Genomic DNA, 72089 nt, shown 5'->3' with positions numbered 1-72089 from the left:
CGTCCGTGGGAAACCCTCAAATGACACCTATTAAACGCAGTCTATATAAGCACTACTATGGCCATTTTACGGATATTTCATCCGCAGGAATCGGTACCCATGTATACGCACATTTTTCAAGACTTTCACCCTGGACACACAGGCCAACTTAATTTTGTGATACACACTTCTTTCCAACGTTCACCCAATTTTCTCAAATTCATATATATATATATGTAATGTATTAAGTGAGCAACAATGTTCCATGCACATGGATGATAAATTATTTTCAATTCACCTAATCCTCATGCAATTTCTACAACAATCATAGCTATCCTCCACCGATAGCCTGAAACAGATATTTTTAAACAGATATAAAATCTCCAATACAGACAAACTTTTCAAATTTCAAGGTGAGTGATAATACATATCCAACTCCACCATCCATATCAATATCCATCTAATTATTTCACGTCTCCAACATTAATTCCATTTATTTGTACAGAATAAATATTTGAAACATCTAGGGAAAAACCCATTTTTCTTCCAAAATCCAATCCAAGTACCAAAATCAATAATTTTATCACAATTTAACCTCATTTCCACTCCAACAACCATTTTCCACACATCCATTTGAAAACCCCTCTTTTAATTTTAAACCAAAATCCTAAGTTTGTTCAAAATCCTTCAAAACCACAAGATTGTTTATGAAAACAAATAGCTAAGTTAAAAATCATAGTAAAGTATAGAAAATCCCTACCTCAAACCTAGAAGACCAAGAAGAGAGTGGAGAAACCTCAAGGAAGCCGAAATCCAACTCTATTCGGATGAAAACAAAGCTCTAGGTGAGCTCTACCTTTTTAACAAAGGGAGTAGGGTCGAGAAATGGGTAGATCTTGGTATATTTGTAGAGGGAGAGGCGCTATAGATTTAGGGTCTTGAAATGTTTAGAGGGAGAGAGAGAGGTGAAAAAGTGATGTAAAAAGTGACTTTACGAACTGATATACGCATAGTCCGTTCGAGCACAAGATATGTCTTCTGCTCGAGCGCAAGAAGCTTCGCTCGAGTGCAGAATACATACTCTCAAAAGTTTTGCAGATAGCAGACCAACGCTCGAGCACAAGAATGGCCGCTTGAGCCAAGACCACTCAAGCACAGTAAGCACCGCTCGAGCATAGAATACACTCTCCCAGTTGTTTTGCAAATTTGAAAAAGTACTGAGAGTTTGCAAAGACTGCTTGAGCACAAGAAGCTACGCTCAAGCGTAGAGGTCAAAATCTAGGTAACCAAAGTTTTGAAAAACAAGTTCCAACCCGTTTTAAACACAACCAACACATCCTAATAGGCTAACTCAATGAGGGAGAAAGTGGAATAAGACAAGAACAACAGTACAAAGTCAAGAAACCCGAATCTAGAATATTAAATGGGTTGGTTCTTAAACCAGAATCATTATAATGTCCTCCCCTTAAGGAATTTTGTCCCTGAAATTACGAATCAAACTTTAAAATCAAGTTTAAGCCAAGTACAACAATGATAATTAATCAATTCCAAAGCCATGACCCATCATTCGGTCATTTATTCTCATTAACCTAATAAACAAGTTCTTAATACTGAATATACAATTCACATTTCCAAAACATATACAATATTGATATTAAATCAACATAACAGAAGTTTTAATACATGCTCAAATATTAACAAATAGGTCTGGATACTTCTCACGGACTTCTAACTCACGTTTCCAAGTTGTTTCCTCAACTCCGTGATGTCGCTACAATATCTTAACTAAAGGAATTGTCTTGCCTCGCAAGACTTGGTCTTGAGTATCCAAGACTCTCACCAGTCTCTCCTCATACGAGGCATCCTCATCTACCTCTAAGGCGGTCCAATCCAACACGTACGATGGATCTGGCTCATACTTCTGAAGCATACAAATATGAAACACATCATGAACCCCGGAAAGCTGTGGCGGCAAGACCAAACGATAAGCTACCTCTCTAATCCGCTCAAAGATCTCAAAAGGCCCAATCAATCTAAGAGACAATTTCTCACTCTTCCCAAACCTCATCAAATCCCGTCTAGGTAATATCTTTAGGAAGACATGATCTCCTACCTCAAAAGATAAAGGTCTCCTCCTATAGTTGGCATAACTTTTCTAGCCACTCCGGGCTGTAACCAACCTCTTATGGATAAGTGCAACTTTCTCCATCGTTTCCTGAACTAATTATGGGCCCAATATTGATGCATTACCCACCTTGGCCCAATACACAAGAGATCTACACGGTCAGCCATACAAGGCCACAAACGACGCCAATCTAATACTCGACTGGAAGCTATTATTATAGGCAAACTGCACTAAGATAAGTGCCTCTTCCACAACCCCTTAAAGTCAAGGATACAACCTTGAAGCATATCCTCAAGGATCTGAATAGTATGCTTAGATTGCCCGTCAGTCGAAAAATGATACGCATTGCTAAAAGTCAATCTCATGCCCAAGACACTCTGTAGGCTCTGCCATAATCGAGCCGTAAAACGTGAATCTCTATCCGAAACAATTGTCACCGGGATCCTGTGTAACCTCATTATGTCTCTAATATAAAAGTTGACAAGATAATCTACCGAGTCATTCACGCGTATAGGTACAAAGTGCGTCGACTTGGTTAACTGGTCAACTGCTACCCAAATCACATCACTACCCTGTTGAGTTCTAGGAAGACTCAGAACAAAGTCCATTGTAATATGCACCCACTTCCACTTAGCTATAGGCAAGGGTTGCAACAAATCCTTTGGCTTTTGATGTTCGGCCTTCACTTGTTGACAAGTAAGGTGCCTCGAAACAAACACGGCCACATCCTTTTTCATTCCCCTCCACCAAAACTGGCGATGAAGGTCGTGATACATCTTTGTGCCTCCCAGATGCACCACAAGGCGTGAATTGTGAAACTCTCGGAGTACTTCCTCTCAATAAGACTCCGGCACGAAAAAACAGTCACGGTATCTAGCACTCGAATCGGGATACAGATTCAAGCCTTTTTTTACCTTTCCACTAGAGATTTTCTCCCAGAGAGACTCTACCTCAAGATCACTCTTATGTGCTTTTATCACCCGGTTCACAAGTGTATGTTGTGCAACCTCTGAAAACAAGACTACAGACTTAACAGACTTGCCAAGATGCAAATCAAATTCACTAATAGCACCCATCATCTCCCATTCTTGAATGGAAATATTAGTTACACAATTGATGGATTTCCTACTTAAGGCATCGGCCACAACATTGGCCTTCTCCGGATGATAATACAACTCAAAGTCATAATCTTCTATAAACTCCATCCACCCCCTCTGCCTCATATTCAAGTCTTTCTATAAATAGATATTTCAGACTATTGTGATCAGAAAAACACTTCAAACTTCTCACCATACAGATAATGCCTTCAAATCTTTAAAGCAAAGATCACCGCTGCTAACTCTAGGTCATGAGTAGGGTAGTTCCTCTCATGTGTTTTAAATTATTGTGAGTCATAAGCTACTACTTTTCCCTTTTGCATCAATACACAACCCAAACCTTCTCCCGAAGCATTGTAGTACACCTAGTAGCCCAAACCCCTCTCCAAAATAATCAATATTGGAGCAGTGGTAAGTCTAACGTGAAGCTCTTAGAACGACTTTTCACAAATCTCACTCCACATAAATTTAACTCTTTTCCTCATCAGTCTAGTCAACGGTGAGGCTAATCTAAGGAAATCTTTCACAAACCGCTAGTAATATCCGGCCAATCCCAAGAAACTACGAATCTCAAGAGCATTCTTAGTTTGTTCCTAATCTTGCACTGCCTCTATCTTGGATGAATCTATAGTCACTCCTCCCCTGGATATCACATAGGCTAAGAACTTTACTTCTCCCAACCAGATTTCACACTTCTCGAACTTGGCATAAAGTTTGTGGGCTTTAAGTAACTCAAGTACTACCCGCACGTGTTCCTCCTCAGAGGGTGAGTAAATCAGCATGTCATCAACAAAGACGACCATAAATCGGTCTAGGAACTCACAGAACATCCGGTTCGTCAAATCCATAAACACGACTGGTGCATTGGTTTGCCTAAATGGTATCACTAGAAACTCATAATGGCTATACTGCATACGGAATGCCGTCTTTTGGATATCCTCCTCCCTTACCCTTAACTGGTGATAACCCGATCTTAGGTTTATCTTGGAAAAACAACACGACCCTCTCAACTAATCAAACATATCATCTATACAAGGCATTGGCTACTTGTTCTTAACAGTTACCCGATTCAACTTTTGATAATCAATACAAAGTCGCAACGCACTATCTTTCTTTTTAGCAAAGAGAGCTGGTGCTCCACAAGGTGAAGCACTAGGGCAGATAAAACCTTTATCTAATAATTCTTGGACTTGAACCTTTAACTCACTCGACTCGGTGGGTGTAAATCTATATGGAGCCATAGAAATTGGTGCCATGCCAGGTACTAAGTCAATAGAGAACTCGATCTCTCAGTGAGGTGATAAACTAGTGAGATCCTTAGGAAACACATCTAGGTATTCACAAGCTACCCTTGGCAACTCAACTCGGACTTCATCACACTCATTAACCAAGAAATTTGCAAGAAGACAACTAAGCTCACTCCACCCACACGAATCATACACCGGTGATAAGACTCTATTGGCTATATCTCCCATGAAATAAAAACAATCACCACTCAAGGTACATATAGTAACTCTCTGATGGTAACAATCTATGACAGCCCGATATGATGACAACCATTCCATATCCAAAATAGCATCAAAACTTGACATGTCAATCAACACAAATAAAAAAAGAAGTCGACGACTAACAACTTCTATGTCACAACCCTGACACCTTTCTTCCAAAACAATCTCACCACCAATAGGTAAGTCTACATTGAGAGAGGATGTTAACCGAGCCAATTCTAACCCCAAAGCTGATGCAAATGTAGACGAGATAAATGAATGGGATGCACTTGTATCAATCAACACATTAGCAATAGAATTGCTTAACAAAAAAGTACCTCCCACTATTGAAGGCGCTAGTACTAGGTCTTGTGCAGTAATAGCATACACACGCCCTGAAGGTCTCTACTTTACTTGCTCACCCCTTGGAGTATAAGCCTGATGTACTAACTGAGCTAAAGAGGCTCCCTGATTGGCCTTTGAGGCCTGTGCTGATTGTGCAAGCTGGTGGTTTGGTGTCTGCCTCGAACTAGATGCACCAGGTGTGCCGTCCAACTAAGAGCAAAACCTCTTCATGTGCCCTGCCTGCCCACATTGATAACAAGTGAGCGGCTGCCCTCTCTCTTGACTCTAGCTCTGAGAATGAGCTGAAGACAATACAGATCGCTGCCCTACTCCTCTCTGTGGGTAAGCTAGAGACTTGTGGCCCAACTGACCACACTTAAAATAAGTGAAATCTCCCTGACCACCTATCCCAGAACCCAAACTCGATACAGGAAAAGTGGACCTCGACTCAGCTACCTAGGACTGGTATGGGTTAGAACCACTCTACTTCTTACTGTCCCCTTGAACATCCTGACTTTTCCTAGAGCCCCTCATCCACTCCTTTATCTGCATTACGGTCTCAAGATGAGCTGCTGCCTCCATCAGGCGTCCATAATCTCTAATCATTGACCCGACCACTTTGGACATAAGCCCGGTTCTCAATCTCTTCTCAAACTCTAAACAATGAGTTTTGGTGTAAACCTCGACAAACTAGTAAATGTGGCCTCACACTTGGCCACCGATGTGCTTAACTGCTTGAGCTAAGAAAACTGGTCCCTCAACTTCACCCTCACAATGGGAGTAAAAACTTGTCTTGGAAGGCGTCGACGAAAGCCTCCCAAATTACTCCAATGTGCCTACATGCATACTTTGACCATTAACCAGCATCTCCTTTCAACTGGAAGGACGCTAAGGTCACTCTCAAACCATTGTCTTCGATGCTAAGCATCTCAAAGTTTTCACTATTTGATCGAGCCATTTATCCACTTTTAAGAGCTCTTTGGGGTCGCCAAAAAACTCATCCGGGTTGGACCAGAAGAACTCTCTTTTCAAGAATGACGACCTTGCCTCAGCTACTTGGGCCTAGACTTGATTCTCAGTCCTGAGAATATCCATAGAGTCCCGTAATGCTCCGGCCATTTCGTGGACTAAAGCGCCCATGGCCTGCTGACCAGTCAGTAGGGCTACATTGGCCTAACTAACTCCCTCCTCTTACGCTGGAATATCATCTGGTAAAGGCACCTCATGCCTTTTATGCCTACCACGCCTACCACCACCATGTTTACGTCCTGACATCCTAATGAAGGTAACAAAAGAGATTAGAACATTTATAAATATGCCGAAACTAACTCACTTGCGTCCTAATGCGGTGGACAACTGTAATTCACTCTACATAAACACAATCACATAAACATATACGAATTTCCTTTCTAGATAATGACCATCTCGTGGCGTTGCCAGAGTTCCAATTAGAAACAACACTGATCAAGTGCTCTTCTAATAGGGCTTCTAGAAACCCGTAGTCCCAATCAATATCTTGGGAATTAAATCTTATACCCATATAATCATATAAGCCTGTCATCATGTAAGCATACTATACATACAAACATCTCTGCTAAGCGAGAGAAACCCATTATGGTAATAACCACTTCCCACGTACCCAAAGTATTTAAACTTGGTACGCTCCGATATCAAGTTGTATCCCCCGGAAATAAATATAATAAAATATTCATAACGACAATTAAATGACAATATAAATTAGAGTATAATATCCTTCCATAATAGCGGACGCAGTGGTACAAAAGAGGTGACACATGCGAATATACATTCATAAGTCCTAACCCTGAATCTATAGCATGTGTCAACAACAAAGACATGAGATAGAAGTTAAACAGATAATTGAAATGCCATGAAGGCTACAACTTTCCAAGACTATACTTGGTTACATCAAAATGGATTTAAATCCAATACATATAAAGCCCTAGGCTTATACAAAATAATAACAAGTAAACAAAATGAAGCCTTTGCTCCAATCCTCCCAAGTTGTTGCCTTGGCGGAGGCATCTCACCAACACCTAAAAATAGGGTGCGCCAAAGCCCAGTAAAAATAATTCAACACAATATATGAATCTAAACAACGACATAAGGTTTTATGCACACACAATGCCCTTATCAAAACGTTTTACATTTTCTTTCCGAAAACAATGCCATTCTCAGCTGAGATCACAATTCTCAAGTCATGCTCTTTATAATAGAAATAAAAGAAAAATCTCAAACTGGTACAACCTTTCATGAATATTTCGTCAACGAGAAGCCGTCAAATGGCACCCATTAAATGTAGTCTACACAATCACTACTATGGCCATTTTACGGATATTTCATCTGCAGGAATCGGTACCCATGTATACGCACATTTTACGAATATACAAACTTAATTTTGTGATACACACATCTTTCCAATATTCACCCATTTTACTCAAATTCATACATATATATGCAATGTATTAAGTGAGCAATAATGTTCCATGCACATGGATGAGAAGTTAGTTTTAATTCACCTAATCCTCATGCAATTTCTACAACAATCATAACTATCCTCCACCGATAGCCTGAAACAAATATTTCTAAACAAATATAAAAGCTCCAATATAGATAAACTTTTCAAATTTCAAGGTGAGTGATAATACATATCCAATTCCACCATCCATATCAATCCATTCAATTTCACATTTCCAACATTAATTTCATTTATTTATACAAAATAAATATTTGAAACATTTAGGGAAAAACCTATTTTTCTTCCAAAATCCAATCCAAGTATCAAAATCAATAATTTTATCACAACTGAACCTCATTTCCACTCCGGTAGCCATTTTCCACACATCCATTTGAAAACCACTCTTTTAATTTTAAACCAAAACCCTAGGTTTTTTCAAAATCCTCCAAAACCACAAGATTGTTTATGAAAACAAATAGCTAAGTTAAAAATCATAATAGAGTGTAGAAAATCCCTATCTCAAAGCTAGAAGACCAAGGAAAGAGTGGAGAAACCTCAAGGAAGCTGAAATCCAACTCTATTCGGATGAAAACAAAGCTCTAGGTGAGCTCTACCTTTTTAACAAAGGGAGTAGGGTGGAGAAATGGGTAGATCTTGGTGTATTTGTAAAGAGAGAGTAGGTTCTAGAGAGAGGAGCTCTAGATTTAGGGTCTTGAAATGTTTAGAGGGAGAGAGACAGAGGTGAAAAAGTGATGTAAAAAGTGACTTTTACAAATTGATATACGCACAGTCTGTTCAAGTGCAATATATGTCACTCGAGCAACCAGACACAATAAGTTGTTTCGCGCGAGCACAAGATATGTCACTCAAGCAACCAGACACAGTAAGTTGTTCTGCGCGAGCACAAGAAGCTTCGCTCGAGTGCAAAATACACACTTCCTAAAGTTTTGCAGATAACAGACCAACGCTCGAGAGCAAGATTGGTCGCTCGAGCCAAGACCGCTCGAGTGCAGTAAGCACCGCTCAAGCGTAGAATACACTCTCCTAGTAGTTTTGTAGACCTGCAAAAGTACTGAGAGTTTGTTAAGACCGCTCGAGCTTAGAGGTCAAAATTTGGGTAACTAAAGTTTTGAAAAACAAGCTACCGATCCATTTCAAACACAATCAACACATCCCAATAGGCAAACTCAAGGAGGGAAAAAAATGAATAAGACAAGAACAACAGTACAAAACCAAGAAACCCGAATCCAGAATATCAAATGGGTTGGGTCTTAAACCAGAATCATTATAAAACTTAACACTAGAAAATCCAAAGTCTGAAATTCAATTCAAAACTGATCTCATCACTTACCCTATAATTGAACATGATCAGGAAAGTTTCTAAGAAGATTGGAGGGGTCACACCGGTCCCATTTAAGACCCAGTTAACCTTAGACAAAACTTTCAAGAGCATGTTGACTTTTCGTCCATCGGAAAAAAATTTAGAATTAAGTTTTTCAGGAGATAAACTAGGTTAAAACAAATCAATTCCCAAGCAAATAAAAATTTCTACCATAATTACACCACTCATAAAAGTTAACCAGTACTCCTGGAACTGAGCTCATTATTTTTAAATAAAAATAAAAAATATTTTAGCTAATGCTAAAATCTGGTTTCTTCTCTCAAAACCAAAACACTTTGGAAATAATCAGATTATAATCAAAAACTTTCTCCAAACTTGATTTTCCAACACTTTGGGAATAAAAGGATTAAACCCAAAGACTTCCTCAAACCCTATAGGTTTGAAACCAAATCCATCTTAGTTATCATTTTTGAACATAACTCAGAAATAATCTTTAGCCAAAGCTAAACATTTTGGTTTCTATTACATAAAACTAAACCACTTTGGGAATAATAAAATTAATCTCAAAAATTTTCTCTAAACCCGAAGGTTTATAATTTATTTCTTTCCTCTTTCCTTTCACTATGGTGAAACTATTATAAATTAGAAATTAAAACCACTACAAATAGAAATGGAACTGCAACTACAACTGTTACAATTACAAATTATCTAAATCTGCAAAACGAAGTTCATGGTTACATCTAAAATTGTCTGTTTAGCCAAGAACACACTTCTCCACTTGTAATGCCTATCTTTGTATAAAACACATTACAAAACTCTATTCTCATTGCCGCTAAATCTCCATACCCATTGTTCATATACACACTTTAATATAAGATGAGTTAATGAACCAATAAAGTAAATATTACACAAGTAATTTCAACTATAACTTGCAATGTGTAATTCAAAGGCTATAGATGCATTTCAGTTATAAGAATGTGTGTGGGTAAAAATCTGACCACACTGCCCGTTTAGTGATCAGCAGCAAGGCACCGGCAGAATAGATGGTTTTAGCAACCTGTAACAGAAAGAAAAAGCTCCGGCGGTGGGTCTTCCACCCGGGGGCACTCCGACGATCAAGTCAGTATGTTTCTCAAGAATAATCAAGTACTAAACTGAATATTCAAAGTATGAATTGCATACCTTAGACCCACGGGGGTGCCTCTCTTTTATAATATACTCAATCCAAGTCCAACTGGAAGTATGACTTCTATGAACCCCAATCTTAGTGCTTACTCTGGACTCTTTAGGAGATAGAGATAAACTCCCTAAGAGCTTTATCCTTATCTTACTTAAGTCCCCTCTTTGCTTCAGGACTCTTGTCCCTTATCTTCGGATTCCGATATCTTCGGAGATGACCTCGGCTTCTCCGAGATTACCTCGGCTTAACTACCAGGGCACGTGGCACCTCGGCTGACACGTCGGCGTCACCATGCCATGTGTTGGTATTCAGAAAATATGTCCCCACAACTGCCCCCTAGGTTCTATTACCTCGGCATTCTGAGGTGATGGAACCTACTCCGTTTAATCTGTCACTTCTTTTCTGAGTAATGGCTCTAAAGCTAATTAGCCAAGTTTATCTATTTTCAGCCGACGTGTTCTTTTCGGAGAACGAGGCTTCGGTCGTACTCCCCTACGCGCATGAGCTGTCATGCATATCTAACTGTTTCTTTTACGTGTTTCGTCTTTATTGGAGCGTGTCAGTGACGCGTCTGTCTGTTCATTTGTCTGCGCCGTCTGACGCGTGCGTTACCCTAGGCGTAATGATTGCCCTAATTTTGCCGCCGTTTCACATTTTTGACAAAACTTCTCTTGCCTCTATCCTCTCTTCACTTTTTCATTCCATCTTCTTACTCTTTCTCTTTCCGAAAGCTCGTTCTTCTTCTTCGAATCTGCCATTGCTTCAATTTCTCTTCTGGAACTGTTCTTAGTCCCGTATTCTTGCAAAGCCTTCTTTGCTGTCGCAACTGGTTTCTGGGCTCGACGAGTATTGCCTCAGCTTCATTTGTCCTGGTAAGACCCCTTCCTTTAATTCTTCCATTCTCTTTATGTGCTATTGTCTGTCTGTTGCCATTACTGATCTTATTCGAGGTCTGGGATTTATCTGTATCTTGAATTTTGTGGCTATACTTTGAACCTCTATGCTTTTTCATCATTCTCTTTACCGCTGTTTCTTGATTTGTTTCTGTATCTCTATTGTTTCTGAGAACTATACCTCTGTTCTTGAATCTGAAACTTTGTCTTTGTTTTCTCTTTTTTTTTTGTGTCTACCCCAGATTTGTGCCCTCGATTTTTATCTTCATACTTCATAGTTTTGGGATTTGTCTGTAGAACCCTTAATCTTTAGGGAAACTTGAAAAACGCCCATCTTTTGAAACATATTCCTCTTAGTCCAAGCCGACATAATGGGTATGTGGAGGCATAGGGTCAATACCCCAACAAAACTTGAACACTTTAGGGAGGAATTCTCTATCCCAGCCGACGTTCATCTTAAGCTGGCTGGGGATAATGATACCATCGTGCACATAGACCGTACAATGCCTTTTCCAATAGTTGCTTTTACCGAATGTGGACTTCGGCTTCCACTCGATCCCCTTTTTCGTCAAGTTCTCCATTTCTATAAGCTAAACCCCATGCAACTTACTATCAATTCCTATAGGGTGATTAACGGTATTATAGCCTTAGCTAGGCAAGAAAACCTTAGAATCACCCTAGCCGACCTTCAATATTGTTATACCATGTGTCCTCTTGATCTGAAGGATAGGGGTTTTGTCTATTATCTTAAGCCGAGATCCACTCAGTACAAAATTATAGCCGACCTCCCAGACTCCAACAAGGGGGCTGGAGATGATTTTCTCATTGCTTCTGGAAATTGGGAATTTGGCCCAGATGAAGATGTCCACCTCTACCCTCTTCCTCGAACACTTACAGAGGGCAAGAGTAAGAGCCCTGAGTAAACACTTAGTTTTTTATTTCAGACTTGAATACTTTTTGTTTCTGACGTCTGTTTCTTTGCAGATCTTCATCAACCACCGAAAAATTTTCGTCAATCCTTCTTCCCAGGACCAGATTTGAAAACACTTCTTGGCCTTCCAATCCTTAAACGAAAAGCCCCAGTATTATTAAACTTCGTCCCTACATACAAATCCACCTTACCTGACGTCCCAAGAAAAAGGAAGAAGAGTCTTTCTCCACCCACAGCCACAACCTTAACTGCTTCTACATCCCGAACAGATCAAGAGTCTACATCTGACCCTGCCGATCTTCCATCAACCTCGGCCCCCTTCCTGATACCAGTTCCTGAACGAAAACGCCGACGTAGACTAATAAAAACTGCCGAGATGGTACGTCCACGGCCTGTCGTTCAAGACCTGCTTGCCGATCTTCCAACTGATGCCGAGGCCGCGCCAGTGCAATCAATGCTCCCACCGAAACAAAAGAGAGTTAAAAAGGCTCAGCCTAAGGCCAAGGCTACAGATGCCGAAGCTGAGGATACTGTGCCTATTTCAAAGCTGGCAGAAAGCAGGAAATCAGCCTCTGTCTCCACCAAGAGGTCTGCTGAGGGTCAACCCTCAGGGTCTACACAGACAAAGAGGCCAAGGTCATCGTCTGCGACGACCTCGGCTTCGAAGAAGCCCGATGTCCCCCGGGCCCCTGATCTATCCCTGGAGGATAGGCCCATCATGGCTAGTGAAAGTGCTGATGACATTAATGTTGCTGTCGCCCTTAGCATTGCTCTTCTTCTACCAAATGACTTGGAGCGAAATAGCAAGCTTAGTGAGTATGAAAATTACGCCATTATGCTCCAACACTCTGCTCAAGTAAGTATTTCTGTTTGCATTTGTGTTTTTTCCTTTTGTTTCTTTCTGAGAAATTTTCTGACACTTCTGTTTTTATTCAGGCTATCCAACATGCCCATTCATTTTCAATGCAATCCTTTGAAAATCGTCAAAGGTTGGTTGATATGAAGAGGGAAGCTTCTTCAATGAAGAGAGAGATAAGGGCCCTTGAAGCAAAAATGAAAAAACTGGAGGACCAGGCTGAGGCTGCAACGAAAGTCCAAACTTTAGCTCTTGAGAAGGCCGAAGTTGCTGAAGCCGTCAAAAAAGTAGCTGAAGCCGAGAAAAGGGAGGCCGAGGCTCAGAAGGTCCAAGCGCAAAAAGAACTTCAACAAGCTCTGGCCACCAAGGAGGTCGAAGTCAAAGAGGCCGATGAAAAGGCCTATGCTCAAGGCATGGCCGACGTTGCAGAAGACTACAAGCTTCAAGTCAGGCAGGCATGCAACAGGGGATTTTCCCTTGGTTGGATGTCCTTGGTAAAGAAGCTTGATCTTCCTGCTGACTCGCCATTGCGCCAGGCCGACGCTATTCCTTTACCATTTCCTCCTTCAAGTCAGACTGAAGACGAATCAGAGACCGAGGTAGAGGCTGAGGGTGAGGACGAAGAGAAAAATGATGAGGAAGCCTTAGTGAGAAAACCCAAGAATGGTGCCGAGGTCAGGTCCCCTCCTCCTGCTGGGCAAGTTATGGATTTAACCTTGGATGAGGAGGGTGATGAGGTTGAGGGGGTAATCCAAGAAATTGCCGCTGGGCAGCTATCGTCTGATCTTCTATTGGCAAAAAGAAGTGTGGAGAATACAATCGCGGAGATTGACGCCGAGATACAGGCGGAAAAGGTAGCCGACGAGGTACCACCGGAGTCATCCGAGGTCCCAGTCTCTGTAGTGGCCAACACTGAAGAATCTTGAAAAAATTGTCTTTTGTATTTTTTTCCTTCTTTCTACTGTTTTTTGCGCTTTGTACTTTCTTACTTTCTGGATAATGTAAAAATTCTTTCTTTTGGCCGACATGGTTTCTTCAATGTGTAATTGCAACAGTTCTTCCCCTGGATGTGATATTCTGTTGACTGCTTTTGCACAGTTTTGTACTTAGAAAATTTTTGCATGCTTCTTCATGTTGCTTCCTTGGTGCAATCTTCTTGGGGTTTCATACCTCGGGTACAACCACAAAACTTTTATTTCGGCAGGATACTAACTTGCAAACTTCTCATAAATTTCAACAAGTATAGAACATATATTTCGGAATGTAAACTTTGCAAGCTTCTTCTTAATTCTTAACAAGTACTAAATGGTAATCTACTTGTAAATTGTTACAAATTTCAACAAGTAATGAACAATATACTTAGCCTTTATTTTAACCTGTGTCTTTCTGCATACCTCTGCGGGTGATCTTATGTCGGCTTAACATAAACTTGTAAATTGCTACAAATTTTAACAAGTGTTAAGCATCTTTATTGGGGTTCAAACAACCCACAAATTGCTATGAGGGTTTAAGCAATAACATCGGCCTATCTTCGACTTGTAAATTGCTTCAAATTTCAACAAGTGGAGATAAGGAATCAGCTTAATTCCAACTTGTAAATTGCTACAAATTTTAACAAGTGAATTAAGGAATAACATCAGCTTAACTTCAACTTGTAAATTGCTACAAATTTCAACAAGTGAAGATAAGGAATCAGCTTAATTCCAACTTGTAAATTGCTACAAATTTCAACAAGTGAATTAAGGAATAACATCGGCTTAACTTCAACTTGTAAATTGCTACAAATTTCAACAAGTGAAGATAAGGAATAACATCGGCTTAACTTCAACTTGTAAATTGCTACAAATTTCAACAAGTGAAGATAAGGAATCAGCTTAATTCCAACTTGTAAATTGCTACAAATTTCAACAAGTGAATTAAGGAATAACATCGGCTTAACTTCAACTTGTAAATTGCTACAAATTTCAACAAGTGAAGATAAGGAATCAGCTTAATTCCAACTTGTAAATTGCTACAAATTTCAACAAGTGAATTAAGGAATAACATCGGCTTAACTTCAACTTGTAAATTGCTACAAATTTCAACAAGTGAAGATAAGGAATAACATCGTCTTAACTTCAACTTGTAAATTGCTACAAATTTCAACAAGTGAAGATAAGGAATCAGCTTAATTCCAACTTGTAAATTGCTACAAATTTCAACAAGTGAATTAAGGAATAACATCGGCTTAACTTCAACTTGTAAATTGCTACAAATTTCAACAAGTGAAGATAAGGAATCAGCTTAATTCCAACTTGTAAATTGCTACAAATTTCAACAAGTGAATTAAGGAATAACATCGGCTTAACTTCAACTTGTAAATTGCTACAAATTTCAACAAGTGAAGATAAGGAATAACATCGGCTTAACTTCAACTTGTAAATTGCTACAAATTTCAACAAGTGAAGATAAGGAATAACATCGGCTTAACTTCAACTTGTAAATTGCTACAAATTTCAACAAGTGAAGATAAGGAATCAGCTTAATTCCAACTTGTAAATTGCTACAAATTTCAACAAGTGAATTAAGGAATAACATCGGTCTAGCTTTGCCTGAGTTTGACATGTCGTCAATAAACATCCATGCATAACTTTATCAATCATATATGTTGAAAGAATTCTGAAAAGACTTTATTGATGATATCGGCCAAACAATGATGTTTATCTAATGATAGAAGAATTTCAAATTACAAGTATTCCAAGGTCTGGGTAATGCTTTGCCCTCATTGTCCTCAAGCCGATATGCTCCATTGCTTAATACTGAAGTAATTCTGTAGGGTCCTTCCCAGTTTGGGCCAAGTTTGCCCTCCCTGGGATCCTTCTTGTTCCCGACGACTTTTCTTAGGACTAGGTCGCCAACTTGAAAATCTCTTGGATTGACTCTCTTGTTGTAAGCTTTGGCAAGTTGTTGCTGGTATACTGCAAGCTGAATTGCAGCCTTCTCTCTTCGTTCTTCCAATAAATCCAGGTCTCGGGCTAAGAGTATGTCATTGGTGCCATTCTCTACTCCCTGGGTTCTGATCCCTGGGATGCCGATCTCCAATGGGATGACTGCTTCTGTGCCATAGGCCATGGCAAAGGGGGATTCTCCTGTTGATCTTCTCGGCGTAGTCCGATATGCCCAAAGTACGTTAGGCAGTTCGTCTACCCACTTCCCTTTTGCTGCCTGGAGCCTCTTCTTTATTCCATCCAGGATTACTTTGTTGGACGCCTCTGCTTGCCCATTGCTTTGAGGAAAACTTGGGGTTGAGAAATAGTTCTTGATCTTGAATTTCGCACAAAACTTTTTGATAAGTTTGCTGTCGAACTGTGTTCCGTTGTCGGCAACTATTGCTCTTGGAATCCCAAATCTGGTAATTATGTTTCTCCAAATAAAATTCTTGACATCCACATCTCGGATTTTGGCAAGAGGTTCTGCCTCTATCCATTTTGTGAAGTAGTCTGTTGCTACCAGTAAATATTTTCTTTGCCCGGTTGCTTGGGGAAGTTGTCCAACCAGATCCATGCCCCATTGGGCAAACGGCCAGGGGCTGGATACTGGGTTTAGGTCGGCAGCTGGCTGATGTATCAAAGGTGCAAACCTTTGACATTGCTCACACTTCTTTACATAGGCTTCGGCATCCTTTTGCATGTAGGGCCACCAATACCCTTGGGTAATGGCCCTATGGGCTAATGATCTGCCCCCAGCATGGCTTCCACAAATTCCTTCATGAATCTCATAAAGAAAATCTTCAACCTGCAAAGGGTGTACGCACCTTAAGAGTGGTCTAGTGAAGGACCTCCTGTAGAGATGGCCTTCCGCTGTTAGACTGAATCTGGCCGATTTCAGCCTAATTTTATGTGCTTCTTTATGGTCCTCTGGCAGCTTCCCCTCTTTTAGGAATGCAATGATTGCATCCATCCAGCTTGGTCCAAGGCCCACGCACATTGTTTCTTGTTCGATGCTCTGTTTGTCTATACTCGGGGCCGACATGTAGTCGATCATAATTGTCCTTGTTTTTCCAGTTTGAATTGAGCTGGCCAGGTTGGCTAACGCGTCGGCGTGGGTGTTGTCATCTCGGCTGACTTGGAGTAATCTGCAGTTCTGGAATAGGGCTGCCAGTCGGATGACTTCCTTTGCATATGCCGACATTCTTTCATCTCTGGCTGTAAATTCTCCTGTTGACTGGTTAACAATTAATTGTGAATCACAAAAAACAATTACCTCGTCTGCCTCAGCTGCTGCTGCTAGCTTTAGTCCTGCAATTAATGCTTCATATTCTGCTTCATTATTGGAGGCTTTGAACCCCAAACGGATGGACTGTTGTAATATTTCCCCATCTGGAGATATCAGCAGTACTCCTGCTCCTGCCCCCTGGTGGTTTGAACTTCCATCGACGAATAGTCTGAATGAATCGCCGATGTAGATGCTGCACGGTCTGAGTTTTTCTTCCTCTTGTTTTTTTGTCTTTGACTGGGATTCTTTCTGTTTGTTGGGATGGTGCTCATCTTGGCTCGACGGAGCCCGAGGTGTGATGGCTTCAGGTGTGAGTTCTGCGACGAAGTCGGCCAAAACTTGGCCCTTTATTGCTGTTCTTGGTCTAAATTCCAGGTCAAACTGGCCCAGTGTCACTGCCCATCTTGCTATCCTTCCTGTTAAGTCTCCTTGATGCAATAAGGACTTCAGTGGGTGCTCTGTTAGAACCACAATCTTGTGTGCCTGAAAGTAATGGCTTAATTTCTTTGAAGCCATTACCAGGGCTAGCATTAATTTTTCCAGTGGTAGGTATCTTGTTTCTGCATTTGCCAAAGTCTTACTTACATAATAGACAGCCTTTTGCTCCCCTTTTTCCTCTCGGATTAGCACTGCACTGACTGCGTGTTCAGAGACTGCTAAGTACAAAAATAATTCCTCCCCTGGGACTGGGTTAGAAAGGACCAGGGTTGTGGTCAGGTACTTTTTTAGGTCGGCTAAGGCAGCTTCACATTCTTCTGTCCATAGGAAGTCTGTGGCTTTTTTCACCAGGTTAAAGAAGGGTCTGCACTTGTCTGAGCTTCTGCTGATGAATCGGTTTAGGGCTGCGGCCCTTCCAGTGAGCATTTGGACTTGCTTTGCCGATGTTGGACTTTGTAATTCCAGGATGGCCTTGATTTGGTCTGGGCTGGCCTCAATGCCCTTTCTCGTTACCAAATAGCCTAGAAACTTACCTGACCCAACTCCGAAGGCACACTTTGCGGCGTTGAGTCGGAGCCGATATCTTTTGAGTATGTCAAAGACCTCTTTTAGGTCGGCAAGATGACCTTTTGATTCCTTGGTCTTTACGACCATGTCATCGATGTAAACTTCTACTGTTTTGCCAATCAGATGTTTAAACATTTTTGTTACTAACCTTTGATAGGTTGCTCCTGCGTTTTTCAGCCCAAAAGGCATTACCTTGTAACAGTACAGGCCTTTCGGCGTGATGAACGCGGTCTTCTCCTCATCTGGGGGGTACATAGCAATCTGGTGGTACCCTCTGTATGCGTCTAAAAAACTCATCCTTTCGTGTCCCGAAGTGGCGTCTACCAGTTGGTCGATTTTGGGCAGAGGGAAGCTGTCCTTGGGGCAAGCTTTGTTGAGGCTGGTAAAATCCACACAAACCCTCCACTTGCCATTCTTCTTTTTTACTACTACTGTGTTGGACAGCCACGTTGGGTAATGAACTTCTCGGATGGCCCTGGCTTCAAGGAGTCTGTCTACCTCTTCCTCCACTGCTTCGACGTGTAATAACGTCGGCCTTCTGGCTCGTTGAATCACTGGTTTTGCCGATCTGTCGACATTCAGACTGTGGCAAGTGACCTCGGGGTCAATGCCAGGCATTTCATAGGGTGTCCAGGCGAACGCCTCTATGTTTGCCCTTAAAAAATCTTCCAGTTCCTTTTCTTCTTCTTTAGCTAAGCCAGAGCCGAGAAGAAAAAATCGTTCTTCGTCGCCCTCCTGGACGAGGATTTTCTTTAGCGCTTCTTCGCTTTTTTCGGTCGGTTCTTTCCCGACGTCTCCCAGGACTTTCATGTCTCCATCTTCAACTTCTGCTTTCTTTGGCTCCTGTATACTACAGGTGGACTTTATTGCTGCCATGGAGCAATTTTTGGCTTGTAGTTGATCCCCTCTGACTTCTTCAATCCCATTCTCTGTTGGGAACCGGAGTAGTTGATGCAACGTCGAGGGAATTGCCCCCATTGCATGTAACCACGGCCTTCCCAAGATGATGTTGTAGGGTGAGGGTGTGTCAATTACCAGGAATTCTGTCCTGATCTTCTTAGTGCCGGCTTGTACTTCTATACTTGTTGCACCCAGTGGCCATGTCGGCGTTCCATTAAAGCCGACCATCGGGCCGCTGGACTGTTCTAGGTCATCGGGGTGAAGGCCTAGCTCTTTGTAACATCTGATGTACATGATGTCACAGGAGCTGCCTTGGTCTATTAGGATGCGTTTTACCTGGCACTCCCCAACCTGGAGGGATACTACCAAGGCATCATTATGCGGATGTTGGACCAGTTCTAGGTCGGCTTCAGTAAAGGCTATCATTGGCCCTTGGCATTCATCTGGCCGATGTCTCTTTTCCCCAACTTGGTAGATATGCTGTAAATGTCTTACCCTCTGGGTTTCTCCTCTGACTTCGTTTTCGTTGACCCTTGAGTGGATCACATTAACCACCCTTGGTTCTCCTGCTTGTGGTAGCTGTGCTGGGGGAGGGGGTGCTGCTGGTGCCTGAGGCAACCTTGCCTGCTCTTCCCTTGTTCTGGCCTCATCGACCAGGTCCCTCAGAAGGCCTTGTCTGACTAGGTCCTCCAAGTGTGCTTTTAAGGCTCTGCAACCTTGAGTTGGATGCCCTTCTTCATTGTGGTAGGCACATCGTCTACCAACATTCCTTCCCATAAATTCCCCCGGTGCTCTTGCCTGAGCCCTGAAATATGGTTGATTTCGAATCCGATCTAAAATTTTATGGATTGGGATCCGGAATACCGTTGTTACCGCCTGTTTATTTCTTAGTTCTATTTCTTGTTTGGTCGGCCCACTGTTGACTCGGGCTCGCTTTGGTGAGCCGTTTCCCTTTTCTTGTTTTACCTCTTTGTTTCCCGATGTATCTTCCTCGGCCCTGGCGTATTTCTCAATTCTTGCCATGAGTTCTTCCATGCTTTTTGGCAATGTTTTTGCCAGAGACTTCCGTAGTGGGCAGTCATCTTTTAGGCCGTTCTTGAAAGACACGACTGCTACTTCCTGGTTGCATTCAGGTATTCGGTTGAACACCTCGTAGTACCTCTTTGCATAGGCCCTAAGGCCTTCTTCCTTGGTGATTCTTAGAGCCATCAAAGCATCAACCCTCAGGGGTTGCAGCTTGTTGGTCACGAACCTGGCCACAAACATCTCGGCCAAGCCTTCCCATGTCTTTATGCTTCCTTTCGGTAACTTATGGAACCAATCAGATGCAATTTCCCCAAAGGATGAGGGGAATACCTTGCAGAGCAACGGTTCGTTCCCGCTATATAGTGCCATTGAATTTAGGTATAGCCCAACATGAAAGTTTGGATCTGACTTACCATCATAGATTTGAAACCTCGGCATACTGAACCTCTTGGGCGGTTCGAATTTGTCCAGTTCCACCGAGAAGGCTGTCTTCGGTTTTACTGGAGAGTTTACCTCGGCTTCTGCATTCTGCTGCCTCCTCTTGAGGTAGTCCCTTAAGTCTTCTTTGCTCCTCCCTGGAGCTCGGCTGTCTTTAGATTTTAGTCTTTTTGGTATACTGCTTTCGGCCTCGAGGTGGGTCCGTTTGGGTCTTTCTTCATGGGTTGTGTCAAAGTGGAGTACTTGCCCCTGAATATGTCGATGTTCTTTGGGGTCTGGATTCTTCATGTGTTGCGTCCTTCGGGACTCTTCTTGCCTCGGCCTTTCTCGTCCGACTTCCCTGGAAGACCGGTGAGAATGCCTTCCGCTCCTGGTATGTTGAGGGACCTCGGGGATTGTTTTTCCTCCACCCTTCTGGGTGTTGGTTGCTGGTGTCGGCGTATCTTGCAGCGGGTATGGTGGTTGCATAACATTATTCTGCATCATGAAGTTGACGACTGACTGGAGGTTCGCCAACTTGTTTGCTAATTCTTTTACTTCCTCGTCTCTGCGTAGGCACCTGTCCCTCCATACCTGGAGGTTGTCTTCATTGTAGTATTTTCCTTGGTTTGACCTCTTTGCTGTGTCGCCTTCCTGGATGTCGTCGTTCTCCCTGTGACCCTGGTCACGGGCTTCTGTATTGTGATTGTCTCCTTCAGTGTCAAGGTTAATTGGTCTGCTGCTCCCAGAAGGAGCATCATCCCCGATATTTCCCTGTTGTCCGTTACTGGCCATCTATTCTTCCTTCGTTCCCACAGACGGCGCCAAATTGTGTGGGTAAAAATCTGACCACACTGCCCGTTTAGTGATCAGCAGCAAGGCACCGGCAGAATAGATGGTTTTAGCAACCTGTAACAGAAAGAAAAAGCTCCGGCGGTGGGTCTTCCACCCGGGGGCACTCCGACGATCAAGTCAGTATGTTTCTCAAGAATAATCAAGTACTAAACTGAATATTCAAAGTATGAATTGCATACCTTAGACCCACGGGGGTGCCTCTCTTTTATAATATACTCAATCCAAGTCCAACTGGAAGTATGACTTCTATGAACCCCAATCTTAGTGCTTACTCTGGACTCTTTAGGAGATAGAGATAAACTCCCTAAGAGCTTTATCCTTATCTTACTTAAGTCCCCTCTTTGCTTCAGGACTCTTGTCCCTTATCTTCGGATTCCGATATCTTCGGAGATGACCTCGGCTTCTCCGAGATTACCTCGGCTTAACTACCAGGGCACGTGGCACCTCGGCTGACACGTCGGCGTCACCATGCCATGTGTTGGTATTCAGAAAATATGTCCCCACAGAATGTCATGAGTTGTATGGCCATAAATCAATTATACATAAAGGAATATTATGGTCATAATATTATCAATCCAACCATGCAATTATGGGCAAATATATATAACAATAGAGTTAAACTTCCACTTACCATTCCATGAATACAAAAAATATTTTGGAGTAATTTCCTTGATTACCCATCACAACATGAAAGAACTCACAATTGATACAGCCAAAAATAAATAGAATGAATAAGAGTTAATATCATTACAATGCCAAGCTATACTACCACGTGATAATGCAACATAATCATAAGCAATCACAGGAATAAGATCATTGTTTTTCTAAAATTTCTCCTAAAACAAACTTGTTTGGAGACACTTTATACTGTCAAAAACCTCTCGACTAGTCAAATCACTTGAAATTCTCAAAATCTAGCTATTAGTTTTTCCCATAATTTAATTAATCAAATTAAATCGAAATTATCACCACACTTTCAAAATAACATATGGAATAAATCCGAAATCAAACTGAACTATAAAGTGAATAATTAAATTCACTAAAATCCAAAAGTCCAATATTATTCCTTATTCCACGCAAAGGTAATCCTGTTCAAATAAAAAATTAGCAGTCCAATTTACTAATTCGAATTTATTTTATTTGTTCGTATTCTATATCATCCTTTCTCGCTTAGGTAAACCTGTAAAGAAACTTAGTTACAAAAGAAAACAATCAAACAAATCAAATCAAATAATAAGAATCTTACATAATAAAATTTTTATTTTTATAAACTCCTACCAACTTAAACACTAACAGTCAAATAACTCATGCAATAACAACTAATTAACATAAAATAAATTGCATAAATAAATTATTAGAAATAAACAATTCAAAACAATCCAATAACTCTAGGCAATTAAATTAATTTTAATTCCAGGAGTTACTAGAATAAATTAAAATAAAACTAAATTGTTTTTTCAAAAACTATTTATAAAAAATATGTTTTAAGATTGTTCGTATTTTTCCATAATAATACAACAAAAATATATAAAATAAATTAAATAGAAATAACAAAATAATTTTATTTATTTATTTAAAGAATGAAATATAAAATAAAATACACAATAAAAAATATAGAAATGAATTAGATTATATTACTAATAGCGAAAATTGTTAACATGGATAACTAAATATTAGAACTCATTTTTGTAAACTAACTTTTTGAAAAAATAAGAACAAATAATAAGAAAAGAAGCAGACTGAAACCTACACTAGACAATTTCTTTAAAACAGATTCACCTCCTCCCGATGGATGCTGGAGGTACATCGGCATCTGTCTCGTAGGATACGACGATCGAAGTCAGCTAATGTAGAAGCACATTCTGAATAGTTTCGAGGAACTTAACAATGGTTGCACTCTCTCTAACAAGAACTAAAGAAGGGGCTAGCAAAAGAAGATAGGAAAAATTTTCTTTGGTGGAAAAAAATATCTCTAACTTTTTATCTCAAAACAACATCTCCATTTTCTATCAAAACCTCTCCAAAATTATTCTACCAAGTTGGAGGGGAAAGACCTCTATTTATATAAGTAGGGGAATCCCTAGCCATGAAGGCTATACATTAATAGGGCCATCAAATGACATTAACCAAGGCCATCAACTCTAGCTATTAGGGCTAGAGTTACAAAGGTTGAAAACCTATGGCCACTAATATGGTCATCAACTCCATCATCAAAATATGAGAGTTACAAAACCTTACATTTCTTGTGTTCTTAATATATACAAATAAATATGTATATAATGATGTTTAATGAACCAACTAGATGGGTCACCAAATGGATGTTAATGTTCGGTCACAACCCGATCTAAGCCCAATTTTAAAACACATGCACAAGCTAAACCCAACACAACATAGCTTAGCCCAAGTTCAAGATTAAGTCCAAGACCAAACCCAGCACATGCACATACACAAGCATAAGCCTAAGCCCAGGCCCAGTCCCAGTCCAAACTAAGATTAAGTACAAATCTAAGCCCAACTTTATTGATGCCCAATTTATGAGACAATTCTCATTCACAACTTAATGGTTTCGGCTCATTATTTTTGTATTGAATTCTTCTCACTTAAGAGAATACAAAACCACTGTCACGCCCCGTATTTTATTACTTGGATAACATTATCAATATTCATTTATTAAGTCCATTTATAAATGATAATTCATCCTTGAATGAAATGATGAATAATTAAATATACATGTTCCCTCTCGTTATACAACAAAGACATTTACATACAAATAAAAGAAATGCTCAGAGGCTTACAATAAATAAGACAATGTTGCCCCTTTACAGGCATAGGGCTCAACCAAAGAAACAATTAAAAGCACTACAGCTTATCACCACTTTATAGCCATGCCAAACGGTTTGATCCTCAAATTTGAAAATACTCCTTGTACACATGTATAGGTAGGAGGTGATCAACCACTAGCTCACCAAACAATCTCGTATTATACATTAGAAGATATGCAGGTACAAGGATAGTCGTACATATACGTGAAATTATATCATGTCAAAACCATATGATTCTATTACATATTCTCTTAAATACAATTTATTTAATTAACCACAACTAGTTAACCTAAATAAATAAACATGCTTCAATAGCAACATGACATCCTTTTCAATTCATTCAATTACCCATTTGTCAATTGAATCAAATAATTAAACAATTCATAATGACATTTAACAAGGCATCAAATACATTTTATATAGTCTTATGAGAAGAATGCATATGCTATGTCATACTCAAAATATTTTTCTCATCTTTTTGAAAATCTTATGCACAATGCCAATTTAAAAACACATTAATCCAATAATTTCAATATAATTTCAAGGGTGGTAAATACGATTCAGGTAATCCCTACGCTGGTGTCTGCAAGTAGGTATATCAAGCACTACAAAATCTCCACTTTACCGGTCTCTCACCAGAAGGCACATGGTACCTCCTCCGCATGTGTTTTCGGTTTTTCACTCTGAACCCTCAGGCTAACTTAACCAACATCAACTTACACCCCCTATCCAGACTTACAACGTATTCACCCAAAACAAATCAAAATGATCTTGTTTCACAAAAACAATTCCTTTTTCAAAACAATAGTTTTCAAGTGCAATACGAAACCCATGATGACAATGAAATGAAATGACAATGCAATATGTAACAATGCATTATAATAGTTCCAATTTCAATTCCACCACACAATGCTCCATTATGATCAAATTCCATATCTCTATCAATGTAATATCATAATACAATTTCAAGAGATAATACAATAATATGTATATTCGTATAGTCTCCACATGTTAATCAACATTCACAATTTAGTCATTTCAAGACAAATCTATAAGATATTATATATCAAACTTCCAAAGTTCCAACATTTTTCATCCTTCTAAGAAATCCCTCATTTAAATGCAACATGGTAAATTTCTATCGATAGCCAAAATAGTTATCTCTAATATATTAATTAAAAGATAACAACATGGATATATAATCCAACATATAACTATAATCTGGAATCTCCCATGATTCCCAACATTTAGAAACAACCCATATTCCACATTTAAAGATAACTTTTCAAGACCTATATAACTTTCCGTTAAACTCAACATTTCAAAGGAGTAACTAATACTCGATATTCCAAAAGTTTCATAAGTGTTTTCTGAATCAAATCCTTAATTTTGAAACCAAACAAAGTCTTTTCTCAATAATCCGACAACTCCCAAAACATTACCATTTAGGATTTTTCACAAATTGGGGCTTTCTCACTTTCAAATATCCACGTGTAATTTTATATACAAAAATGCATTAAATAGCAAGATTATACGTAAACAACTCACAATTTAACCAAACCCTCAATTTACACTTCAAACATCTAACATATGAATTTGATGTTCAAAAACAACATATTAGCATACACCAAATATTAGAACTATCATACTATATCAAAAGTTATGGTATAATCTCAATAGCACACTTTTAACCATAACGGATATAGCCTTTTAACCAAAACTGATTTAATCCACTAAATTAGTAAGTTTATTATATTAAAAATTTTCAAATTTATAATACCAAACCTAACTTCACATGCGTCATCCCTCAAACATAACCATATTTCAACATAACCATTTTTCATGCCAAGCTACTTAAAGAGGTAATATTTTCCCCATATTTTCTACCAATAACAATTTCACAACTTTTTCTAAAATTATCTAACCAACATGATATTTACATCAAAAATTATGAAATATGCCCAAGCGTAACATTTTCAAGCTTATAAGTTCGAAAGTCCACATTTCACATTTTTATTTTCACAAAAAAAAAAAAAAAAAATGAACACAACTTAATCATCAACATATCATTTTTCATAAAATACCATGAATATAACACTTTTAGAGTGTTTAATCCCAAAACAACTCTATAATTCCAACTTAAGCATGTACTCAATATTCATCAACATTAATTTATTTTTCTCAAAAATAAATTCCAAATCAACGATGAAAAAAATATTTCAACTTTTTATTTCTCAAAATAAATTTTCTAATCATAATATGATGTAGACACAATCCATACAACTTTTAATTTTATTTTTGGATTTTTTACAAAATTATCAACACAAGATGATTTCCCCAAATCAAGTTCAATACACCAATATTTTTAACATTTCACATAATTTTTCTCCCAAAAATTAACCAAACAAAAATCTGAGAAATACATATATACAAAGCTTCTTGTAATGATATGTTTTCTCAAAATATCCCTAACATAGCTTTAATGTAATAATATGAAGAAAGTCCCTACATCAAATATGAAGAAAAGCAAATCTGAAAATGCAAACATCGACCGATGATGAATTCGAGACCACAATTGCGAAGATCACGACAAGCTCTTTGACTTTCATTTACAAAATTTCACTCTAAGGACTCCACTTTGAAGCTCAAAGACCGAGCAACAGTGGAGAACAAAGAACGAGGGAGAGAGAGAGAGGGAGCGAGCTTGTAATGCCCCCCCCCCCCCAAAAAAAGGATATAATAATAACCAAGGCTCTTAAGAGATACTGGAATTATCCCCAACACATTCCATTAGATGATCTCAATGCTTATACAATATAATCCCACATGCGGTTATACATTCAATGAATTCTAATGTATGAATCTATAGTCTGTAGAACATTCAGTCAAAAATAGATAAATGCCCTCAAGGGGCTTACACATTCCAAGGCTTAAGCCCAGTTACACAAAAGATGGTTTCTCGAACAACACATATATAGCCCTTGGCTTACAAAAATATAGTCACAACAAAATAGAGCCTCGTGCTCTCTCAACACATACATCCACACCCTAATTTGGCGGATTTATCACTTCTTTTCCTGTACCAAAAATCCCATAGAGGTGAGCATAAAGCCCAGTAAAGAATTCTTAACAAAGTATATACATTTTATATAAACTTTGCCAAAAGAAATGCACATGCCATGTTATGTTTTCTTAAAAGAATATCACATTTTTCACCTTTTGAAATCATCATGCTCAATGATAAATTAAAATCTCAACACTTCAAAATTTATCCATTTAATTCACCGAGGCAGTAAATACGACTCCGGTAATCCCTAGGTTGGTGTCTGCAAGTAGGCATAACTAGCACTACCAAAACCCCATTTTACCGGTTGCTAACTGGAAGGGAAGTGGTACCTCCTCCGCGCGTGTTTTTGGTCTTTCACCTCGGACACTCAGGCCAACTTAATCAATTTCATCTACACCTCCTATCCGGACTTACCAATGTATTTACCCCAAAACATTTCGATAAATTCATTCGCAAACTTACTTTTCTCAATGCAAAAGTTTCCCAAGATAAATTTTAAAATGTGTAATGATCAATTGAATGAATATGCAATGCAATAATTATCATTACTCCATAGCATTTATCCATCTTCCAATATCTTAACAATAATTCATCATAATCAAAATTTCCACTCCTCTTTCAATACTATCTTGCATGATAACCATATTTTCATTTAAATTCATCAACAAATGAACACATTTCACATTTCATGTTAATCCAACAATTTGTTACTTCATGACTTTGTCTACAATTTCAACTATAAGTTTCCATCTCCATATTTCACACATTCCTTGAAATTCATCATTTTCACAAATAGCAAAAGGTATTTTCTATTTCATTATTCCATTGTGACATATCAACAATTGACTAATTTCATAGACCCTTAACCCATTCCAACAATTCATAAATTTTAGGTTTCTTGGCTAAAAATAGGTATCTCTTCACCCCCCTGCCCCTTTTTTTTAAAGGGCACTCACACAAAACATCTTTTCTCATACAATGAAGTTGAAACCCTTAAGGATTAACCTAGAAAAATTGAGATTTAAAACCCCTTTGAAAATCCTATCATTTTTGAGCCAAAAATCAAAACTTTCTTAATGTCATCAAGAAAACTCCAAAATCATCATCAACCTTGCAAAAACATATATATAACTCCAAGAAGTCCCTACCTCAATCTTGTTGATAGAAAATAGATGAAAGCCCTAAATTTGACGGTGTTGAAATTCGATCTCCACCGTACACAACGAAGCCCTCGAAGAGTTTTCCAACTTTGATCAAGATGCAAGGGTCCAAATGTTTATGGATTGGGAGAAATCAAAGATTTAGTGAGTCTTGATGTAGGAAATGTAGAGAGAATGAGGAGAAAAGGGTTTTTAGAGAGAGAGAGAGAGAGAGGTTTATAAAATGATATACACTCAGCCTAAGGAAAGAAGCAAAAGCAAATTTTCAGACTCAGCATCCCCCGTACGTATGGCACTCACTCCCACACGTGCGGCCCCCACTCCCACACGTGCGGCCCCCACTCCCACACGTGCGGTCCCTTCCCCCGCACTTTCACTTCCTCACCTGCACATATTGCAGTGTGCTCTTTAGCCCTCCCCTATTTTCCACACGTGTGGCCCCTCTTCCGCATGTGCGGCCTTGGTCATCTAACCCAGAATTTCCTCAGCTCAACCCTTGACACTTCGGACCGACCCCGCACCCCCCGAAACAAGTGAAACTCAACATCGGAGGAAACAAGAACAAGAATTTTAAGAAAAACTTACGAACACAACAAACCCAATGAAAACAATAAGTGAAGAGACGCACGACGTAACCGGTCATCACAACCTCCCCACCATAGGAAATTTCGTCCTCGAAATTAAATCAATAACTGAAGCAAAAGAGTTCTTAGCAATCACAACCATGCTAATACAATTTCAAATTACAAAGTAGATTTTCAACAAAATTCACTATCACCCTCATGGTTATTTCACAAACAATAACTGTTCAAAACAAGCATACACGTGGGGTTTGTAATAAGAGTAGTAACAATCCATAACAACCTCATGCTTGAAATAATAATGTACATAACAACACATAATTAACAATTTTAATACATTTACCCACAATGCTAGAGAACAATATCAAGGAAAAGCAAGTTAAGCATGTTCAAATAAATCTGGATACTTGGAGTGGACTTCTGCCTCCCGTTCCCACGTTGCTTCCTCTACCCCATGGTGTCTCTATAACACCTTTACCAACGGTATAGTTTTGCTCCGTAGTATTTGCTCCCGGGTGTCTAGTATTTCGACCGGTCACTCTTCGTAAGAGGCATCCTCATTTACCTCCAATTCAACCCAATCTAGTACATGAGAAGGGTCGGGTTCGTACTTCCTAAGCATAGATACATGAAACACATTGTGACCCCCGAAAGTTGTGGCAGTAAAGTTAACCGGTATGCCACTTCCTCAATTCTCTCAAATATCTCGAAAGGCCTAATAAACATCGGAGACAATTTACTACTCTTACCAAATCTCCTCAAACCTTGTCTTGGTGAGATTTTAAGAAACACATGGTCACCAACTTCGAAAGATAAAGGTCATCTCTTCTTATCGGCATAACTCTTTTGTCGGCTTTGGGCCGTAGCTAACCTCTTCTGAATGAGAGCAACTTTTTCGGTTGTCTCTCTAACAATTTCTGGGCCCAACAATGGTGCATCACCCACTTGGCCCAACAAATCGGTGATCTATAAGGTCGGCCATGCAAGGCTTCAAACGGTGCCATCTCGATGCTAGCTTGGTAACTATTGTTATAGGCAAACTCAATCAACGGTAAGTGCCTCTCCCAAGACCCCTTGAAATCAAGGATGCAAGCGCTAAGCATGTCCTCCAAAATCCGAATGGTATGCTCCGATTGCCCATCGGTTTGAGGATGATAAGCAGTGCAAAAGGTCAACTTAGTTCCCAACGCCTCTTGAAGGCTTTGCCACAACCAGGCGGTAAAACGAGGGTCTCTATCCGATACAATGGTTACAGGAATCCCATGAAGTCGAACTATCTCTATAATGTACAACTCTGCCAAGTGTTCAACTGAGCCGCTAGTGTGCATTGGAATGAAATGTGTAGACTTAGTCAACCTATCGACAATCAGCCAAACAGCATCATTGCCTTGCTGTGTTCTAGGTAGCTCAACTACAAAATCCATGGTAACGTGCTCCCATTTCCATTCGACTATCGGTAAGGGTTGTTACAAACTCGCTAGTCTTTTGTGTTCGGCCTTCACTTGTTGACAAGTAAAGCACTTCGATACAAATAAAGCGACGTCCTATTTCATACCCCACCACCAAAACTGATGACTAAGATCATGATACATTTTTGTGCCTCCCAGATGTACCGTAAGGCGTGAGTGATGGAACTCCTGAAGTACGTCCTCTCTACAAGATTCTGGTACAAACAAATGGTCTAGATAGCATACGCTCATATTCGAGTGAATGTTTAAACCCTTATCTTCCTTCCCGTTGGAAATTCTATTTCGAATTGACTCCACCTCACGGTCCCTTTGTTGCGCCTTTATGACTTTACTAATCAAGGTAGGTTGAGCACTCAAAGTAAACAGGGTTACGTTCTCACCGGACTCACCCAAGTGTAAATCAAACTTGCCAATGTCACCAAGCATAACCCATTCCCAGATAGCCACACTTGCCAAACTACTCGTGGATTTTTGACTTAACGCATCGGCCACTACATTGGCCTTTCCCGGATGATAGTGTCGTTCAAAATCATAATCTTCCATAAATTCCATCCACCTCTGTTGGCGTAAATTCAAGTCTTTTTGGGAAAACAAATACTTTAGGCTATTATGATCAGAAAAAATTTCAAACTTCTTGCCATACAAATAATGCCTCCAATTTTTCAAGGCAAAAATTATCGCTACTAACTCCAAGTCATGGGTGGGGTAGTTCTTCTCATGAATTTTCAATTGTCGTGAACCGTAGGCCACAACCTTTTCCCCTTGTATCAAGACACAACCAAACCCATCCTGAGATACATCACAATAAACGATGTAACCTAAGCCTCTTTCCGAAATTATCAAGATCAGTGCGGTAGTCAATCTAGTCTTCAGTTCATGGAATGACCTTTCACAAGCCTCACTCCATACAAATTTGACACCCTTTCTAGTCAACCTAGTCAAAGGCGCGGCTAGTCTAGAGCAGTCCCTTACAAAACGTCGATAATACCCCGCTAATCTCAAGAAACTCCGGATCTCAAAAACATTTTTGGGTTGTCCCCAATCCTGTACTGCATCTATCTTCAAGGAATCTACAGTTACTCCCTCTCTCGACACCACATGACCCAAAAACTTCACCTCAGTTAACCGAAACTCGTATTTCTAAAATTTGGCATACAATTGGTGCTCTCTAAGCAAATCGAGTACTACCCGCAGTGAGCCTCGTGTTCCTCCTCGAAAGTTGAGTAAATTAAGATGTTATCCATAAAGGCGACCACAAAACGATCCAAGTATTCTCGAAAAATTCAGTTCATCAAATCCATAAAGGAGGCCGGTGCATTAGTCAACCCAAAAGGCATTACAAGGAATTCATAGTGGCCATAATGCGTACAAAAGGCCGTTTTCTAGATGTCCTCGTCCCGAACTCTCAACTGATGGTACCCCGACCTCAAATCTATTTTCGAGAAGCAACAAGGCTCTCTAAGTTGGTCAAACAAGTCATCTATTCTGGGTAGAGGATACTTGTTCTTGACGTTAACCCGGTTCAACTTGCAATAATCAATATACAGCCGCAATGACCTATTCTTCTTATTCGCAAAGAGAGCCGGCTATCACGGCCTTGGATTTTCTGAACCAACCCTCAGTCTTTCCAAGCCAACCGTGCGGCCTTAGATGCTTATAGCACGCCTTGCTTGCACCTAAGTAAGCCTTTTGTGGAAGGGAGCTTAGGAGAAGATTGCACACGAGAGAGACTTAGAGAATACTTCGCTTGTATTGCTTGAATACTTTACAATGCTTGGTTACTTGGTACTTGGGTGGTTTGGGCAAATGAGGCCCTCCCCTTTATATAGCCTTACAAAGAATATTCTAGAACTATACTAATGGAGAGTGTTCTAGACACTTCCTCTAGCTAGAGTATTCTAGGACTATTCTAGTATGTACATGTCTAGAAGAGTCTACTAGTATCTACAAGTATGTACAAGTTCCCACAATGCTCTAAGGAGTTCCAGAAGCTTCCAGCATGCTCTACAATCTCCCAGAGCTTTCTAGTTCCACCATCCTCTTGAGTGCTCTAGAGAGCTCTAGATTCTTCTATTAGCCTCCCATCTTTTAGCCATTCTCTAGAGCGTTCTAGCAATCTCCTTTGGTTTCCAACTCTTTCTAGTAAGGGTAGCATTAGGATTTCTCGGTCTGTGACATTCTCCCCCACCTAATGCGGCGACACCCTCATCGCGCCTTCCTCGCAAAGTCTTTGTGTTTGCTTTTTGGAACCACCACAAAGCGTCTATCTTGCTTTCTAGTAGTCCTTTCCTCTTGTGATCTGCCTTTCTCTTAGGTGGATGTCCTTTAGGTCTCTTTCCTCATTTGCCTTGGAGGATAGCTTGATAGGTAGTCTGTCCCTTCTTTGAGTTTTCCTTGACTTGCGTTGCGGAGAGAACCTTCTTGGCCGCTTGCCTGTTAATCATCTTTTTGGTATCGCCTTCTACCTTGTTCTTGTTCGCCCCCAACTCAATAGCTGATAGAAGTTGGAGTTTAGTATTTTCCTTGCTCACCATTGACACCATGTAAGGCCCACCCTCCATGATGCACATAGTGTTGTCACGAGGCAATATTGCCACATTGAACTCTTGCAGGAACTCTATCCCTAACACCACATCATAGTCATCGAGTGATGCTATTGAGAAGTTCACTTTCCCGCGCCATCCACCAAGGTGCAACTCAACCCCTCGAGCCAGACCCTCCACGGGCTTTGCCTTGGTGTTCACTGTCTTTATTAATCTTTTTCCCTTGTCAAATTTTAGACCAAGCCTTTTGGCCTCTTCCGCCTTGCTAAAGTTGTGGGAAGCCCCTGTGTCTACCATGACTTGGGTCGCCTTCCCATTGATCTTGCCCTCTACATATATCAAACCCTTGTCCCATTGAGTTGATGCAGTAGGCTTCACTTCGATGGCACCCATCAGCTATAGAGATTCCATGCAAGCTTGCTCTTCCCTTTCTTGCCTTTCCAGCATTGCACACGACTCTTTCTCTTAGGGTAATCGCGTGCCCAATGTGGCCCATCGTAGATGAAACAGTTGTCTTTGGGCTTGCTTTCTTTCTTTGCCTCATTCCTCTAATCTTTACCCGTTGGTGACTTGCTTCTACCTTCTTTGTACCTTGGAGCCTTAGAATCCTTCCATTCTTTGGCCCATGTGGCTCTCCCACCTTTGACTTGACCCTCCTTGGTGGACTCCGAGTTAGAAGCTTCCGGCTTAGTGTGTTCCACCAATGTCTCGGCCACGGTGAGTGCAGTGGAGATATCCTTAACACCTCATCATTGTAGTTCCAATTGTGCCCACTACTTAAGCCCAGCTGTGAAGTTAAAGAGCAAGTCATCATCTGTCATGTTAGGAATTTGAAGCATTAACCCAGAGAATTTTTGGTCATAATTCCGGATAGAGTAGGTGTGCTTCAACTCCCTCATCTTTAAACGTGCTTCATATGCCACATTTTCAGGATAGAATTGCCTCATAAGTTCATTCTTGAATTGTTCCCATGAAGAGATAGTGCAAATGCCTCTTTCCATTTTAGCGTGCTTACGACGCCACCAAACTCCAACTAACTTAGTGAGGTAGAGAGAAGCAGTGCGTACTTTCGTAACCTCATCGTTTAAGGTTAAAGCTTCAAAATACGTCTCTAAGTACCAAAGGTAGTCATCCAGTTCTTTGGCATCCCGCGTGCCATCAAACTCCTTAGGCTTTGGCGCTTCCAGCCTTGGAGTGAATCCCGCATTGGTAACACCGCCACTAGCCACAGCTCGCTTGCATATGGCCCAATCCGCCCGTGTCTCCTCCAAGCCTTCCTTCAGCTCTTGGACTTGGTCTTGGAGTTGACAAATAGCCTTCAGGATCCATTCCTAGAAGTCATAGCTTTCTTGTCTCTGAGCTTCAAGGTTGATCCGGATGGTGTCCCGCATGGACTCAAGCAATTCCTCGACTTGGCTTCCCAAAAAGCCATCGAGTTGCTCCATCCCTTGTTCTAGTCGATCAAGACGCTCCTTGACATCGGCCATAGCCACTTCAACCTTGACCACTCGGGTCTCCATGGCACTCATGATGTCACTTGACTTGTCTTTCACCTTTTTGCCCAAGTTTGCAGCAGTCTCCCTTCTGCGGTGCTCCTCGGTGTGAATCACTTCGGATATAGGGCTCTTCCTTCCTTAATTACGATGCCTTCGTAACTTTGGCTCTGATACCAACTGTCACGGTCTTGGATTTTCTGAACCAACCCTCAGTCTTTCCAAGCCAATCGTGCGGCCTTAGATGCTTATAGCACGCCTTGCTTGCACCTAAGTAAGCCTTTTGTGGAAGGGAGCTTAGGAGAAGATTGCACACGAGAGAGACTTAGAGAATACTTCGCTTGTATTGCTTGAATACTTTACAATGCTTGGTTACTTGGTACTTGGGTGGTTTGGGAAAAGGAGGCTCTCCCCTTTATATAGCCTTACAAAGAAGATTCTAGAACTATACTAATGGAGAGTGTTCTAGACACTTCCCCCAGCTAGAGTATTCTAGGACTATTCTAGTATGTACATGTCTAGAAGAGTCTACTAGTATCTACAAGTATGTACAAGTTCCCACAATGCTCCAAGGAGTTCCAGAAGCTTCCGGCATGCTCTACAATCTCTCGGAGCTTTCTAGTTCCACCATCCTCTTGAGTACTCTAGAGAGTTCTAGATTCTTCTATTAGCCTCCCATCTTTTAGCCATTCTCTAGAGCGTTCTAGCAATCTCCTTTGGTTCCAACGCTTTCTAGTGAGGGCGGCATTAGGATTTCTCAGTCCATGACACGGCGCTCCCCAAGGTGATGTGCTAAGGCGAATAAAGCCCTTGTCTAAAAGCTTTTGGAGTTGAATCTTCAACTCATGCAATTCGGCGGGTGCAAATCTATATGGCACCATGGAAATCGGTGCCATACCAGGCATTAAGTCAATGGAGAACTCGATCTCCAGGTGGGGTGGCAAACTAGTAAGATCCTCGGGAAAGACATCCGGGTATTCACAAATTACCATGGGCAATTCAACACGGGCCCCGTCACTCTCACTATCCAAGAGGGTTTCAAGAAGGCCACTAAGCTTGCTTCTACTACAAGGGTCAAAAATTGGTGAACAGATCCTATCAACCTGGTCCTCCAGAAAATAAAACAATCACCACCCGAGGTGCACACTGTAACTCTGTGACAATAACAACCAATTACAGCCCGGTACGAAGATAACCAATCCATACCTAGAATAACATCGAAACTCGACATGTCTACCAATATAAAAGTAAACGGAAGTCGATGCCCGGTAACCTCTATCTCACAACCATGACATCCCCGGTCTAAATCAATTGTACCCCAACTGGCAACTTTACTCTGAGCGGAGACGCTAACCGTGCCACCTCTAACCCCAATACAGATGCGAATGTAGTAGATATGAATGAATGAGACGCACCCGTATCTGTCAACACATTAGCCAAAGAATTACACACAACAAAAATACCTCTCACAACTGAGGATCCTGGCAACTGCTCTAGCGCGGTAACAACATACGCACGCCTATGTGGCCTTTGATCAACCTGTTCATCCCTCAGAGCATAGGCCTGCTGCACTGATTGAGCTAAAGTGGCTACCTGATTAGCTCGCGAAGTCTAGATTGAGTGAGCCTGCTGGTGGCTCTAAGTCTGCCTCGACACTGATGCACCAGAGGTGCCTCCCAACTGTGGGCAAACCTTCTTCATGCGCCCTGGTTGACCACACTGATAACAAGTAAGTCCTTGCCCTCTACTTTGAGACTGACTCTGGGATCGGTTAGGTGGTGGTGGTGGCAACATCTGCTGTCCTCCTCCCTTCTGTGGACATGCAAAGACCTTGTGACTCGGTTGGCCACATTTAAAACATGAAAAACCACTCGGTGTACTCTTCCTTGAGCCCGCACTAAGCAAGGGAAAGGTAGATCTAGACTGCTGTGGTTGGGACTGGGATGAAAAGGTGTTTCTGCACTTCTTGTTGGGTCTATAGTCCCCTTGTGACCCTTGACCCCTCGACCTCGAACTCTGAAGTCTCTCATTCTCAGCCTCTACGATAATCTCTATATGTGCCACTGCCTCCACAAGGCGGTCATAGTTCCGAATCATATTCCCAGCAACCTTGAACAAGATCTTGGTTCTCAACTTCTTTTCAAATTCAATGCAACGACACTCTTCTATTGCCACCACCTCTGGTGCGAACCGGGACAAACTAGAGAAGGCCGCTTCAAACTCGAGCACAGACATATTGAGTTGCTTGAGGTCTTGAAATTCTTTCCTCAACCTCTCCCTAACAGTGGGAGGTAGGTACTTGTCTTGGAAAGCAACCACAAATGCTTCCCACATCAGTTCTACTCGACCCTTGGCGTACTTCTACTATTGGCCTGTATCTCCTTTGAAGTAGTAACTCATAAGAGTCACTCTTAGCTCACTGTCCTCGATGTGAAGAATCTCGAATGTCTTCACTATTTGTCCGAGCCACTCGTCTGCTTTCTTGGGCTCGGGGCCACCATGGAATTCATCCGGTTTGGCCCGCAAAATTTCTCTAGTAAGAAAACTCGCCCTTGTCTCTACGGCATTCTCTCTAGCTTGGTTCTCTGCCCTCAATATGTTCATTGACTCCCTCAAGGCCCCAGACATTTCCCGGGCTAGGGCCCCCATTGCGGCTTGACTCGCTTGCCCCAAAATTTTTGCTTGCCCCACTTGCTCGACCACATTAGCTTGGCCCGCTTGTCTGGCCGCATTAGCTTGGCCGAACCCTTCATCTTGCACCGGAACCTCATGGACCGGTACTTCATGCACACCGGTAAGCCCTACCACGCCTCCCGCCTCTACCACCACGAGTTTGACCCTTTCCTAACATCCTACTTAAGGAACAAGATAAACAATTTAGCACATAATCCCAAATGTGCTCGTAACTCGCCTCACACGTTTGACCACAACAATTCGATATATTTCTCTATCATACAAACAATTTAATTTTTCACTCCACATAAGCACTTAGTCACGTAAGCACACAGAGGTTATTCCTTTGTGATGAGATTCGTTCCACGAAAAATCAAGAATTCTTAGTAGAATGTGTGTTGATCAAGTACCCTTCTAATAAGATCTCAAGGAATTTAATAGGCACAAACAACATCCTAAAAGTCCAATCCCATACCCATCTAGTCACATAAACATGTTATCACATAGCCACAAAATACAAACATCTCCTAATCATGCAAAATAAACCCATTGTGGTAAAACTACCACTCCCCGCGAGAACCAAATATTCAAACCCGGTAGCTCTGATACCAAGTTGTAACGCCCAAAAAAATAAAATAAAAATACAATGGATATAATAATAACCAAGGCTCTTAAGAGATACCAGAATTATCCCTAACACATTCCATTACATGATCTCAATGTTTATACAATATAATCTCATATACGGTTATATATTCAATGAATTCTAGTACATGAATCAATAGCATATAGAATTTTCAGTCAAAAATAAATAAATTCCCTCAAGGGGCTTACACATTCCAAGGCTTAAGCTCGGTTACACAAAAGATGGTTTCTCGAACCACATATATATGGCCCTTGGCTTACAAAAATATAGTCACAACAAAATAGAGCCTCGTGCTCACTCATCCCATTCATCCACGCCCTAATTTGGGGGATTCACCACGTCTTTTCCTACACCAAAAATCTCATAGGGGTGAGCATAAAGCCCAGTAGAGAATTCTTAACAAAGTATATACATTTTATACAAGCTTCCCAAAATGAAATGTGCATGCCATGCTATGTTTTCTTGAAAGAAGATCACATTTTTCACCTTTTGAAATCATCATACTCAATGATAAATTAAAATCTCAACACTTCAAAATTTATCCATTTAATTCAACGAGGTGGTAAATACGACTCATGTAATCCCTAGGTTGGTGTCTGCAAGTAGGCATAACTAGCACTACCAAAACCCCACTTTACCGGTTGCTAACCGGAAGGCAAGTGGTACCTCCTCCGTGCATGTTTTTGGTCTTTCACCCCAGACACTCAGGCCAACTTAATCAATTTGATCTACACCTCCTATCCGGACTTACCAACGTATTTACCCCAACACATTTCAATAAATTCATTCGCAAACTTACTTTTCTCAATGCAAAAGTTTCCCAAGCGAAATTTTAAAATGTGTAATGATCAATTGAATGAATATGCAATGCAATAATTATCATTACTCCATAGCATTTATCCATCTTCCAATATCTCAACAATAATTCATCATAATCAAAATTTCCACTCCTCTTTCAATACTATCTTGCATGATAACCACATTTTCATTTAAATCCATCAACAAATGAACACATTTCATGTTAATCCAACAATTTGTTATTTCATGACTTTGTCTACAATTTCAACTATAAGTTTCCATCTCCATATTTCACACATTCCACGAAATTCATCATTTTCGCAAATAGCAAAAGGTATTTTCTATTTTATTCTTCCATTGTGACATATCAACCATTGACTAATTTCATAGACCCTTAACCCATTCCAACAATTCATAAATTTTAGGTTTCTTGCCTAAAAATATGTATCTCTTCAACCCCCCGCCCCCCTTTTTTTTTAAAAGGGCACTCACACAAAACATCTTTTCTCATACAATGAAGTTGAAACCGTCAAGGATTAACCTAGAAAAATTGGGATTTAAAACCCCTTTTGAAAATCCTATCATTTTTGAGCCAAAAATCAAAACTTTCTTAATGTCATCAAGAAAACTCCAAAATCATCATCAACCTTGCAAAAACATATATATAACTCAAAGAAGTCCCTACCTCAATCTTGTTGAAAGAAAATAGATGAAAGCCCTAAATTTGATGGTGTTGAAATCCGATATCCATCGCACACTAAGCCCTCGAAGAGTTTTCCAACTTTGATCAAGAGGCAAGGGTCAAAATGTTTATGGATTGGGAGAAATCAAAGATTTAGTGAGCCTTGATGTAGGAAATGTGGAGAGAAGGAGGAGAAAAGGGTTTTTAGAGAGAGAGAGAGGTTTATAAAATGATATACACTCAGCCAAAGGAAAGAAAAAAAAGTAAATTTTCGAACTCAGCATGTCCCGCATGTGTAGCCCTCACTTTCGCATGTGTGGAGCGTGCCTCCCACACGTGAGGGCTTCATCTCCGCTCATGTGGCCCCTTCCCCCGCACTTCCACTTCCTCACCTGCATATATTGTTGTGTGCTCTTCAACCCTCCCCTATTTTCTGCACTTGCGGCCCCTCTCCCGCGCGTGCGGCTTGAGGCCCTACACATGCGGCCCTGGTCCTCTAGCCCATAATTTTCTCAGATTAACCCCTGACACTCCAGACTGACCCCACACTCTCTGAAACAAGTGAAACTCAACACCGGAGTAAACAAGAACAAGAATTTTGAGAAAAAATTCCGAACACAACAAATCCAATGAGAACAACAAGTGAAGAGACGCACGACGTAATCGGTCATCACAGAGCTGAGCTCTCTACCAAACCCAAAATGAAAAGAAAGAAAAGGAAATGATGGGAAGGAAAAAAAAGGGGAAAACAACGTGGGTTTGCTTTCCCAAGAATGGGTTTTTTATAAAAATAATTTCTGTAAGAATACCTCAAAATTTCATAATAGAAATTATAAAATGATGTAGTTTTTTTACCACAAAATATAATATTTTTGTACACCACAGAATATAATATTTTGCTCACTACGAAATATATACCCATTTTATTCACTACAAAAATATGTAATTTTTCACCATATGGTACACATCATGAAATCAACTATCAAATATTTACTATAATCATATATAATAAATAATAACAACTCTTAAGGTGGTTACTATCAATCACATAATCAAAAAGGACCAAATAGTTAAATACGAGTAATTAAACAAACTCAAATTAATTAAATCTAAGTCATGGGTCTCACCTATATACCAAGCATGGTCCAGTTATATATCAAAATAAACCCACCAAATTTATCTCAAATCATGGTCCAAACACCCAAAACTCAATTTCAAATTCTGCTATAAATTGAACTGAATACCAATCAGTCTGCAAATTCTCATAAAATAAATACTCACCATTAAATTCTGAAATTTTTATTCAACATAACAACACCCAAAAAAAAAAAAATTCATAGTTTCTGAGATCAAAAATTATATTTAAAAAAAAATTATTACCAAATTGAACCATTTTCGCACATAACTTTACATAATACTCTAATCCAAATATTACTCAATTAATTTACGCACTGACTATTTAAAAAAAATATTTTGGATCATAACAACCACTCAGACCCACCTCAACCACTCAGACCCACCTCAATTGGCGATTGGATCTCATTTTAATTTTGAATTAAAGTTGCCAAAAATCCATTATTTTCCAACACTTCAAAATACTAATTTCAGTTTATAAAAATTAATAAATATAAATTGCATAAAATTATTAACCCATCCAAACTTATAATTTAATTTTTTTTTAAAAAAAAATAGATGAAAGTTTATAAGTCAAATCTAATATAAGCAATAATTGATAGATTTTGGAATTCAAATTTTGAAGTTTAAGAAGAATATGATAAAAAAATAGTTATCTTTATTTTTTTATTAATTTTATTTTTATAAATATTCTATCACATAAATGAAATTTTTATAAGAAAAACACTTTAGAAAGAATCTATACATGGTAATATACATTTTCTTACTTAAATTTTAGTTATTTAAATTTGCAATCTTTAAAAAGAATGTTCAAAATTAAATTTTAATAATTTATACTGACCACATTTGATATTGTATTTTAGATGACACTATTCATGTATGTAACGCCCAAAATTTTCATGCATAATAGTAGTACAAATACCATGGTTCCTTATGATAACCCATAATAAATCTCCAGCACCTGCATTATATGATCATGAGGTTTATACAAAATAATTCCACATGCGAGTATACATTCAATGATTTTTAGTACATGAATCTATAGTATGTAGAACGTTAAATCCACAAATAAATCAATACCCTCAAGGGCTTACAAATTCCAAGGCTAAAGCCTGGTTGCACAAAAATGGTTTCTCAAACCCATACAATTATAGCCCTTAGCTAGCAAAATATACCCCAACCAAAACAAGAGCCTTATGCTCTCAACATAAACATCCACGCCCTAATTAGGCGGAATCACATCTTTTCCTGCACAAAAATCCCATAAGGTGAGCATAAAGCCCAGTAGGAAATTCTTAACAAAGTATATACATTTTATACAAGCCTCACGAAGTGAAATGCAAGTGCCATGCTATGCTTTTTGAAAGAAAATCATATCTTCATCTTTTGAAAACCATCATGCTCAATGATATCTTGAAATCTCCACAATTCAAAATTTATCAATTTAACTCAAGGGGCGGTAAATATGACTCAGATAATCCCTAGGTTGGTGTTTGCAAGTAGGCATGACTAGCACTACCAAAATCCCACTTTACCGGTTGCTAACCGAAAGGGAAATGGTACCTCCTCCGTGCGTGTTTTTGGTCTTTTATCCTAGACACTCAGGCGAGCTTAATCAATTTCATCTACACCTCTTATCCGGACTTACCAACGTATTTACCCCAAAGCAATTCCATAAAAAGTTTATCACAAACGTTCTTTTCTCAATGCAAAAGTTTCCAAATTCAATTCAAAATTTGTAACAACCAATTGAATGGATATGTAATGTAACAATTATCAATGCCACATAGCGTTTCTCCATTTTCAATTATCTCATACAATAATTCCATAATAATCAAAATTTCCATTTCTCCTTTCAATGACATATCACAAAATAGTCACATGTTCATTTAAATCTATCAATGTGTAGCAACATTCTCACACGTCATGCTTTTCCAACAATTTAGTCATCACAAGACTATACCAACATTTGAACAATAACTTCCAAACTAAAAAATTCTCACATTCCATGAAATTCGACATATATATATATATATAATAAGAGATTTTCCAATCATGCTTTCATTTTGGCCCAAAAAAGAAATAATAGTAACAATGTCATCCATGGGTTCTCAACATCTTTTAAAACCCTTAAATTTTTAGGTTTTCTCACCATAACTATACAACACCCAAACTATTTGAAAGAGTCTTTCAAAAAAAAAAAAAAAAACATCTTCCTCAATCAATATAGTTCCAAAACCCTCAAAAGATTTTTTTTTCATAAGAAATAAGGTTAAACCCACTTTCAAAATCACCCACATTTTTGAACCAACAATCAAGTTTCAATACAATAAAAGAGGGGTTTCGAAAATCAACTAAATCTTGCAAAAATATATATAACTCTAAGAAAATCCCTACCTTAAGTTTTGAAGAAGAAATGAGATGAAACCCTCAAATTTCACAGTTTCTAAATCCGATCTTCACTGCATACAACGAAGCCCTTGAGAAATTATCCAACTTTGATGAAGGAACTTGGGTCAAAATGCTAATCGATTTGGAGAAATCAAAGATCTTGTGAGGTTTTTGGTAAGAAATGTAGAAGGAAGGGAGAGAAAAGTGTTTTTAGAGAGAGAGATATAATTTAAAAGTGATATACACTCAGCCCAAAAGAGAGAAAAGAGAGAATTTTTCGGACACAGCGGAGTCTCGCATGTGCGGCACCCATTCCCGCACGTGCGGAGTGTGCTTCCCGTACGTGCCGCACGTGCGGCACTCTCACCCCGCACCTTCAATCACACCTTCATTTATTGCAGCAGTACACTCGACCAATCCCTATTTTTCACACGTGCGGCCCCCCTCTCCACACGTGCGGCCCAAGCTCCCGCACGTGCGGCTCTGCCCTCCAGCCAGGAAAATTTTAGCTCAACTCAAGACACTCCAGACCCAACCTCGCACCTTCCGAAACAAGTGAATACTCGGGATTGAAATAAATAAGGACGATAGATTTTTGGGAGGAAGTTTTCAACACAATGAACTCCATAGTTAACAAAACCTCATATTACAACTCGACACTCTAACCAAGGCAAACCCAACGTAAATCAAGGAGGAACAAGATGGATTACGTACCCGGTCGTCACAATGTATATCATGTAGAGCCTATCAAATGATGTAATTAGTAACGATGTAAAATATAAAAATATGAAAATTATAACATTACTCAATTTAAAAATATATAAAAATCTAGACTAAACAAATTCAGTATTTTATATATGAATATAACCGAGTTTAGGGGTTTAGCAAAATGATGGTGACAAAGCAAGGACAATTGACAAAGAGAAGTTAAGATGTCAAGCAGGAGAAAAGTTAGATGATTGGGATCATGAAAGTCCCAAAGTGGGTAAGAGAGGAGAACAAGAAAAGAGCTCAATGTGGGCCGCTAAAATTTAGAAGCAATACTTGATAGGTAAAGGTTGATTTTAGGAAGGACAGGAAGATAAGGGTCACTGGTAGTTCATTATTTATCATTTTCATTTTGTTATTAAATTTTTTGATTTTGAGTTTCAAAAAAAGAAAAAGAAAAAGAAAAAAGGAAGTAATTATTATACACATAGTTTACTATATCATCATGTGAATCTAATACATGACAAATTAAAATTATGAAACTCTTAAAAAATAGGGATAGTTACCGATAAATCCCATCCTACAAACAATTTTACCAGTTGGTCCCAAGATTGTTTTATTATTCTCATTAGTCTTGTTAGTGGGGAAATATATTCCCGTTTGATCCTATTTCCTTTGTTTGGCCTAATTTAGTGAGACAATTGTTCCCTTCCTTGCACACACGCCCGTTTTTGGTGGGATTAGCCTGTTCCACACAACCAACATCAAACACACACCAACCCAAAACAAATAAAACAACACACCCAGGCCCACACATCATGCTCTCACAATGTAAACACCCAACAAAAAATAGAGCATGTCCCACACAACCAACATAAAACACACACCAAACCAAAACAAATAAAACAACACACCCAGGCCCACACATCATGCTGTCACAATGTAAACACCCACCAAAAAACAGAGCATGTCCCATACAACCAACATAAAACACACACCAAACCAAAACAAATAAAACAACACACCCAGACCAACATATCCCGCCGTTATCGTCCCATCAATGATCACCAAATATGACACAACACACAGCTCTGGCACTGTCACAGCCCCCTACTGTAGATATCTCCCACTGCCTCACCGTCAATGTGGCAATGACTCACCACAGTCACACAACCAAATCGTAAATAGCTCACATCTCAATCCGCAATCAAGGACAGTCGTCAAACTGAAATCGGTAATTCTAGATTTTTGGGAACGAATATAGGGCAAATTGCAATAAGCTATGGGTTACAAATCAAACTTAACCCAAATCGAAACGTCTTAGATACGTATCCCCATTTTGATTTGCGTATACGGGTTGGGCCGGATGGCTAGGAAGATGGTTGTGTGGCACGTGCACTACACCACACACAAAGCAGAAAGCATAAAAAACCTATAGTGCACTTTTGGGTTGTGTGGCATCCATCCAAGCACACAATTTGCCACGTGTTCATCATACAAACGGATAAACATTTATATATAGCCACACATGAACACACCAATTTAAATCACACATCTATCACACTGATAAAGTCAAACAAAGGTCACTTATGTCTTTTACATAACATAAAGGACTAAATGGATCACAAGTATTAATTTGGGACCAAATGGTACACAAATTCAATATTTAGGATTTATGGGTAACTCTCCCTAAAAAATAATAATACATTTATAATTTACCATATTTTTTATTTAATTTTTATTAATTACATTATGATTCATGTATTTGTTATTTAGAGCTTAAAACATAGAATTAATGATGGGGAAAAAAACATAAGTGAAATTTTGATAAAATAGTTAAAATTTAATTAATTCTATTCTTTTGTGTATTTTAATTATTTTACTGTTTAATTTTAAAATTAGTTATTATATATTTATTTGAAACCGTGTATACACTGCTAGAAATCGGGCTTTTAGCGGCGTTTTAAAAATGCCGCGATATCAATCAAAAACGCCGTTAATTCATTTTGTGGCGTTTAGTACCAAACGTCGAAGCTGCGGCCGTCGCTGTAGCTTTGCGACGTTTTAAAAACGTCGTGATATTAGTATAGGAGGCGTTTTAAAAAACGCCGCAAAATATCCCACCATACACACGCTGACGTCACAAACGATATGTAGCGACGTTTTTGAAACGCCGTTGTATCTGTGTAAAAAATATGACCGTTACTATTGAGGGTTTAGGAGGCGTTTATAGAAACGCCGTCATATCTTTTTTTTTTTTTTTTTTCTCTTTTTTGGGTGAGATTGTGCTAATTTTATTTTATTAAATTAAAAAGAATACCTGTAAGAAAATATTGAATTTGGTTTCTCATTCAATTAATAAAAAAATACTTGTAATAAAACTAACATACAAAATATTAACTCCCATTCAAATACCTGTAATAAAACTGAAGATATCACCTAGACGGGGTTTGATGAGATTTGGGAAGAGCGGGAAGTTGTCCCCTCGGTTCATTGGTCCGTTTGAGATCCTTGAGAGGATTGGCGAGGCTGCCTATCGTTTAGCTTTGCCACCACAGTTGTCCGGAGTACATGATGTGTTCCATGTGAGTATGCTTCGGAAGTATGAGCCGGATCCATCACATGTGTTGGATTGGAATGATTTAGTGGTTGATGAGGATGTATCGTATGAGGAGAGACCGGTTCGAGTCTTGGATAGGCGGGACCAAGTTTTGCGAGGCAAAACCATCCCTTTGGTCAAAGTTTTGTGGAAACATCACGGAGTGGAGGAAGCCACTTGGGAACGTGAGTTGGAAGTTCGCGAAAAATACCCGGACATGTTTATTGATTTGTAATCTTGTATTTAAATTTTGTAATATTGTTGAACTTAAGAGCCTTACATATGTCTTAAGTTGTAAAACATTGAGTATGTTTTGGTAAATGGGTGTATCTTGAAACTTGCTTCATTATAGAAGTTTAGTGTAATATTGCATATGTTGATTACATTGTTGAATGGGTTATATATATCATGCGATTGAATATGATATGAGAATTGTCAACATTGAAAGAAAGAAAGCATAATAATGATACAGGCTGAAATACATGTTATTTTGTATATTGTGTGATGCCTCTTGATAAAGAGATGAAATGACCAGTTTTGGGTCAAGATGTTTACTAATGAACTGTCTAATAAAAAAAAAAACTGTTTTCAAAAATTTATGCTTAATTTCGGGGATGAAATTCTTTGAAGGGGGGGAGGTTATAGCGACCCCGGTCTTTTCATTTGACTATTGTGTCCGAACATAGGTTCCGTAGATTCTGTCATTGTATGATGGTTGTTGTTGTCCCTTATTTTTTTCATTTGGAATTATAGGATGTGTTGGGCAGGTTTGTTTCAGGTTGGTTGGGTTTAGGAATCAAGTGTTGCTGTCCAGAATTTTAGATCTTCGCTCGAGCGAGGAGTTTGTCGCTCGAGCGAGCTGTTGTTTTTGGTTATTCGCTCGAGCCAGGGTTTGGTAGCTCGAGCGAGAGTTTGCGTCTGGTTTGGACCTGTAGCTTTGCATTCTTGGCTCGAGCGAGATTTTCTTCGCTCGAGCGAGTTAGTTCGTTCTTCGCTCGAGCAATAGTTCCTTCGCTCGAGCGTGTGTCTTGTTGCAGACCTGAGGGTTTGAGTTCTTCGCTCGATCGAGCTTTCTTTCGCTCGAGCGAGCTTTTGAGTTGTTGGCTCGAGCAAGGCTTCCTTGGCTCGAGCGTTGTTTCTCTGTGTCTGGTCGCTCGAGCGACCAAGTCTTCGCTCGAGCGAGCCTGTCCAGTATATATTCGCAGCAGCGGGATTTGATCAGTCTTTTTCTTATTCTTTTTGGTTCTAAACCCTAGGTTCGACTTTTCTCTCTCCCTACTCACCTTATCTCTTAGATTTGATCCACTTAGGGTGTGTTTCTACCCTAGATCCTTCATTAAAAAGATAGAGTGGGTCGAGGGCTTCCATTTAATCTGAATTATTGGTAGTTTGGAGCACTTTGGAGTTTGGGCATTCATCTCCATCTTCTCTTTTGGGGTTATTTCTTCGAGGTTGGAATTTCCTACTCCATTTTATAGGTTTTGTTCTAAGTTTTGGTATTTTGATATGTTGGGGATACTTTGGTAAATTTTTGGGAAAAACCCTAGTTGTACTATTAAATTAATTTGTATAATTAATTCATGGAATTGGGGAATTCATTGATTAAATGGCGTAGTTGGATAATTTGAATCATTTGTTTATTGAATTGTTGACATAGTTATTTTCAGTTTAGAAATAACTGTTTTGGGCTATCGGTGGAGGATAGTCGTGATTGTTGTAGACATTGCATGTGGATTAGGAATAACTGAAACTAATCACATTGATTAAGTCATTAATTTTGACAATTGCATTGATACAGAAAATACGTATATTGATTGAGCATTGCATTTGCATACATTGTTTTGTGTGGGAGGAGATAGGGGATGTACTCCACGGTTTAGGGGAAGATAGGGGATGGACCTCTAAACCGGATTTTGTTTGGGAGGAGATAGGGGATGGACTCCATTAGCATCACTTTTATGTGTGCTTATTTATATAGAAGTGTTTTATTGATACAGCACTAAAATGTGTATCAATCTGGAAGTATGAAGTGTTTTGATTTGAGCTTGAGTCTCATTTGTTTATTGATATTGGAAGGATGTGAATATGATATATGTAATTCACTGTTGTAAGTTTGGCTAGGTTCTGAGCCATGTTGATAAAATTGGAAAGTAAAACGTATCTTAGACCATAGTGTCAGGAGACTGTAAAATGAAGTAATTGATTATCTTGGTTAACCATCTGTTGAATGCTATTGCTTTATTCATTGCTTATATGTGGTTTAGTATATTTCTACTGGGCTGTGGCTCACCCTTTATGGGAATATCATTTTCAGGTTCAGGTGATAAGCTACCTCCAAGGACTTAGCTTGGGAGGGTTTGGCTTCCGGATTTTGAAGAAGACTATCTTTAGTTAATTGTCTTTATTTATTAATACATGTAAACATTCAAGCTTAGGGCTTTTCTTGTATTGAGTTAGAACTCATATTTTTGTATCCAAGTGTTGGCTTGGAAAGATGTAAGCCTGTAGGGCATTTTATTCGATGTTACATGTGATGCTTTTATTTAGTAATACTCTGATGAACAATTTAATAAAATGTTTTCATTAAATAATGCATGTCATTGATATATATATAATGGGTTTATTTTGAGGGCGTTACAAAACCCCAGTCAAACTGCTAGAATGTGCTAGAACTACAATACCATATGCTTGTCAATAATTTCAAGGGCTTTCTCATAATTTCTCGGCAGCTTAACTCTTTCCCACAATTTGTTTGGCATATGAGCCCTTTCTATAGTTTTCATATATAAATAGAAGACTCCTGCAAAGCATCAAAAGATGAAATAATAATAATAAATAAGATGATTAGAGATATGCATTCAATTATGCGCAGACATTGACATCCCATCACATGTACAACACTAAGTCAAATAAATCACTAAAAAACCAGTTGTGAATGAACAATCAGATACGACACAACATACACTGCAGTTAACCCAAACATACGGCACCATCAAGTTTCATATACGTTTGGGAAGTTTAGATGCTGTTATCCATTGTTAGCATTAGCATGTCTAAAGTAATGCTCAGGTGATGTAATGAAGTTGCTCTTGTTGAACAAGATTTCGGAAGCAAGGAATGAGGTTGAGCGAAGTCATATTAGCACACAAACATGAGAATTAAGATTGAAAATAATTTGATTGAACAACTTAAACTAATTACAAGTGCATGAGATTTTCACTGGAACCTGGAGAATGCAAATGGTGCATATACATAAAGACGTAAATATACCATTTACAAGCTCGGAGTTCACATCTTGTTGGTGGACTAATTAGTAGAGTCACGGTTCAAACTGAGCTGAGGTTGAAAGCAAAAAGGTTGCCCAGTATTTCTTGTTTGCTATCACCATTTGAACATGAAAAGATGACATGCATAAAGGAAGTTGGGGACTATCACAACATGAAATGGTGAAATGTAAATTGATCAAGTCCAGTAAAATTGCACATTACCACCACTGAACTCTCTGTACCAGAACCACTAATCTTGGATTCTGATGCATGAACAAGTCACACAGGCCAGCTGTGCACAAAAAATCACATATGCTTTCACCATAACAGAACATGCATTCCTCTAATACCAATTACACACCAGTATGTTCTAACATATAATTGTATTTTATTAGCTGATAAAAAATTAAATTTACACGGTAAAACTACCACCTCAACCTGAATTTTCTGCTAGTAACCATCAATAGGGACAATAAAATGTGGATGCTCAAGTGCATTTATTTATGATGATACTTGAGCAGAACAGTAGGTTCTTAACAACTTTTTCTTTACACAAATATTTGGGTTTCAGAAATATAGATGTTTTTCAATTTATTAATAGAGAAAAGAAATATAAATGGAATGGCAGATAAAAAAATGAAGACAAAGTATACCTAAACAAGATCAACATACAGAAAGAAAAACCCCCATAGTTTGATAGAGTTGTAACTTATATTTTGCGTTCCACATGCATAGTCACATAAATGCCTGATTTTTATTGATTAGCATGTGGGTAGCAGAGAGTTTGAATAACAGTAAATTAGCAAAGCACTATGACATCATACAGCATAACAAGCTCCCTTTTAGCTCCCATAAACATGCATTACCTTATTACTTCAGCAACCTTCCCAAAAATGCTATGCACAAATAAATAAATAGAATTCTTATGCAACCTATGAAAATTATCCAATGACAATACAACAGAAGCAAACATTAACTTCATGAATCAAGTATCAATGATTTAGGCTCAAACCAAACTATTTGATAATTGAGGGTATAACACTTGGAATTGGAGTGTTCTGGTTTTAGTAAGTGCCAAGTGTTTCTGAAAAACCCGCCAAACTCAATGTTGGAATGGGCTGTAACAAAATGTAAAATCTCTCCTAATACAGATTCTTTGTTTGCTAATCAGCTTCATTTATGAACAATATTGCTTGTTTTCATTTTTCAAAAAACACTTTTCAGAAAATTCTACTTTCTTATTTTCCATGTTGTTTTGTTTTTACTGAATTTTTTAAATATTTTAAGCAATTTTTTTACTTTTTAGACACACCTAACGTAAATATACCTAAAAAGTAAAAAAATCGTAAAAAAAATATTTTAAAAATTCACTAAATACCAAAAATAAATAAATAAATCCAAAAACAACTAGCACAGCCATTGTTGCTGTCAATGTCTTATCTTCACCTTTCAAGTTATCACACTCATTTTATATGGAAAGAAAACAACTATGTCAGGGATATCACACATCGCTAAAACATCAAACATGTGTTCGCAGACAGGCTGACAAACACACACACGTGCACACAGCACAACTGAAGAGGAAAATGTTTACCTGACTAATATCCTCCAGAAAAAACCTTTCTAATTCCCCAGAAAGATTTCATAGACCTAGCCGTTTTTTAATGACTTCTCAAATGTGCATGTTCTCAGCATAAAGAAAACCAGCAACAAATGTGAGTGTTCATGTGAGACTATATGATGAGGAATAATGCAGCTGCAGTTGCCTTGCCTAATAATGCAGCTGCCTTGCCTAATAATGCAGCTGCCTTGCCTAATAATGCAGCTGCCTTGCCTAATAATGCAATTGCCTTGCCTAATAATGCAGCTGCAGTTCATTAATCAGCAAAACTCATGACATCAATTTTGCTAACTTTGTCCTGAGTATTTCATCGTTATGAATTTTAATACATCAAACAACCATGTAATTGCAGTGTAACTTCTTTTCATGATATTTGCATTTTATGTTGTGATAACCCAGAATGAGATTCTCATTCTGCCTTAATATTCCAGCCATCCAAACATAGTTGAGAAAGCTCAAAAATCATTATAGGACATTCAAACATATTATTCCAGGTTAACACTATCTCAGAAAACTCAAAGGGTGATTAATTATAAGGTTGACTTTTTATTTTGTAAGACCATATGCTTGTAAGTCATGCACTGAATAGACTATACATTTCAACATATTTTGAGAAAATATCTTTGACAAAATCACACATCTTCTTCACACACACACACACCTAAACAAACCCACACAACACAAGCTCTTCTAAAAACATAAAAACCATAAACAGAGAGAGTGTGGAAAAAAACAGTCAAGCATAGCAGTCTAACCATGGCAGTCATGAACAGTCTAGCACCTAAGCATAGCATTCTTGCATCAAGCAGACAAAGTTCGACAAAAACAGCAGCGAACTGTCAAATTTATCTAGTGATAGCATGCACATTGGACTACTTGCAGCTGCAGCTCATGCTGCTGCTACTAATAGCTGTTTCACTAATGCTGCTGCCTTACAAATCAAATGAACATAAACCACGAACTAGTGATATTAGTACGTTTACCTTGTTAGTTCTTCTTCTTCTTCTTATTCTTCTTCTCTTTCTTTGAAAGGTGAACCTATATTTAATAAGCGCAAGTATTGTAATTAATAAGACATGTTATTTGTCAAAAAAGCTTTGATTAAATGATTGCTCACCTCTTGGGATGAAAATGCATGAGATTGTTGTTGATGTGACATTGGTCGAACAGTGGGATGACTACTAAGTGAATCCACAACCTATCATTCAATAAGAGACTTAAGTTGTATATTAACTCTAGGCAATTTAAAGTAATAACTAGTAAGAATAATTAAAATACCTGCTGCCTATGTAATGGGTTTGATGGTGCAACAACTGGATCAACGGGCATGCCTGCAGCTTGCAATTGAGATTCCAAAAACTGAATTCGTGACTGAAAATCTGTGCGTATAGCCTGAATTTGTTTCTCCATTACTTCATTCATCTTCGACTCAAACTGCATTTGATACCGATGAAGTTGCTCTTGAACTTGTTCCTGAACTTGAGTTTGGAAGAGACGATTCTGCTCTTGTGACCGCCTATATCCACCTCCAAAAACATCAGTGGGTGACGGTCCCAATCCAAATGTCCGAACACGGCCAGGTCGCTCTGGGCCCATAACTTGTGTGAAGATTTGCTCCTGTAATGCTGCAGGGTCAGTAGAAGATCCCTCCATGTGCTCTGCTAACTCATTCATTTGAGTCTGCAAGTTTGAATTCAATAATTAGCCTCCAATATAAATATAAATCATATTAAAAGTCCAAAGATAAAGTAGTATCACATACCATAACCTCATTAACTGAATCACTATTTGACGTCCCATCTTTCATGTATGCGGCCATCCACACTTGTGACCGACTAGCAGGAACCCCATTGTTCTTTTTTGTCTCCTATAAATGAAAGACAACCAAAATCTTAAGATAAATAAGAAAATTAAATAATTAAGCAATTAAATATGTGAACAAGTTAAGTAAATATGAAAATATCTGGAAAGGATGAAAAGATGCCCCTATTGTTGTGAGTAGTAATTGAACAGGTTGGTTTGGCAACATCCTTGTGGATGGATTTCATGATGCAGGTGCTTGGAAAATGAAGCAATATGGATGATGATGACAAGTCAACTGAAATTTATTTAAGATGTTATAAAAAATTAACAAACTTTGAGACAGTGTAAGCAAACTTTGAGAGAATAATTATACCTCCAGTCGAACTACTGAGAAAGGCTTTCGGCCTGTTCTGTGATGCAATGTCTTCTTCTTCCGGATTTTTCTATTCTTCTTGCTTGATTTCTGTCAAATATGAAATTTATTTAAGATGTTATAAAAAATTATCATATATAAACATTTTTTCACATAAATAAAATTTTACCGATGCACTCTGAGTGCCCCAATAGTAGACCAAAGCCCGCCACTGATCCTCATGTACTCTATCTGGTCGATGAGCCAACCTTTCTGCATCATTCTTGAAGGGTTTGTATCCTATTGTTTTCACTCGACTTTTCCAATCTCTCCATTTCTTTCCAAATGAAGCCATTATTGTTCTCTTCATGGATTCATCTGCATCCGTATGAGCCTGCATTACAATTATAGACACTTGTAATATGCAATGTCAACTACACTTGTAATATGCATTTCATATGGAATACAATTGTAACTTATTTCATATTAAATATCCATATATACCTTTATCTCCCTCCATATGTTATCTTTGTTTTGTTTTGGAACATAATGCCAAGTCATAAAAGTGAGTGGTGCAAGACTCCCATCTCGTGCCAAAACGCCCAAATGTGAAGCAAGGGATGTGTGTCCTTCAACTACTTGATTCAACTGATTTGGAACAACTTTTAAAATGCCATCTTCACTAGTACCCCATTGACCATGCACATATGTGGGACCCCTTGTCTGCTTTTGTTTGGCTTGACTTGAGCTAGGACCTACAAAACAATAGTAGTAAGCTTCAAATTTCAGTTGAATATCTGAATTATACTTTTAATTTCAATAAATTTCAACATATCATATCATGGGGTGTTAAAATTCTGCTATCCTTGCTTCTATACCACACATTATGCTTTTAATTATCCAAACTCAATTTTTTTAAAAATAACCATGCATTATGTATGATAGATAGGACTACAAATCTAACTCAAAAACACCATAAGAAAATATCAAGCAAAGTTGATACATACCAGCTGAAACAGAGCCATGTGATATACTACCGCTACGTGATGTGGTAGGAAGACTGCCTGGTGGATGCCATGATGCCGGTGGATCGGGTATGACTTTCATCTTGAGTGTGGTCCGAGTCTCATCTGAACTAGAACTACTAGAGCTTGATTGCTCACTTTCACTAGAAGAATGGTCGAAGCTAGAACTCATAGATAATATCTATAAAAAAACTACAAACATAAGAGTGAGGACATGATAATCTATAAATATCTACTGCATTCAAAACAAAATAAGAGTACATGAAAGGTAAAAATGGCCATTTAAAGAAAGGTACAAAGGTACAAAAGCAAAGATTTTATTAATATGAATATCCATACAGAAAACACACATGTAAAAGTGAATATGCGGCCAATTACAATATCAGATCAGTTCTTCGTCATCTTCAAATTGTGCCTCTGCCGATGCTTCAAGAGGTCCAATAGTTTCATCAACAGTTGTTCCATCAATACCTTTCCTAACCCAATCCATGTCCTCCTCGCAAGTGAAGGAAGCTACATCTAACTCTTGATCACCAAATCTTTCCACTTCGTTGTGATGTAGTCCTTCATCAATAGTTGGTTGTTCTCCACACACCTCATACAAGTCTCTAGGTTTCATCTTGAGTACAACATTCCAATCTTCATCAACAGAATCATTAACATAAAAGACTTGTTGTGCTTGAGATGCTAGGATGAATGGCTCATCACTGTCTTGTTTCTTCGCATATAACAAGTGATTGAAATTAACAAGTGTAAAACCAAAATCATCCTGCTTGAGTCCCTTATTGTTATCAATCCAGTTGCACATGAATAACATGTATCTATGGTCGTGTGAGTAATACAATTCAATAATATCTGTCACATATCCATAGTACGCTACATCACGTTCCACTGGATTAATGTCTTTCGCACTTGCATAGCTAGAAGTCTTTGCCTTCACCATAACCCCACTATTCTGAGTTTTTCTTCTCAACTCACAACTCTTAGTATGATACCTAGTACCATTAATTATATACCCATTAAATCTGGTGGCCTTTTGGCTGGGTCCCAAAGCCAAAATTTTAATCTCTTCTGACAACGCTACATTTTCAGTAGCTAATAGCTCAGCAACCTATTTTTCAAAAAAAGTTATCAATATTAAACATCAATTAACAACTTCAAAAACATAGAAGCACATGGATTGCAAAAATATAGAAGACTTGTGCTTAACATGCACTTACATGAGAATTGAACCATTTGGGAAACTCATCATTGTGACGACGATCCACATCATAATCTCTAAGACGACGATGTGACCGCTTAATAAATTCACGATGTTCCCTACACAATTAAACTACTTGTAAAATGCACGATAATTATAGTTGGTATAAATACATTCACAATGAGACGAAGGTTGCATCTATCTTACTCTCGATATGGGACAACCGCAGCAATGTTAAATAACATATACCGATGAGCCTGTACCCATGTTGTGTTATCAATAACAAACCCTTTTCCTTTTCCTAAAGCCCGCCCCATTAATATCTCAGGACTGTCACTAACATCGCAATTCCTTAACGGTCGATGCAATTTCGACTCAACATCATGCAAGTACCTTGAGCAAAATGTCATACATTCTTCGACCAAGTATCCCTGTGCAATTGAACCTTCAGGATGACTTCGATTACGCATGTATGATTTAAGTGTCATAAGGTACCTATAAACAAAAAGATGCATACATGACTTCCAAGTATAAACAATCAAATATATACAAAATGGACATTGGAGTAGATTACACACCTTTCTATAAAGTACATCCATCGATATTGCACTGGACCGGCAATCTTTGCTTCCTCTGCTAGGTGAATGGGTAAGTGCTCCATTATATCGAAAAATGATGGAGGAAAAATTCTCTCAAGATGGCAAAGTGTAAGAGCGATTTGGGACTGAAGACGATTTAGACCATCCACCTCTAGGGTTTTGAAACACAAATGCCTGAAGAAATTGCTTAACTCAATTAATGGTTCAACCACTTTCTTCGGTAACAAATTTCTCACTGCTATTGGAAGTATTTGTTGCATGAGTATATGGTTATCATGACTTTTCAGTCCAGATATGCTCCGCTGTTTGAGGTTAACCCGACGAGAAATATTGGATGCGTAACCATCTGGAACTTTGATATTCTTTAGAAGTGTGCAGAATAGACTTTTCTCTCTATTGTTCATGGCAAAACATGCAGGAGGCAAATAATACTTGTTCCCAACCCTTTTCTGAGGATGTAGTGCCTTCCGAATTCCCATATCTTGCAAATCTCGACGAGTATTTAAATTGTCCTTCCCTTTCCCATCAACATTTAATATCGTCCAAAATACATTATCACACACGTTCTTTTCAATGTGCATCACATCAAGATTGTGGCGAATCAAATTATGCTCCCAATATGATAGCTCAAAGAAAATACTCTTCTTCTTCCAATTATGACCCGAGCCCTCGTTTTCCTCCTTTTCTTTCCCCTTTCTATTCCGTTTGCTAGATTGTTGACGCTTAGAATTCAATTTGAACTTAGGGCCTAGCTGTTGTAGCACATTAGCCCCTGATAACCGAGTTGGACATGATTCGAATTCACAAGTGCCATCAAAAGACGCACTAGCTTTCCGAAATTTGTGACCTCCATTCAACCAGCGACGATGCCCCATGTAACATAATTTCCTTCCGTTCTTCAAATATCGAGAACGAGTATGTGTGTTACAACAAGGACAAGCTAAAGCGCCTTTTGTGCTCCACCCAGACAAAATTGCATAGGCAGGAAAATCATTTATAGTCCACAATAACACAGCATGCATTCGGAACATCTGATTAGTTTCCGCATCATACGTGTCAACACCGTTTTCCCACAGTTCTTTCAATTCATCTACTACAAGGCGTAAGTAGACGTCAATATTATTTCCAGGTGAAGAAGGACCATCGATGAGCAATGTCATCATCATATGAGGCTGCTTCATGCACAACCATGGTGGCAAATTGTATGGCATTATAATAACTGGCCAACTGCTATGAGAGACATTCATTGCCTTGAATGGATTGAATCCATCCGCTGCTAAACCCAGTCTGACATTGCGAGGCTCACTCGCAAACTTGGGATACAAATTATCAACATTTTTCCAAACTGGAGAGTCAGCAGGATGTCTCATTTTGCCGTCATCAATTCGGCCCTCAGCATGCCATCTCATTAAAGAAGATGTTTTGGATGACATAAACAATCTTTGAAGCCTTGGAATCAATGGAAAGTATCTAACAATCTTATGCGGAATTCTTTGTTGCTTCTTCTTAACATCATTCTCCTCCCCCTCAAACTGTTTGTATCTAGGCATATGACACACTATGCAATCATCCATACCAGCTGTTTCCTTCCAATATAGTGAACAATCCCTTGGGCATGCATGTACCTTATGATAATCGAGGCCCAAGTCCCTAAGAAGTTTCCTTGTTGCATAAAATGACTTTGGCAAAGTTTCACCCTTTGGGAATGAATCCTTCAAAAGCTCAAGCAACATCGTGAAAGACTTGTCACTCCATCCACTAAGGCACTTGATGTGCAATAACCGAACAATAAATGAGAGCGTTAAAAACTTCTGACACTCAGGATACAACTCTCTTTCGGCCTCTTTCAATAAATTGAAGAATTTTTCGGTTTTCTCATCTGGACCTTGTTTAATACCAGAACTTGCTGCCTCGTGAATAAAGCTTGGTGGAGGAAGTCCAAATCCTTCGTATAGCATTTCATAAGTTTCATCACCATCGTTCGAATCAGTTTGCCCGACATTCACATTGTGTGGCACAGGCGATGACAAATTCTCCCCATGAAAAATCCAACTGGTGTAACTTGGAAGAAACCCGTTGATCATTAAATGTTCCCCTAACAGGCCTTTCTCCACCAATTTGACATTACGACACCGTTTACATGGGCATGTGACTTCATTCAACAACGGCTTATTTTCGCATGCAAATTTAATAAATTCCTTAACCCCTTGTATGTATTCCGGGTGCAACCTATGCTGATTTATCCAACTTTTATCCATCTGACTCCGTCTTACACTACAAATGTCACTGCCAAATCAACAAAGTTTAAAATTACGATTCCATTTTAATTAATCTCAACCTCAATTAAGTACCTTATAATGCATGCGACATGACATCATTCACCTCTAACTGGTCTCTAATATGTTGGTTCATCCTACTTTCCCATTCAGGAATGCACGGTCTATATTGTAAAAAGCAGTTCATACCGCTTTGTTCATCTCTAACAAAATTTCGGCAGCATCTCCCCATGGTTCTCCAAATACACGACATAGACTAGGTGTACTGCTACACCTTGTCTAGTATGCACTCGGAGAACACAAGGAGTTGCTACACGAAATCTCTACGAGATGGACTATCAGCAGTAGAACTACTAATTACAATACAGACTTGTGCTCCTGAACTATCCAAACTGGACAATCCAAGAAGAGCTTCATCAAAGATGACTAGGTATCTCTAATGAAGATTCTTGGACGGGTCTAAGGCTATTTATGCATGCATGCACCATTAATGATTGCATCCCGGTAGTGCAATCTAAATTAGTACTATCAAGCATACTAGAAGCATATCTAGTATGAAGCATATTAATGAAGAAACCAAAAGTTTCTACAATGCTCTTGATAGATTATTATAGATTCAAGAAATACATTGCTCTCTCAAATCCATCAATAATAGAATAATTTTGGCAGGAACTCATGGATGTGGGAAGTTCAAACCCACTACCCAAACCAATAACTGTACCAAAGCTCGAATACTTCTGATGATGATTCAAAAAACACCAAAGAGCAGCCACCAAATGAGGAATCACATTCACAATCACAATCACAACCACAACCACAATCATATGATAGAACAAAATTATTTTTATCAACTAAAAGCACAACATAAGATGTGATAAGAAATTGCTTTGCTTCTAAATTAATGCTCATACAAGGACACATAAACTACCAAAGTCAGACTCTTGGAACTCAAGAGAAAGTGAAAAATCTATAAACTTAGTCATAGTTTTGATGAACATCCAATGAGAAAGACAATCATAGTTTCTTGAAAAATTCAAAACCCAACATAAACATAAACGAGCTACTAAAAAATAAAGCACAAAAAATAAATGAATTTTTTTCTGAGGGTAATTGAGACCAACTAAATTAACAATTCACAGACAAAATCACCCTATTATCATATTCAAGGGGGCAATCCATGGTTAATATCACAATAATTGATCATTACGGAAAAAAGATTCATCAAGCACTATATATATACACATATATTTCACAAAAACAAAGATTATAGGAGAGTAAGATAAAGGAATTGAGATCAAATAAATTAGTAACAATTAACAAAATCAAATACCCTATGAAGAGACTGGCACACCTTTGCTGGCAAAACATTGACAAAGAGAGGATTAAAAAGAAAAGAGGACCAGAATGAAAGTGTTTTTTTATTGAACAAAATAAACCTATAATTTCCAACATCATAATGAAAAGTCTAATTTTAGTTCAAAAATCATAATGAAGAGTGAGGAAGGGCATTGTTACCTCACTTACTTATGACTTCAAACAAACAGGGCATCAATGAAAATGATAATGGGTACTCATTAAAGAATGAGCAACTGTTGTATTCAATGAGCACAGAGAGTCAGTTTGTTTTCTACTCCTAATCCTAGGAAGAGCCCAGAAGTCATGCCTCCATACTGAACTAATAAATGAACAGTGCCTAATTTAATATTAATGAGTTTTAGAATTGGAGAGAATAATTATTAACAGACAGGACGCCAAATTTGGCCTAGATCAACTAGCCCAGAAACCCACCTAAACTGATGGAGCAAAAGAACAAACACTCAAAGTTTAATCATAATGTTGATAGCAAAACAACATTCCCACTGGTACACTCATGTGAGAAGATTGTCTAGCTCTCTAATTTCCAGCAAGCTCAAAAGAATATATTGGTCCGAGCTCCTAATGGTGTGAATCAGCTCAAACAAAATGGTATGCATGTTTCATCCACTTGTCACTCATCTCATGATATCACTTGTAGGAAGAAAAAATAAAATAAAATGGCCTTGCTAATAAATGTATTGACTACTCTCTTAGTAGGTTTTGAATTTTGTACCTACACTTGTGAACCTCAAAGTCTTGGATTAAGGATGGATTAGCAAGGCACATTCTGAAGCTTGGCTCTCCAATGAATTTTTGGTATCTCATAGATTGAAAAAAAAAGTTAAAAAAAAAAATTATTCATATCATTATTTATAATAAATTAACCCTAGTTTATAAAACAAAAACATATAAAATAGGAAAACTAAATCAATATGAAATAGGGAATGTAACTATTGTAGCATATTCTATTCTAAACCTACATTTTTCTAATCAACTATAGATTTCAAAATAATAAATTATGATTATGAATTTCCTAAAATCTCGACTACATCATTCTCCACTATTTGAAAAAATTCATCATCTAATTTCTGTTGCTTAAAACCACTTGGCATGATTGCGATTACCTGCATCCACCTTGTATTTCAGTTTAATTTTCTCAAACTTAAATTTCAAAAAATCTTCAAAAATTAAATCAAATTGAATACTTATGCTCTGTTTGAGTAAGTGAAAAATATTAATCAGAGAGCTAGACAATCTTAAATGTTAATCCCGAATACAAAGGAAAGCAAGCATTGCCTCTTACAGTTCAGCAACAGAGAGCTAGACAGTCTTCATTTTTCCAAAAAACCAGAAATAGAGCGAGACAGAGAGAGAGAGCGGGTACCGATTACAGTTCAGAAACAAAGTAGACTATTCAATGGAGGTTGAAATGCGAGTAATCGAGGGGTCAGAGTTCAGATCTGAATCTTCGAAATCGCTTCAATGGAGCTTCGAAATCGCAGGCGATGGAGCTTCAATCTGAATCTTCGATGAAGCTTAGATCTGAAAGTTCGATGGAGCTTTGATCTGAATCGATCTGAATCTTCGATAGAGCTTAGAGAGGGTTGAGAGAGAGAGACAGAGATCTGTCCGTATGTATTAAGGGTTGAGAGAGAGACGGGGGGAGAGATCTGTCCGTATGTATTAAGATTCAACCTTCCTATTTCATTTCGGAGGTGCGTGCTATTGTTCAAAAAAAAAAAAGAAAAAAAAAAGAGGCGCGTGTGGCTACCGCATTCGGAGGCGTTTTTAAACGCCTCCCATTATAAAATGGTGTCGTTTTGTGAAATAGAATAGGCGGCGTTTTATAAAACGCCGTTAAATACTCATAACAGTGACGTTTAAATAAACGTCGTTACAAAAACGCCACCAAATTCTCTTTTTCCTGTAGTGATAGTACGAGTATTACGCTAGTATATAGTTATTACAAAGCATATTATGAGTGTAACAAAAAAAAAAAAAAATGATGACAAAAAATTGATAATGTATAAGTGCAATTTGATAACATTTACACTTTATTATTTTTTGTTTATAAAAAATATTAAATATATATATTTTTTTTGGATAAAAATAAAACATATTTAATACACGCACTTTTTTAAAATAAGGGAGAAGAGATGGAGGGAGGTGGTGTAAAAAAGTGATTATCATATTCAACAATTAAAAGATAGGGAATAAAGAATAATCCAACTATTCTGTTTGAGAAATTCTATAGCAACCGGTTTGATCCACAAGCTTTTACTTACTGTTTAGATGTAACTACGTTAAGTCTTAGATTGTATTTAAATTATGTATTTTGGTACGAACTTGAAAAAGAAAATAAGACAAAATTGAGTGAAATGTAAAAGAAATATAATTAAATTTCATTTACATTCTCTCTATTCATTTTTAAATTTCTACTTAAATTCATAATTCAAATACAGTCTTAGAGTTTTTAAATTCCATTTCAAATTACCAAATAAATGAACAAAGGCAATAATTAAAACATCATCAAATATTTGAGGATGGTATTTTCTCACCATAAAAAAATGAAAATTTTCTCTAGTTGTAGAAATTGTCGTCCTAGATGAGAGGGAAAGCCAACTGGGCTGCGGTTTTTAACTGTTTAATTTATAAGGTCCTACAAAAAGTTAATTATGCAAAATATTAAATTGATTGGAAAACTATAATAACTTGATCTGGTCGAATTTGTTATCAAAAAATCTTCGGTAAATATGCTTTTGAGGATAGATTATTTCAATTTTACCCAGTTTCATGGAGAGTGGACTCAAGGGATTTCTCGGTATCAAAAAGAAAAAGAAAAAGAAAAAACAAAAAACAAAAATTGAGGACTTCCTATATCACCTATTTTTTTCAACATTTTATATCACCGAAGTATGTGATAAAATATAACTTATTTTTATTGATTTCTTAATAATTATCTTCAAATAAGAGAATTAATCATGAATATCTACCTAGATGGTCATACAAAATGACCACAAAAAATTTGTGATATCTAAGTGTGGTTTGATAACATTTACACTTACTATTTGTTGTTTATAAAAAGCCTAGCCGTAAGCCCGTACTATGTACAAAACTTTATAAATGAAAAAAAAAAATATTATTATAATTATTTTCAAATAATTTAATATTTTGTTTTGCTAGACATGAAATTTATAAGTTAATTTTTATGTTTATAACTTTTAAAATTATCAGTTTAAAAAATTAAAATATATATATATATATATATATAAATCTAGTTAGTGCAATTTTGATAATTTGTATTAAAAAAAAAAGGTTAAACCTGATTAAATAAGGTTAAATGAGTTATAACATATCTCTTTTGTTATGAAAATATACAAATTTAAAAATTATAATTAAGGCAAATATAAAATTTTATTATTAAATGTGAAGTGAAGTGATATTTAACAATAATTGATATGGTATCTCTATTATTAATCCAATAATTTAAGTTACATTTATTTTGATTTCAATTTCATAACTAAAATTATAATGTGAATATAATACGCACACGGATTTCAAGTCTTTAAAAATAAGAAGGTTTCACATTATTTTCAACCTTTCATCATTTTATTTTATTTTATTTTTATCTAATTTCATTTTAAATGTGAATAAAAATTTGATTTGATATGAATTACTTTAACTTTTTCATTAAATTTTTATCAATTATTAAATAAAATTCATTTTTATTTCAATTTTTTTTTTCTTTTCATCAATTTTGAGGGAAAAAAATAATTTTGAACACCTCATCTTTATAAATTTTTATCAAATTATAATTTGATAAAAAAAAAATGTTATGGGTTGAAGATTCTCTTAATTAGAATTATATTGAAATAGCGTCTTAAAATAGTGAAAGTTTGAGTATATGATTGTGTAACACCTTGCTAGATGCACCTTCCTATTCCCCTGCTCATCCGGGCATTACCAGTATAAAATAAACAACACAACGAAACTCATAAGAATTATATAACATGAACAACATTCCTTCCTTGTTGAACTATTTGCAAACTTTACAACGTTGTTTCATTACACATACAACCAAAAATAAAATAGTTCAATGAGTAAGGAGAGATTCTACAAAAAAAAACTTCTTCATCCTTGTTACATCAAAATATCTGGTTACACAAGGTCGCACAGAAATTGTCTCTGGCACACACAAAATATGATTCAACACAAGCTTTCATGTTCCACAAGTATTCTTCAATCCAAAACGCTCATTTAGGGAGCACTTCATCTTCATTTTCTGAAACTGGTTAGTTTTGGAGGTGAGCAAAAACTCAGTAGGTAATGCGGTTAACAGATTATAACATTAATTAAAAATCACATGATCATTTGATGCATTATTCTATAATTATTGTATTGTGATTATTTATGAATGTCCTTATGCACGAGTATGCAAATGTAGGTTAAGTAAACATTTCCTGAATTCAGACAAGGTAGTAAATATGTTATGACCTTCTAAGTAAGAGCTGAAATTCAAAACACACACATAGATATAGATTTTGTATACTTAAAATAGTCCCACATTTGCTAACTCCAAAAATAGTAGGGCAACGGGCACCCAAAAATATTTTTCCCTTCCGCACTTGCCGACTCCAGAAACAGCGGGGTCGTGGACACCCAAAACCATGTTTTTCCACATTTGCTGACTGCAAAAATAGCAGGCTCGTGGACATCCAAAAAGATTTTCTCACATTCGTCCGGCGATATACATAGACAGGGCAATTGGGCACTTTGACTCCTCGCTCGGGTACCAAATACAATACACAGCTCAAAACCACCCGACTCACTACCTGGACTCACAGAGTATTTACCCCATTCTTAGTTTTCCACCGTTCGCACCATCCATTGAATCACAAAAGAAATTTTAGTAATGCATATGATGCATGAATTTATAATAATAATAATAAAAAACTTCTTTTCCCTAAAATGATTTGCAATATACAAAACCCACGAACTTCACCCTTCAATAAGAACCATGGTTTATTCAACAATTATTGCCAACACAAGATGTATGCAGAAAATAACCATTTCCAACCTCAAGGTTGAACAATCACCCTCAATTTCATGTTCCAAGAATCAATTGAAAAAAACCCCTTTTTTTAAAACAAGTTTCAAAACTAGGGTTTATAGAAAATGTGAGGTTTTCATCTCTTTCATAAATTAGAGGCTAAATTCCTTCACCAACGACAATAATCATCAAAACAAACATAACTCTATCCTTAATCATGAACCATTACTCATATCCTTTCAAAGCATTTGATAGCAAACACAATCTATACATATACATATACATATATATATATATATATATATGTCTACAAAATGAATAACTAATGAAAATACCACATATGAGTTCCAAATTAAAGGTATAACAAATTAAGGACACCCCTGCCTGAAGAGTAGAAGCTAGAGATGAGAATCCACATGAAACTTTGACGAAACCGCGAAACAATTGGTAAAAAGTTTGAACTTGACTTGCTCTTCAATTATCTAGGAGGATCTAAGCTAGATTTAAGGTAGAAATTGAAAACAAATAAAGTGTTTGGTGTGTTAGGGTGTCGAAATGGGTAATAGAGAGGGAGAGCAATTGGAAAAAGTGAGGAAAGAATAAGTTAGATTGACTTTTAAGTGAGTTGTCCCGAACAGATCGCTCGAGCGAATGTTCTATCGCTTGAGCGAACAGCACAATTCAAGGGGATAGCTCGAGCGACCTTTTTACCGCTCAAGCAAAAAACAAGAGGTTCCAGAAGTTTTGCAGAGCTATAGTGAAAAATACTGGGAGCATGAAATCTACACTCGAGCGACCGCTTCACTGCTCGAGCGGTCTCGACTGCAAAATAACACTGAGAGCTACCACTTTTCACTTGAGCAATCAAATGACTGCTTGAGCGGTCCTCAAAACTCAACTATCATTGATTGGTTGAAATTATAATTTGATTAATTCTTTTCTCACATTTGTATAAAAATTGGCACTTATTATCACATCATTATAGGTCAGATTATTGAAATTTTTTTTGAGGTGTCAAACATTTTCTATTTGTAAATATCCTACCTATTTAAAAAAAAGAAAAAAGAAAAGAAAAAGAAAAAAAACAAATGTGTAGGTTTTAAATATGTGTTTGTTAGTTTTGTTTTGTGAACATGGACAACTGATGTTTCAATTTAAAAAAATAAAAAAAAATAGATCGGGCATTTTGGGGATAAAAGAAATCATGTGACTCCTCAATATACTATTTTAATCACATAAAAAAATTATATTTAGAGATTATCCTTATATATTATGTTATTATATACAACTATAGCAGTAACACATTGACTATTATATATATATATATATATAAAGTTATACTAAGCTTTCATTTCAATTGATTGATTTACAATTAACATACAAACAAATAGCAGTAATGGTACAGTAGGATAGAAAGAGGAGAAAAATAAAGAACACAATAATATTTGAAAGTTTCAAATTTACCTAATTATACAAAAATCTAATTTCTAGTAAAAATCTTGAATTTTCAATAAATTTTCACATTTTCTATAAAATAAAACGATAATAAAAAATAAAAAAAAAATTGATACCCCTTTATTTATTTAATTTTTTACTTCAATTTTATGATTTTCATTGAAGAAATCAAAATCCGATCAAAATTTTTGACACAGAACGGGCATAGATATTTCTCTTGCAACCATCATTACCAATAATTCTTCTTCACCATGCAAATTTGTAAGCAAACACATAAACCGAAACTAAAACCAAAACTAACAATAGAGAATCACAAATGGAAAAAATAAAATTAAAAAACAAATAAATTTATTGAGTGGTAGGATATTATCTCCAACAACTTAGACCTTGCTCACCCTAATGCACCAGCTCCTCAGCTAGTATCGGCGAAGTCTCGGAGTGGAGATGACTAATTAGATTATTTTTTAAATAAGACTTAAAAATTAATTAATTTGTCCTATTAAGTGATTTAAAATTTTGATAGATATACATCAAAAAAATAGATAGTTATATTACTAAATCATAATTCAAATTTAGATATTGTTATATCTTTTTTAGATCTATATCTAAATTCTTATATTCTTTAACTTTGTGTGGTTTCTATTTTTTTTTTTCAATTTATTTAAGACGGAGTTGAGGATTTTCATTTATTTTTAATTTAATTTATTTGTAGTTTCTATTTATTTTTATTATTATTTAGGTAAGTTATGATGTGGGTTAGATATGTGATAGACATGTGAGTTTTATTAATTTAAAGTATAATGGTGAGAGATATTTTCAAATTATATTTGTTTAGATAGACTTAAACATTTTTAAAAATTAAAATTGGATATTGAGAGGCAAAAAAAAAATTTACCTGAATAAATAGAAATCAAATTTATTAATTTTATTTGTTCATATATTTGAATTTATTTATTTTTTCTTATGTTATAATATAATATATTAGATATAACAAGATGTAGATAGATACCCACAATCCTAATGAAAAATATTATCTGATGTTTTGAGAGGAGAGATGGAAGATACGTTTTAATATTTTCTTTTGAAAATTGGTAAGAGAGATTAGGATGAAAAGATTATGAAATATTTTTTTGTTATCTTTCCATTTTAAATCCATAAATGAAGGGATAATTATTATTTCTCAAATAATTAAATAAATCAATCAACCAATAGTTTTTTTTTTGATTTATTTTGTAAATTGAAAAATCAATAATTTTAGAATGAGAGTTGGAAGCTCTTAGGAGGCTTCTCACTAAAAATTTCATTTTGCTTATATAATATACTAGCGTAAAATCTGTGCTATACATGAGTAAGTAACAATATGTGATAAACAATACTAAACATGTTAAAAATTAATTAAATACTAGGATATTAATTTAGATGGGTATTTAAATAATAGATTTGAGTGATTTCACTATATTTATATAGATATGCATGACTAATTAATTTTTTTGACATACACTCAATGGAATAAACTCAATTGAAAATGAAGAATAAGAGTGAAATTCTATAAATATAAGATAAAAAAAATTTGAAAATGAATATAGAAAAAGAAAATTAGATAAATCTTCCAAAAAGAATAAATTCAATTGAAAATTAAGAGTAAGAGTGGATTATGTAAATATAAGATAATGATAAAAAAAGTTTAAATTTGAGGATGAACTATAAGAATATAGAAAGAGGAAATTAAATAAATCTTAGAAAAATTTAGTAGAGAGAAATTCTGTAAATATCAAATGAAGATTAAAAAAAATAAACCAAGTTGAAACTGAGAAATTCAAAAAATAAAATAAAATAAAATAAACTTGAAAAAAAAATTCTAATATAACTCTAATAATAGAAAAACATAAGAGTTTAGTAGTTTAAAAATTGAATAGGAGTGAAATGTCACCTATAATTTTTTAAAATTTATAAAAAAAATAAATATAAAACTTTAAAAATAAGAACTGAGGTGTAGTAAATTAAAAATTAGATAAGAGTTAAATGGCACCTATAATTTTTAAAAATTTAAATTTCATGTATTTAAAAATTAAGCATGTATGATATATTATTATACAAATTTTAAATCTATTTTATGTATACCACTTATAATTTTTAATAATTTTTGAATTCTAAAGCTACTTAATTAAAAAAAAAAAAAAACATTCAAAGGATCACCTTTTTATTTCTTTATTTTGTTTTCTGTCAATAACTTATAAATTTTAATAATTTTTGTATTCTGAAACTACTAAATAAAAACAAAATAGCATCACTTTTATTTTTAAAGTTTTAGTTTGTTTTATTTTAATTTTGTTTTGTGTCAATAACTTATAAATTTTAGCAATTTTTGTATTCTGAAACTACTAAATAAAAAAAAGTTACTTTTTAACAGCCAAAAAATCTTAATTAGTTTTATTTTTGCTCTATGTTAATAGTCGGTAAAGTGGCCTTGGTAGTGCTATACACGAGTATAAATAAATAATCAAAAAATAGTTGTAAAATTAAATAAGAATATAAAATTTATCTAAAATATGTAGCAAAATGTTTTATAATAAATTAAATTTTATTTATTTTTTTAGAGTTACACATAAATGACTTGTATATTTATGCCAACGTAACATTCACCTAATCATTACAAATTGTCTTGGTCTAAGCCTAACTTATAGCAACTCGGTTTAAAACCGACCCTTTTGTATTCTTTGATCCGGGATCCAGTGACTATGTTGTTGTTTATACTCTTTGTTGTCTTATTGTTGTTGAGATTGGTTGCTTAGAGTTGTTAGTTGAGTTTTGAATAGGTTGGAAGCTATATTTTCAAGAGAGTTTTTGTCTATTTCTCTTCAAGTTCACTCGAGCGGTCCTCCCTTTGCTCGAGCGGTCTTTTCCTTCCAGTATTTTTGCAGGTCTGCAAAACTACTGGGAGTAGGGCGATATTTGCTCGAGTAGTCTCTTGCAGGTCTATAAAACTTATGGGAGAGAGTTATTGCGCGTTCGAGTCTTGTTTTGGTCACTTGAGCTGTGTTAGTTCCTTATGTCTGACATTAGAGCTATTTTTTGGTCGCTCGAGCGGTTTGTTCATATATTAATACGAGAAAAAGATCTTTTCAGTCACTTTCGATCTCTCTCTCTCTCTCTCTCTCTCTCCCCCTAAAAGTTAACTTTTCCATATGTCTTCACTCTCTCTCTAGTTCTTGTCTAAATACCTCAAATACACCCAAATTAGTTGATGTCACTGCACTAGTGCTTTGGAATAAAGTGCAGAGCTAGTAAAGGTGAACGTTTTAATCGGTGAACTTTGTATTTTTGACTCCGTCTAAAGTTAGGGCTTGTTCATTTCCTCTTATACTTTTGAGTTAGGGACTTCTTCAATCTCCTTATATAACTCCTAGCTTCATTATATGTTCCTTGTAAAGTATTAGTGGTTTGGTTTAGGGTTTGGTTTTTGAAATATAAAAGAGGGGTTTTCCAATGGGTTCTTGAAGAATGTTGCAAGAATAAGTATATTGTTGAGTTGTGTTGAAATATTAAAAATTTCTCCTTTAAATGTGTTTTTGAAAAGTAAAGGATGTTTTATTGAAAATCATTAGTGTTTGATCTATGAATAAAGGGGAAAGATGTTGAGTTTTGAAAAAATAAAATGAATGTATCTGTTGATGATGAGAGTAGAGTTGGATATGTATTATTACTTTCATTTTGAAAATTTGAAAATTTAATTGTTGTTGGAGATTTATCTTTTGTATAGAGATATCTATTTTGGGCTATCCGTGGATGATAGTTTTGATTGTTGTAAAAATTGTATGAGGATTAGGTTGATCTGAACTAATTACTCATGCATCTTGCATTGAACATTTTTTCATATTTATACATTAAAAATGTATCGTTTTGAGAAAAATGAATAAATACCTTGGTGAATCTAGTCAAGGGGTGTGGTTGTGGTATTGTTATGTTGGCTTGTGTGTTCTTAGTGAAAATCTAGAAACCTGCGCGGTTAGGTGCCAATCCTTCCGGTTAGTACCAGTAAAATGGATTTGGTAGTGCTTGTATAGCCTACTGACAGACATATACCTAGAGATTCCCAGTGCTGTGTATCCACTTGTGATGACCCTGTCTTGTGTTAAGTTAATTAATCATGATTATGTTGTGATTATGTGATTAATTTGAATTTGGGTGTTAATTGCATGATTATATGTGGATTTGGCCTTATATCTGTTCATATTGTAGGAAAATCTGTTCAGCTTACTGTTGTGAACTGAAAATTGAAGGCCTTATCGGCCACAGAAACCAAAATTGACTACGCCATTATGATTAGCATAATTTTTAGAGGCTACGGTGAAGTTTGATTAAAAAAAAGTTTGATTAAAAATTTATTCGAACTGAATTAATTAGATTAAATTGATTTAATTAAGCACAATTAACTAATGTTAATGAAATTTGATTAAGGGTGTGTATATAAAGGGGGCCAAACACACTTAGCTCCCTCTTTTTGAGCTCAAAATTTGGTTATACACTCTAGAGAGAGAGAGAGTGCACGGTTCTAGAGAGAGAAGAGGCACAAATTGGGCATTTTGGCTCAAAGTTTGTGAATTTGGAAGCTACACACAAGGAATTAGCTAGAAGTTGGGAGATTGGAGCTCCTAGGTGAGTAATTGAGCATAAATCTAGGAGTTTGAGTTTGTAATTTTGTGAATTTACAGTTAAATGGTAGTCAAAAGCATGAATTGAGTGAATTTGATGAATTTGAAGTGTGTATGTACATGCATGTGAAGAATTGTCATGAGTTTGCATAAGTTGAGTACAAACATGCACTCTATGAAGAATTGAAGGCTATTTGGCACATGCAAGCATGAATATGTTGAGCGTCATGGAGTTGATCATCATTTGTACTATTTAAGATGAAAATGAAGTCTATGTTACACACGCATGCATGATTCATGTAATTATGAAGTTTGGTTGCATGAACCTTGAACATACCAAGAAGATTGTGAAATGATTTGGGAAGTGAATCTTGGCTTTGGACAAATTAGGCTCAATTTGCCTATGTTCCCATGTTGTATAATGCTTTCCATGTTATTGTACCAAGAACATGAGTTTTGAATATTTGAAGATGTGTTTTGAGCTTCAAAACCTAGAATTCGACTTGTCCGCTCGAGCGGGGAATCCACTGCTCGAGCATGAAATGTTAGCACCCAGAAGTTTTGCGTACATTGATGTCCACTCGAGCGGGTGGAGTTACGCTAGAGTGCCCAGTCACATGTTTGACTCTCAGCTCGAGCATCCGAAGTCACGCTCGAGCGCAAAAATGAGGTAACCAGTACTTTTGCAGACAAGAGGGGTCTGTTCGAGCGGCCAAAGCTGCGCTCGAGTGGAGAGCCCTGTTTCTGAAATTTTGAAAAGTGGTTTTGTGACTTGTTTTCCGTTCTCTTTCATTTCTAAACACTCTTAGGCATGCATTGAAAATTATAAATGAGTTAAAAGGACAAGAAAGAAGCCTAAGAGGAATGTATAAATTAAGAACGGATTGAATCACTTGTGACTCATTATGTTTATGAAATGTGTAGGGTCAAGCACACGGGCAAATCATCTGGCAGACCACTGTGAGTAATATCTTATTAAAGATATGTTCAAGTACCTTACTTTCCAAACGTTACTTCTGTATGAGCCTTATGGATTTGTAATTTGAATTATGGGTGAATAGTCTGAATGACAGTCTTTTACACAAGACAAATTGAATACGAATGTGATTACGATCATGAGTATGACACACACATGGATAAGAATATGGAAAAGAATGAATTGGGCCGAAGGCCGTTTGACATAAATGAATTGGGCCTAAGGCCATTTGACATGTATGATTGGGCCAAAGGCCGTTTGACATATATGATTGGGCCAAAGGCCGTCTGACATGTATGATTGGGCCAAAAGCCGTCTGACATGTATGATTGGGCCGAAGGCCATTTGATATGTATATTTAGGCCAAAGGCCGTTTGACATGAATGAATGGGCCAAAGGCTGTTTGACACTGTGACAACCCCCACCTCTGGTTAGCGTTAAACTGTGATTGAACATGTTAAGTAATTGATTAGAATGAAATCCTAATCTGATTGCATGAGTGTGTTGTTTTAAAATGGATTTC

The 72089-nt window shown here is 37.4% G+C and overlaps 2 protein-coding genes and 1 long non-coding RNA gene across 3 annotated transcripts; all 3 read right to left on the bottom strand.

The window, feature by feature from the left end:
* Positions 1 to 51118: 51118 nt before the first annotated feature.
* Positions 51119 to 52817, bottom strand: LOC114311707 (uncharacterized). The gene is made up of 4 exons (XM_082909315.1): positions 52584 to 52817; positions 52100 to 52501; positions 51939 to 52019; positions 51119 to 51859 (listed from the first exon to the last, which is right to left on the bottom strand). Exons 1-4 carry the CDS (start codon positions 52638 to 52640, stop codon positions 51809 to 51811), a joined length of 591 nt encoding a protein of 196 aa, XP_082765441.1. The 5' UTR covers positions 52641 to 52817; the 3' UTR covers positions 51119 to 51808.
* Positions 52818 to 53023: 206 nt separating this feature from the next.
* On the bottom strand, positions 53024 to 53658 carry LOC145813876 (uncharacterized). Its single transcript, XR_014357276.1, has 3 exons — positions 53481 to 53658; positions 53167 to 53370; positions 53024 to 53087 (listed from the first exon to the last, which is right to left on the bottom strand). It is a non-coding gene; the product is annotated as an uncharacterized LOC145813876 (long non-coding RNA).
* A 725-nt stretch (positions 53659 to 54383) lies between these two features.
* Positions 54384 to 58901, bottom strand: LOC145813283 (uncharacterized). Its single transcript, XM_082908568.1, has 5 exons — positions 58705 to 58901; positions 55781 to 58087; positions 55410 to 55697; positions 55222 to 55321; positions 54384 to 55112 (listed from the first exon to the last, which is right to left on the bottom strand). Exons 1-5 carry the CDS (start codon positions 58899 to 58901, stop codon positions 54384 to 54386), a joined length of 3621 nt encoding a protein of 1206 aa, XP_082764694.1.
* Positions 58902 to 72089: the final 13188 nt, after the last annotated feature.

Source organism: Camellia sinensis, chromosome 15 (genome assembly GCF_055761805.1).
Source record: "Camellia sinensis isolate YWXY chromosome 15, ASM5576180v1, whole genome shotgun sequence".
NCBI lineage: Eukaryota > Viridiplantae > Streptophyta > Magnoliopsida > Ericales > Theaceae > Camellia > Camellia sinensis.
This window is presented reverse-complemented; position numbering and strand designations above follow the sequence as displayed.

Coding starts and splice junctions, on each gene's coding strand:
- LOC114311707 (XM_082909315.1), bottom strand. CDS start 52,640: ATGGCCGCATACATGAAAGATGGGACGTCAAATAGTGATTCAGTTAAT. Junction 52,502..52,583: donor ATTCAGTTAATGAGGTTATG/GTATGTGATACT, acceptor TCAAACTTGCAG/ACTCAAATGAATGAGTTAGC. Junction 51,860..51,938: donor ATGCATTTTCATCCCAAGAG/GTGAGCAATCAT, acceptor TATTAAATATAG/GTTCACCTTTCAAAGAAAGA.
- LOC145813283 (XM_082908568.1), bottom strand. CDS start 58,901: ATGATTGTGGTTGTGGTTGTGATTGTGATTGTGAATGTGATTCCTCAT. Junction 55,698..55,780: donor TGGATGTACTTTATAGAAAG/GTGTGTAATCTA, acceptor TTTTGTTTATAG/GTACCTTATGACACTTAAAT. Junction 55,322..55,409: donor GCGGTTGTCCCATATCGAGA/GTAAGATAGATG, acceptor TTAATTGTGTAG/GGAACATCGTGAATTTATTA.